We start from the raw sequence: 52,996 nt of genomic DNA, 5'->3' as shown, positions 1-52,996 counted from the left end.
TTTGCAGTTGGTGCTGACCTTCGGGGGAAGCACAGGGATTGGTAGTAAGCAAAAAGAAACAAGAATTTAGCAGGTGGAGAAAAGCGTATTAGCTGATCCCGAGTGTTGGATTAAAAACAACAAGCTGCTTGATACATGCTGCAAGGAATGCTGTCTGCCCCACTTTTTTGTTATTTACATCACAACACAAAGTTGCTGTAACTAACTGCAAAGCTGATCAGGGAGACGCATAAATATTCACACCCTATCACTGGCAGGCCTACCTTGTCCATCTAGAAACATTTTCTGTAGTGAAAAATATTTAGCAGTAAAGCTTATCATTTTCTTTGAAATTATATTACTGTGCATTCAATATTGATGTACTTTCAGGTGTAGTATTTTGACCTCAAAGAAATGTTTATTTCAAATCAAAATCTAAATCTATTTGTCACATGCACCAAATACAACAAGTGTAGACCTTACCGTGAATTGCTTACTTACAGGCCCTTAACTAACATTGCAGTTCAATAAATAGAGTTAATAAAACATTTACTAAAAAATGAAAGAAAAAAAAAAAAGTAACACAATAAAATGACATATCAATAACGATGCTATATACAGGGGGGTACCGGTACCGAGTCAATGTGCGGGGGTACAGGTTAGCCGAGGTAATTTGTAAAGTCACTATGCATACAGTAGATAATTGACCATGACCTTGACTTAATCACGTGTTACTAAACAGTGAAAGCAATCCCTGGAGTTAGTGGGATTGCCTGTCTGTCAGCGGTGTTGACAGGTAAGGATTTACAATGTCTCAAAGGACCCTTCATTTACCCTGGCTTTATGATATCAAATATCCTGAGTAATATCTGAGAAGCCTTGTGCACACTGGAGAGTCGACACCAGAAGGGAGATGAAGAGTTACATATGCTGCCTATTTTTAATAATAACACTTTTCGTATCCTATTTCCATGTGAATCAGACATTCATTCCTTTTTCCATAGACAATGTCTGCCAAAAATAAAAGCCCCCAAGCTAAAGAACCTTCCAATTATAGGGAGCTCTTTACTAGGGATTGTTAGTATGTAGTAAGACACCAATTATGTTTCATTTCCATTTCTATGAATGTTTTAAAGTAACCAAATCAATAAATACTGTCTCGAGTACATTTCTCTTCATCCAACCTTGTTCAATCATGCAAAATGGCCAGAATCAGAGCCTGTCCATTTGAAGTGCTGAGAACGATTTCCAACAGCCATTTCCAAAGGTGAGTTAGTCTTTATCATTTCACACAGATGTGGCTGATAACAAGATGTATACTGTTGATTGGCTACCTTCCTTCAATCACTAGACAAACATTGTTCACTGAAACTGCACACAGTAGTTACAAATGTATTACTTTTTCATTTGGTGATTTTGCTATTACACTTAATGTAATGAGTATTTTTTTTATCTGGCAAAAACATAGGCCTACTATCACTATAAATATTATCCTCAACAATGAGGATAGAGGACATACAATGCCTAAATGCATCACATACATAAAATGAATAATAAAACTTGAACCGTGAAAAGCTTTATCACAAACAAAAGGTGGAGCGACAGGAGACACGACCAAGATTAATGACCTAAAATAATATGAGGAAGGGCCTTGTACTTTTACAAGATTAGATAGGATGGAAATGTGTACAAGCCTCCACCATGTATAAATGAGTGGTTGGCTGTTGAAAGGTTCTATAATTCAATCTCAAACGGCACAGCCCACTGTCCATCAGATAATATCAATGACTTATTGTATGTTAGCATTTCAATAAACGTAAAAAGAATTGTTTATGGGTAAGTCAGGTGTGCCAATATCAAAATGTACGTTTTCAGTCATTCAATGGTGTAGCCCAGACATCTTTCATTTATGATGACGTGTCTCATGTAATGGAACAAAGCCTAAACTAAATAAATACATGATGAAGAGAAGCATATGATTTAGGTCAAAGGATGCCCCCACCCATCCAGGTATTCTGGTGGAAAACAAAGTTACAGTATATGGTCATATTTCAAACAGTATCACCACCTCCACAGAGTTGTGACAATAACTTTTGGCACTTCCCAATGACAATGCCTTTAATAAGTATAGTTTTTCAACAACTTCACAATGCCTGTTGAGAATATCTCATTTCATTTATTGCAACCATTTCTGGTTGCTGAGCCAAGAAGACATTCAGTCCTCCATTGAGCATGACAGCAAAGACAGGATTCAAATGTTAATCCAAGAGTCCACCCATGGGGTGATATGCTTCCACAGCATGAATCCTGTCTTTGCTGTCATGCTCAATGGAGGACTGTATGTGACTGGCTTTGTGTTTGATCATTTCGTGCTCCTTGCCATGGTCACACTATAAAGGAGAGATTTATCCAGATAGACAAGTGATAATGCAGCGTATCAATAACTTCAAATTCCTCAGACACCAAACTCCCATGAAAATAGGGACAAATTTGCTCCCATTAAAATCTCCCTGCCATGGTCTAGGCAGTGAAATGTGAGGAATTTCCTCTGATCAACTTGAAGGAGCAAATAATTAAAATCTCAGTGTGACAAGACTTCACCCAAACAGTGTTTTCAATAGTAAAATAAAATAGTAAAAGGGTTAAGAAATATCAGAACGAGCAATGTCAGTGTCTGGAATATAAATATGTATATGATGGTGTGTATAGACAGTGTGGACAGTTTATATGAATAGAAAAGTAGCTACACAGGATGAGCCTTGACTAGAACACAGTATATACTGTACATATGAAGTGGGTAAAACAGTATGTCAACATTATTAAAGTGACCAGTGTTCAATGACTTTTTACATGGCAGCAGTCTCTAAGGTGCAGGGTAGCGTATCGGGTGGTAGCCGGCTAGTAACAGTGACTAAGTTCAGGGCAGGGTAATGGGTGGAGGCAGGCTAGTGGGGACTATTTAACAGCTTTGACGCACCTGTACTGTCTCCGCCTTATAAATGGTAGCGGGGTGAACAGGCCGCTGCTCGGGTGGCTGAGGTCCTTGATGATGTTCTTGGTAGTGGGGTGAAACCATGTTTGATACCATTCCACTTATTCCGTCCAGGCGTTACCACGAGCCCATCCTCCCCAATTAAGATGCCACCAACCCCCTCTCGTGTGATGTGCTCAGTGTGCAGTCAGGAGAAGCGTTGTTATTTTCTGCCGGTGATTTAGGATACTACAAACAACCCTAAATGTGACACAAGATCGATTGTAGCAGTAAATGACCACTGCTCATTGTGCACATTCTTCTTGGAGGCATGTTTTCACAAGCAACAGTCCAATCAATGCATTTAATTTGTCAGTCTGTGTTTACAAGATATTTGTTCATCAAACTACTACCTATGTGGTGAAGGCCTAGAGTACGAGTGAAGACAATATGGCTCAGTGGACTGATCAACCACGTTTTATCTAATTCAACTCCTAATGATCACGGCACCTGTGTGTCGTTGTGGCACTTTGATAAAGGAAATGGTGTGGTGTATCGTCTGAATACAGTCTGTTCATTTTGTTGCATTGTGCTTCATACGATGCCCGCTATAACAATGTGGAGTGCCTAGTACAGGCAGAGTGCTAGAACCATAGGGGGAGTATGCTCCTGGTGAAGTGATGTTCTCCTTTTGAGCTCTCTCATCCATGTCTCTCCAATGTGGCCTAACGAGCACTTACAGTTACGCAACAGCTAGCCAGGCTAATTCAACAACAGGAAACACACACACCAGTGTCTACACGCTCTTACCACCAACGTCATGGACAGATTTGGCTCAGATTTAGCTCCCAGTCACACTTTTACAGCCCAATGCCAAAATCAGCACGCCTCTTACAAAATGCCCATAAAAGCCCTGTAAGAAACAAGACCCTTCAGTTCCATTAGCTGGAGTGCCTGGATGAGAAGCACGGAGGGGCCAATGTGCAGACAATTAATGCTCTTCATTACACTGTTGTACTCCTATACAGCAACCTGGTGACAACCCTGGCAATGCTAGCCATCAAAATCAGCACAAAATAGAGCCACTGGTCTAAGATAAGTACCCACTCCTTGTTTTGTAACAGAGTGCTATGCCAGTGCAAGATCCAAACAGTTACCCTATGGTTGTATTCATACCTGCATCATACTTTCCACTGACTTACAGTTGGCTCCAGTGACGCAACTAGTGATGAAATTCCATCATGGTTGTAGCATGAACTGAACAGACGTCATCAACATAAACCCAGTACATTCTATTATCTCAGTACTGTTCTCTTCTTAGTCAGATCGTACATACAAAATATGACATTTTGACACCTAATTTATGTTGTAAAACATGTTGCAACAAACACGATGACTAGTCAAACTCACAGATTATATAAAACAAAACAAGGAAAGACATGCTTGATTTAATTTGTGCTCATTTGCAAACAGCTGCAACACATTTATGTAAGGCTAAAACTGACTCTTCCCACTCAGGAGTTTTATTATTTCTGGACACATTTTTTTTCAAATTAATTCTGGCTAGAGATACTTTGTCTCCATTTGCGCCATTCACCATACTTCCAGGTTTTACCATCATCAATAGCTTCATAATGGGCCAGGGGTTGGGGCCTGAAGTACTATAATTTCATGATTCTGTAATATCACCTCCTAGTACCAGGCACCGGGCGCTTTTACCATATAACAGAAACTTGGTAGAAAAAAAGAGAATCACTCAAATGCAACATTCCATAATATGATGTGGGAGTGCCCTGCAGTTAAATGCTTCTGGGACGAAGTTACATTTATTTTGAAGTGCATGAATGTAATTATTCAATGCATTGCATCTGCTATGTTATTTAACAATGATAGCTCATTGAATCTCTCAATCAATCAGAGATGATTACTTCTGGCAGGCAGCACTGCTGCAAAAAAAAGATGTTTGGTCTAAGATGGCAATCATCCCACTCTCTCCCAATCCGCCAGTGAATACAGTTACTATTAGAAAGTATAACATTAGAATTAATCGACAGCGAGAATTAATGGTACAAGTCAAGGAACAATTGAGGCCTGGACAAATATTCTTGACTCTGTAAAGAATAATCTCAGCTAAATCCCAACACATACAAATAAACAATTCATAAAGCCCAACACATACATACAAATTAAATGTATGCTTTCAGGCCCACAGGGAAGGGATGGTATGGTGAGGGTTTCTCTGGAAGCTGGGAAGAGAGGGGGAGGGTGGATCTATGTCATTTTTGACTATTACCTCCTGTCTGTGATTTGAACACCTCACAAAAAATAAATAAAAGTTCAGCACAAAAATAAAAGAAATTCCACAAAGTGGTGTGGGAGTTGATTTGGTGGGAGGAAAAGAGAATAGAAAGGAGATGAAGTGAAACATGACTGGACATGCACGCACGCCAACACAGTCTGTTGAGACAAAACCCTGGGGCTTTGTGCTCCGTGCATAGGCTTATCTTTAACTGCACAAATAACAGAGGCAGGGACTATTTTATTGCTTTTGTTGTTCATGAGGATTTTTTTTTTGGTTATGCAAGCCTGATTATTTCAGAAACAATTAACCAATTTTATTACACTGCGGTGTCTAAGCTTGTTAGCATTCCGTTGAAACCATTGTAAGCATTCAGGTGTGAATAATAAGTACCATGACTATAGAGAAGGCCAAGAAACTGGGGTTTAAGAGCAGTGCTCGGACATGCTCCCTCACATGACTGTCCATATGGGAGAGCAGATGATAAGGAACATGTGTCAAATAGACTAATGATATGAAGGTTTTCCATTTAGTCAAGAGTCCTTTATAGCTGTGTATTTTTTCATACATTTACATGTGTAAAATACATGTGTGTAGTTTTACATACAATTCCTTATTTTACTGGTTCCTCTCTTTAATAGAGATGTGCAGACAGAGGAAAACTCAATGGAATTGTTCTACATCTCTCTCTGATGCCAGTCTGACAGGTAAGTGGCAGTTCAAATAACAGTTAGCTGAGAATGGCGCCCGCTTGGACTTACACCCCTGCAGTAAGCAGCACAAGCCAAACCTCAACACCCCAGGGCCTAAAGCTAGGACAACTTCCTGTCCCTTTTCCTCCGAATATTAAAAGACATTACACAGTATTCCTCAGTAGTCTCCTCTCCACAAGGTGGCTCTAGTGGAGTCATAAAGTGTAGCATGTCTGAAGCTTCTTCCAATGTTGTCCCTGGGCATTCAGGTTCAGTATTCCAGCTGCTGGGTCGCAGGGCAACAGGAGAAAGCCAAGCTCTTTTCTCACTCCTGTACTGTCTGGTCTACAAACAGAGTGGACAGCACCCGGCACCCACCCACTAGTAATGCTTGCCATTTGTCAGAGCAGTGCAGAATGTTTGAACTTGCTGTATGCCAGACAATAGAACTTGATATTGCAGGAAAGAGTGTGCAAAGCTGTCATCAAGGCAAAGGGTGGCTACTTTGAAGAATCTCAAATATAAAATATATTTCGATTTGTTTAACACTTTTTTTGGTTACTACATGATTCCATATGTGTTATTTCATAGTTTTGATGCCTTGACTACTATTCTACAGTGTAGAAAATAATAAAAATAAAGAAAAACCCTGGAATGAATAGGTGCGTCCAAACTTTTGACTGGTAATATATAGTTGTTGTTGTTGTTGTTGCAGGATTTAAAATATCATATGAAATGAATACAAAACCTCTGTAGCATCACTTTAAAAAACACGTGTTTTTTGTTTGTTTATTTTTTATTATGCAATTTTCCTAACCAAATACACATAATGGTGTACAGAATTGACATAGGTTACTATCAAATAGGTGACCTATGGATCAGATCAATTCACAGACATCTACAACACATTCAACATCATCCTAGTCATAAGCTCTAGCCTTTGCCTATATGAAAAGAAAATGATGCACATTCAGTGCATGAGTTCATGTGGAGGAATTCACTGCATTGGATGCAATAGCCCCAGGAGGTGGAGTGGTCCCTATGATGTGGGGGAGTGTGACAACATGGTGGGAAGAAATGTGTCACAGCTCCTATCAGCAGCTGCAGGCAGTACTGGGTCTGCGCCTTCATTTCAGGCCAGGACTTTCAAGTTAAATCTGCCTGGGAAACTAAACAGTACCCTCTATTGGATGGCACAGAGATTGTGCACCGGGATGCCTGACCCCAACAGAGGAACATGCCTACAGATAGTTCAGATGCTGCTACACATAAAAGTCCAGACACTTTGCCCTTCTGAACTTTCAATCCTCCCCCAGCACTTGACATGACCAACACACAGAACTAATTCACAGTATATTGTAGCTTTGGCCCCTGTGTTGTGATGTATAGATAATACATTATATGATATAGGGCAGTGTTTCCCGACTCTGGTCCTCCAGTGCCCCCAACAGTACACATTTTTATTGTAACCCTTGACAAGCACACCTGATTCAACTTGTAATCATCAAGCCCTCAATGAGCTGAATGAGGTGTTTGTCCAGGGCAACAACAACGTGTATTGTTGGGGGTACTGGAGGACCAGGGTCGAGAAACACTGATATAGGGAACTGTCTTCTATGAATAATGCAAGGTCAAAAAGTGAGTTGTGATTATAAAGCCATATTAGAAAGACGCATAAAAGCCCTCATAATTTCTACCACCGACCAAGCTACAGTTGAAGTTCGAAGTTTACATACACCTTAGCCAAATACATTTAAACTCAGTTTTCACAATTCCTGACATTTAATCCTAGTAAAAATGACCTGTCTTAGGTCACCACTTTATTTTAAGAATGTGAAATGTCAGAATAATAGTAGAGAGAATTATTTATTTCAGCTTTTATTTCTTTCATCACATTCCCAGTGGGTCAGAAGTTTACATACACTCAATTAGTATTTGGTAGCATTGCCTTTAAATTGTTTAACTTGGGTCAAATGTTTTGGGTAGCCTTGTACAAGCTTCCCACAATAAGTTGGGTGAATTTTGGCCCATTCCTCCTGACAGAGCTGGTGTAACTGAGTCAGGTTTGTAGACCTTGCTCGCACAAGCTTTTTCAGTTCTGCCCACAAATTTTCTAAAGGATTGAGGTCAAGGCTTTGTGATGGCCACTCCAATACCTTGACTTTGCTGTCCTTAAGCCATTTTGCCACAACTTTGGAAGTATGCTTGGGGTCATTGTCCGTTTGGAAGACCCATTTGCGACCAAGCTTTAACTTCCCGACTGATGTCTTGAGATGTTGCTTCAATATATCCACATAATTTTCCTCCCTCATGATGCCATCTATTTTGTGAAGTGCACCAGGCCCTCCTGCAGCAAAGCACACCCACAACATGATGCTGCCACCCCCGGGCTTCACGGTTGGGATGGTGTTCTTTGGCTTGCAAGCCTCCCCCTTTTTCCTCCAAACATAACGATGGTCATTATGGCCAAACAGTTCTATTTTTGTTTCATCAGACCAGAGGACATTTCTCCAAAAAGTACGATCTTTGGCCCCATGTGCAGTTGCAAACCGTAGTCTGTCTTTTTTATGGCGGTTTTGGAGCAGTGGCTTCTTCCTTGCTGAGCGGCCTTTCAGGTTATGTCGATATAGGACTCGTTTTACTGTGGATATAGATATTTTTGTACCCGTTTCCTCTAGCATCTTCACAAGGTCCTTTACTGTTGTTCTGGAATTGATTTTCACTTTTCGCACCAAAGTACGTTCATCGCTAGGAGAGAGAACGCATCTCCTTCTTGAGCGGTATGATGGATGCGTGATGCCATGGTGTTTATACTTGCGTACTATTGTTTGTACAGATGAACGTGGTACCTTCAGGCGTTTGGAAATTGCTCCCAAGGATGAACCAGACTTGTGGAGGTCTACAATCTTTTTTCTGAGGTCTTAGCTGATTTCTTTTGATTTTCCCATGATGTCAAGCAAAGAGGCTCTGAGTTTGAAGGTAGGCCTTGAAATACATCCACAGGTACACCTCCAATTGACTCAAATGATGTCAATTAGCATATCAGAAGCTTCTAAAGCCATGACATCATTTACTTTAATTTTCCAAGCTGTTTAAAGGCACAGTCAACTTAGTGTATGTAAACTTCTGACCCACTGGAATTGTGATACAGTGAATTATAAGTGAAATAATCTGTCTGTAAACAATTGTTGGAAAAATTACTTGTGTAATAAGTAAATGATAAGTAATATGGAAATTTGGCATGGCTCCTGATCCAAGGATCTCATAATTAAACTGTAAAGAGAAGTCAAAAGCAGTTAGCTTGATTGGTTATGCTCGGGCTGGGCAAACTATTTGGCGCGAGGGCCACATTGGGATTCGGAATTCAACAGAGGGCTGCACAGACGACATGTTTGTCAAAATCTATTTGTGGACCAGAAAAGTGGCAGTTGTTTAAAAATATATAGGTCCATTATCATTTCTGTCTAGTTTTAGATGTTCAAGTGTGGCCTGGAGAGTTGTTTTTTCAAACCAAAATAATCATTCCCCCTAAAACATTTCTAGTAGTTTGCCCAACCTTGTGTTATGCACTGGAGCAAGCGAAAGTTCTACTGAATTTAGATTCAGGGTTTGGTGTCTTGGGACAGAAGATTCAGGACATATGAAAGTAGGCTTCTATAGACATACAGATCTGACATTGTGAAACAGCTATGTAGATAGGTAACTCAGCTTCTTTCTCAGAAGGGCAATATTTTCCATTCTGGACTGTAGGAGAACACTTGGGGACTTATCCAATAAATCACAAATTGTGTGACGTAGATACTGAAGGGTTGTTGTAGACTGAAACAGTAAGGCTACAGTAAGGCTTTGTTTATGGAAATGGAGGTTTTGGAGCAGATTATCTGATGTCCTTGAGAGAGCCAACTTTTTATATTTTATTCTCAGTGAATAGGAAAACAAAGATCACTTACATTAGTCAAATTCATAAAATGTATTTCAAACCACTCAAACTGTGTAAGTATAAACCAATACTTTTTTCAAAAGCCTCTACCATAAAAGCTTGCTTCAGATACAATGCACACACAGAACTCCTTTGGGTTGTACTGGAGCCCAGTGCCAAGGAGTAAAAGTTGGCACCGTCACCTGGGCAGCGATTAATTAATTAAAGCTATATTGTGCCACTTAAATTTACATTTTATCCAAGTTTAAGTTACACTTCAAAAGTGCCAAGAACAATGAACTCCCATTAAGGATAATTAGAAATGCATAAAAAAGCTAAGCCACCTATGTGCAAGTCGTTCATTTCACACTGTATTTCCTTAAATTACTACATTTCTTAAATTTGGCAAGCCTAAAGAAAGGGTTGCTGTTGGTCTTTGTACCATGTGTTACCTTTGTGATGTTAGAGTGGCAGATAATGACCCTCCTCTACATACAGACCTGACCATGGGCTGCCTGGATATTTACCTTATTTAGCCTTCTTTGATCCCCAAGTAATGAAACCAGGTCTCCTGGGATCAAACAATAGAGTTTATATCAAAGATAGTCTTTCAAACACAGTTGAGAAATAATGAGGCTCCTTCAGCAGCATACACCAGTGTGTAAACTTCTATGAGACAGAAAACACAGCAATCTGTTTACATTTTAAATTAACCCAGCTCTTTGGCACTAAATTAACGTCCATATATACACTGAACAAAAATATAAACGCAACACGTAGTGTTGGTCCCATGTTTCATGAGCTTAAATATAAGATCCCAGAAATGTTCGATACACACAAAAAGCTTATTTCTTTCAAATGTTGTACACAAATTTGATTGCATCCCTGTTAGTGAGCGTTTCTCCTTTACCAAGATAATCCATCCATCTGACAGGTGTGGCATATCAAGAAGCTGATTAAACAGCGTGATCATTAAACAGGTGCACCTTGTGCTGGGGACAATAAAAGGTCACTCTAAAAATGTGCAGTTTTGTCACAACACAATGCACCAGATGTCTCAAGTTTTGAGGGAGCGTGCAATTGGCATGTGGACTGCAGGAATGTCCACCAGAGCTGTTGCCAGAGAATTTAATGTTACTTTCTCTACCATAAGCCACCTCCAAAGTCATTTTAAAGAATTTGGCAGTACGTCCAACCAGCCTCACAGCTGCAGACCACGTGTAACCACACCAGCCCAGGACCTCAACACGCAGCTTATTCACCTGCGGGATTGTCTGAGACCAGCCACCCGGACAACTGATAAAACTGAGGAGTATTTCTGTCTGTAATAAAGCCCTTTTGTGGGGAAAAACGAATTCTGATTGTATGGGCCATGCTTCCCAGTGGGTAGGCAGTCTGCCAAGTGGGTGGGCCTATGCCCTCCCAGGACATCCTGGGCAACTGCCCAGTCATGTGAAATCCATAGATTAGGGCCTAATTCATTTATTTCTGATTTCCTTATATGAACTGAAGGCCTTCTGCAAGTAGCAACATTAGGGGCAAAGTAATGAGCAGGGCTCTCCCACCCTGTTCCTGCAGCACTACCCTCCTGTAAGTATTCACTCCAACCCCAATTGTAACTAACCTGACTAATCTTATCAACCAGCTAATTATTAGAATCAGATGCGCTAGATTAGGGTTGGAATGAAAACCTAGAGGATGGTAGGTCTCCAAGAACAGGGTTAGAGGGCCCTGGTCCTGAGCACTTTCAGTATGAAACAAATAAACTTTTAAAAGAAGCCCAAATGAAATACAGTGTTGTCACTCTTATAATAACCTCTGCCATTTCTGGAGAGGGATGAAATCATAGCTCATTTGATTGAGAGCTCCTCTTTATTCCTCGGTTGGCCTGGCATTTATTTCCCTGGAGATGCCTTTTTAAAGACTACAGTTTAACGCCGTCTCCCATCCCACAGAACAACACTGCTACTCGGATTCATACAATCCACTATTTATTTCCTTAGAGAGCCGGGGTAAATTTCAGCAGCCAAGAGACAGACATGTCGCACACTGTAAGACAACCCACAAAAGCACCTTTGCAGGCCCCGTGTAAAAAAAAGAAATGCGAGAATTTGTGATTATTAAAATATTAAAAAGTTGGGCGCCAGGGTGGTAACAAAGGCTCTTCCAACCCCAGACTATGATCCCCTAGTTTACTTTTATTCTCATGAGAAAGACATATGTTCAGAATAGCTAAGTGTTTGGTCAAGGCGTACAAACTTAAGGTACCAGTGAGCCTTCACAAATACACTGAGTGAACAAAACATGACAGACCTTTCCATGACAGACTGACCAGGTGAATCCAGGTGAAAGCTATGATCCTGATTGATGTCACCTGTTAAATCCACTTCAATCAGTGTAGATGAAGGGGAGGAGACAGGTTAAAGAACGATTTTTAAGCCTTGAGACAGTTGAGACATGGCTTGTGTATGTGTGCCATTCAGAGGGTGAATGGGCAAGACAAAACATTTAAGTGCCTTTGTACAGGGTACGGTAGTACAGTGAATTCAGAAAGAATTCAGACCCATTGACTTTTTCCACATTTTGTTACGTCACAGCATAACTCTGAAAAAAAAAAAAAACGTCATCATCAATCTACACTCAATATCCCATAATGACAAAGCGAAAACAGGTTTTAGAAATTTGTGTGAATTTAATACAAATAAAAAACTGAAAAACTTTAAGTATTCAGACCCTTGGCTGAGACGAGAAATTGAGCTCAGGTGCATCCTTTTTCCATTGATCATCCTTGAGATGATTCTACAACTTTATTGGAGTCCACCTGTGGTAAATTCAATTGATTGGACATGATTTGGAAAGGCACACACCTGTCTATGTAAAGGTCCATCAGTTGACAGTGCATGTCAGAGCAAAAACCCAGCCATGCATGAGGTCAAAGGAATTGTTCGTAGAAATCCGAGACAGGATTGTGTTGAGGCACAGATCTGGGGAAGCGTACTAAAACATTTGTGCAGGATTGAAGGTCCCCAAGTACCCAGTGGCCTCCATCATTTTTAAATGGAAGAAGTTTGGAACCACCAAGACTCTTCCTAGAGCTGTCCGCCCGGCCAAACTGAGCAATCGGGGGAGAAGGGCCTTGGTCAGGGAGGTGACCAAGAACCCGATGGTCACTCTGACAGAGCACTAGAGATCCTTTGTGGAGGTGAGAACCTTCCAGAAGGACAAGCATCTCAGCAGCACTCCACCAATCAGGCCTTTATGGTAGTGGCCAGATGGAAGCCACTCCTTGGAGTTTGCCAAAAGGCATCTAAAGGACTCTGACCATGAGAAACAAGATTCTCTGGTCTGATGAAGCCACGATTGAAATCTTTCGCCTGACTGGGGTGAAGGTTCACCTTCCAACAGGACAACGACCCTAAACACACAGCCAAGAAAATGCAGGAGTGTCCTCGGGACAAGTCTCTAAACATCCTTGAGTGGCCCAGCCAGAGCCCGGACTTGAACCCGATCGAATATCTCTGGAGACCTGAAAATAGCTGTGCAGCAACGCTCCCCATATAATCTGACAAAGCTTGATAGGTTCTGCTGAGAAGAATGGGAGAAATACCCCAAATATAGGTGCCAAGCTTGTAGCGTCATACCCAAGACTTAAGGCTGTAATCGCTGCCAAAGGTGCTTAAACAAAGTACTGAGTAAAGGGTCTGGAATACTTACGTAAATGTGATATTTTTAATAAACTTGCAAAAATATCTAAACCTGTTTTTGCTTTGTCATTATGGGGTATTGTGTGTAGATGAGGGGAAAAACAATGTAATCCATTTTAGAACAAGGAAGTAATGTAACAAATGTGGAAAAGTAGAGGGGTCTGAATACTTTCCAAATGCACTGTATGTGCCATGCGCACCAGTCTGTGTGTCAAGAACTGTAACCCTGCTGGGTTTTTCATGCTCAACAGTTTACCGTGTGTATCAAGAATGGTCCACCACTCAAAGGACATCCAGCCTGTGGGAAGCATTGGGGCCAACATGGGCCAGCATCCCGTGGAATGCTTTCGACACCTTGTAGAGTTCATATCCTGACGAATTGAGGCTGTTCTGAGAGCAGAAGGGGGTGCAACTCAGTATTAGGAAGGTGTTCTAATACAGTGGGGGGAAAAAGTATTTGATCCCCTGCTGATTTCGTATGTTTGCCCACTGACAAAGAAATTATCAGGTTTATTTGAACAGTGAGACAATAACAACAAAAAATCCAGAAAAACACATGTCAAAAATGATTTGCATTTTAATGAGGGAAATAAGTATTTGACCCCCTCTCAATCAGAAATATTTCTGGCTCCCAGGTGTCTTTTATACAGGTAATGAGCTGAGATTAGGAGCACACTCTTATAGGGAGTGCTCCTAAACGCAGCTTGTTACCTGTAAAAAAAGACACCTGTCCACAGAAGCAATCAATCAATCAGATTCCAAACTCTCCACCATGGCCAAGACCAAAGTGCTCTCCAAGGATGTCAGGGACAAGATTGTAGACCTACACAAGGCTGGAATGGGCTACAAGACCATCGCCAAGCAGCTTGGTGAGAAGATGACAACATTTGGTGCAATTATTCACAAATGGAAGAAACACAAAAGAACTGTCAATATCCCTCAAATCAAATCAAATTTATTTTTATATAGCCCTTCGTACATCAGCTGATATTCTCAAAGTGCTGTACAGAAACCCAGCCTAAAACCCCAAACAGCAAGCAAAGCATGTGAAAGAAGCACGGTGGCTAGGAAAAACTCCCTAGGAAAAACTCCCTAGAAAGGCCAAAAACCTAGGAAGAAACCTAGAGAGGAACCAGGCTATGAGGGGTGGCCAGTCCTCTTCTGGCTGTGCAGGGTGGATATTAAAACAGAACATGGTCAAAATGTTAAAATGTTAAAATGTTCATAAATGACCAGCATGGTCAAATAATAATAATCATAGTAGTTGTCGAGGGTGCAACAAGCACGTCCGGTGAACAGGTCAGGGTTCCATAGCCGCAGGCAGAACAGTTGAAACTGGAGCAGCAGCACGGCCAGGTGGACTGGGGACAGCAAGGAGTCATCATACCAGGTAGTCCTGAGGCATGGTCCTAGGGCTCAGGTCCTCCGAGAGAAAGACAGAAAGAGAGAAAGAGAGAATTAGAGAGAGCATATTTAAATACACACAGGACACCGGATAAGACAAGAGAAATACTCCAGATGTAACAGACTGACCCTAGCCCCCCGACACATAAACTACTGCAGCATAAATACTGGAGGCTGAGACAGGAGGGATCAGAAGACACTGTGGCCCCATCCGATGATACCCCCGGACAGGGCCAAACAGGCAGGATATAACCCCACCCACTTTGCCAAAGCACAGCCCCCACACCACTAGAGGGATGTCTCCAACCACCAACTTACCGTCCTAAGACAAGGCCGAGTATAGCCCACAACGATCTCCGCCATGGCACAACCCAAGGGGGGGGGGGGGGGGGGGGCGCCAACCCAGACAGGAAGACCACGTCAGTGACTCAACCCACTCAAGTGACGCACCCCTCCCATGGACGGCATGGAAGAACACCAGTAGGCCAGTGACTCAGCCTCTGTAAAAGGGTTAGAGGCAGAGAATCCCAGTGGAAAGAGGGGAACCGGCAAGGCAGAGACAGCAAGGGCGGTTCGTTGCTCCAGCCTTTCCGTTCACCTTCACACTCCTGGGCCAGACTATACTTAATCATAGGACCTACTGAAGAGATAAGTCTTCAGTAAAGACATGGAGCCCCCTCGGCCTGGGGCTCCATGCAAAATCTCACCTCGTGGGGTTGCAATGATGAGAACGGTGAGAAATCAGCCCAGAACTACACGGGAGGATCTTGTCAATGATCTCAAGGCAGCTGGGACCATAGTCACCAAGAAAACAATTGGTAACACACTACGCCGTGAAGGACTGAAATCCTGCAGCGCCCGCAAGGTCCCCCTGCTCAAGAATACATATACATGACCGTCAAAGTTTGTCAATGAACATCTGAATGATTCAGAGGACAACTGGTGAAAGTGTTGTGGTCAGATGAGACCAAAATGGAGCTCTTTGGCATCAACTCAACTCGCCGTGTTTGGAGGAGGAGGAATGCTGCCTATGACCCCAAGAACACCATCTCCACCGTCAAACATGGAGGTGGAAACATTATGCTTTAGGGGTGTTTTTCTGCTAAAGGGACAGGACAACTGTCCCGCATCATTTCACAGGGCCATGTACTGTCAAATCTTGGGTGAGAACCTCCTTCCCTCAGCCAGGGCATTGAAAATGGGTCGTGGATGGGTATTCCAGCATGACAATGACCCAAAACACATAGCCAAGCCAACAAAGGAGTGGCTCAAGAAGAAGCACATTAAGGTCCTGGAGTGGCCTAGCCAGTCTCCAGACCTTAATCCCATAGAAAATCTGTGGAGGGAGCTGAAGGTTCGAGTTGCCAAACGTCAGCCTCGAAACCTTAATGACGGAGAAGATCTGCAAAGAGGACTGGGACAAAATCCCTCCTGAGATGTGCAAACCTGGTGGCCCACTACAAGAAACATCTGACCTCTGTGATTGCCAACAAGGGTTTTGCCACCAAGTACTAAGTCATGTTTTGCAGAGGGGTCAAATACTTATTTCCCTCATTAAAATGCAAATCATTTTATAACATTGACATGCGTTGTTCTGGATTTTTTTGTTGTTATTCTGTCTCTCACTGTTCAAATAAACATACCATTAAAATTATAGACTGATCATTTCTTTGTAAGTGGGCAAACATCCAAAATCAGCAGGGAATCAAATACTTCCCCCCCCCCCACTGAATAGGTGTTCAAATAGTTACACTGTGTATAACCTAACAATTCTCATCTTGGGCCTGGTCTTAAAATGACTGCAGTTTGAGGATTTCAAGAATACATAAGTAACCGATCAGGTTGTCTGCATGACTGCATTGGCCCTTTGAGCCAAAGCCTAGACATTAGTCTTCAGCTCTTAAGAGCTCAGGCAAGGGACACATCGTACAACATGTTCAAATACATGACAAAATGTGACAGAGGAATAGTCTTGAACTGAGGATTTAATGGCTAAATGGCCTTAAGTTCACATTGCTTTCAACACATGTATTTTTAAAAATTCTGCAAAGGTGTTGAGGTTGTGACATAAGAGGTCATCTGATACCAGTCGGGTTAACATGCATAAGCCTTTTAAAGCGGCTCAGTGGACTAAACGAGATGCCTCACAGGTAAGAAAGCATGACCACACAAAAATGTGAACATTTATTGCTTTATCTGAATACTGCATTGAAAGCAAAATCATTCAGAGTATACACAGAAATTATACAATTATATGGTTTCACAAAGGAAGTGAACGCATACTGTATTACAATCTACAAAAGTCTACTTTACAGAAATTTAAAATTCTAAATATCAAAAGTACAGCTATAGGAAGAAACCAGTCACTGCTCTGGATATCTGTCAGTCAAACAACTTGGTGACATCACAATCCAAATTGGAAGTCATCTTGTACTTACAGCTGGTTTTGGAAACTAAATAACTGGCTGCCACAAAATAACATTTTACAAAATAAGTAGTTGAGTTGAAATGTTTATATAAATTATGGTGCCCCAAAATTATATAATCTTATATCTGAAGGTAAAAGTAGCATGTTACATTACTCTTCGAGTTGGGTCGGTAGTGCATCATAGCAAAGACAACAGACGCATTTTAAAAAGGAGAATATAGTCTCACATGGAAAATCTAATACAATACTCCATCTCACGAGGAAAATATATTTTTTTAAATAACATAGAAAGATACTTTTCCCTCAACAGCCAAGATGGCGGCACATGAGTAAAAACAGTGGTATGAGCTGGATGCTGAGGCTCGAGCTTCAGTCAAACAGAAATGCTAGCTAGCTCATCTCTGGAGTAAGTAACTGACGGCATAAATAATGAGGAAGTTAGTTAGCAGGGTTAGCTCTGTCCTGACTCTGGTGGTTTGGCGGGGGTGATAATCCACAGAGAAAATCAACTGGCTACAGGAACAAAACTGGGCCTGCTTTACCTGTCAAATGCTCAAACTGATGAGAAAACAATACCCAGGTGAACACACCGTCCAATCAGCACAGCTTGAACAAACATCATATGCAACCCGAAAGACTGACCGAGGCTGAAACAAAGACCTCTGGAGACCACAAGCCTTAAAAGGAAACTCTTAAATAGAGTGTAGGGGAAGAAGAAAAAAATCCAGTTAAAAAATCTTCAATTGAAAATAAAATGTGGATGTCCACATCAATGACAGGTGGTCATTTTGAGGAGTAGCCAAAATGTAGACAAGGCGTAAAGTATCTAGGGGACCGGGATGGAGTAGCCCCTTCACCGGTGACACTCAAGCTAGACTTGAGGACAGATGTTCTTAATGGTCAATAGATCGATCCTGAGGTGCTGTTAGTCCTGCTCCATGGGCTCTTCACTGGTCCCAGTGTCCTGGCTGCCACTCTCCATGGCACCCTCTGCAGCTGGCTCAGGAGTACTGCTGGAGGGAGCAGGGGCTGCCTCTTCCCTGGATTCATTCTCCGCACTGTTACAGCTGCTGGCGCTACTGCTGCTGACTGGGTCACTGCCCTCATCGCTGTCCCGGGCCTCAGGGTTCTTCAGGACGCCAGCAGTGGCCTGCTGTTCTGACTGGTCCATGTCATTACCTTCCTCTTGGGAGCCACAAGGTACCTCCTCCTCTACCTGCTTATCTGCCCCGGGCCCTGCTGATGGCTCTGACTGTGTGCTCGATGGCTCTGTGGGACAGGCAAGGATACAAAAACAGAGTAAGCTATGTTAACTGCATCAGGGTTCTCGTAGATCTGGCACACAGATAAGCTGAACTTGCGATGAACACCTCAGATTTCAGGCAACTCCTGGTTCTGCTCATACACTTATTAACTAATATCCACAAAGGATTTCACCAGCGATGTATACCGGCATGATGGCAAAAGAGGTGAAAATTCAGGCCTACCTTGGTCTTCACAAGTCCTAGCAGTACTGGCAGCCTCACTGTCCTCCTCGTCGTCCTCCTTCTCCTTCTCCTGGGCCATGGACTCCGTCTCTTCCGACAAGCTGTCAGCATGGCAGGAGCTGAGGGTGTCCACCTCCTGCTCCTCCTCTTCATCTTTGTTGAACTTGAGCCTCTTCACCTCGTGCTGCTCCGCCTCCATAACCTCCTGGTCGTCATAGTGCTTGTTCTTCACAGAGCTCCCTAGGGTATCCGATGCTGACACCTCACTGAGAAAGAAGATTCAACACGCATTAAATTCATAAAAGAACGGTAGGAAGTGAGTATCACATGGTCTGTTGGGTAGCAACTGAAGTACCTGGAATGTGTGTCATGTCCCTGCTCTGTGGTAGGGTCTTTGTTTTCTGTACTGTCCGGTAGTCCGTTTGTCGCTAGTGAGCTGGCTAGAGAGAGTTTTGGTCTGTTCAGCGGCCTGGGGGTCCCTGGGCCATTAACTTTCCTGCAAGAAAATAGTAAGAGACTAATAAAAGTGAGGTTTACTTTCTGCATTAACCTTTAGGCAATTATCACTGATGTGAAACTAGGATGGGAGAATGAGAACCTGTCCTATGCGCTTTACCTCTCTGTAAAAGCAGATGAGTTTCCAGGCAACATAACACCATTAATTCTATTCACACCACTGCATCCGTTTTTCCTTCATGACAGAGAGAAACATAACAATGACAATTCCGAACATCATATCGACTTAATAAAACAAACCTCTGTAAAAATGTTTCATTGCTATAATGTATAACATTAAGGGGGAAAAAACAAGCCTTACTCTGAGGTAGGATGCACACAGCTGACCACCATCACATTCTGGGAGAAGAAAAACCCTTTATTACAAACACTGCAAGATATAAATACTATTTTATTGAGATATATATATATATATATATACACACACACACAGCCAGTCAAAAGTTTGGACACCTACTCATTCAAGGGTTTTTCTGTATTTTTACTATTTTCTATATTGTAGAATAATAGTGAAGGCATCAAAACTATGAAATAACACATACGGAATCATGTAGTAACCAAAAGTGTTCAACAAATCAAAAAAATATTTTATATTTGAGATCCTTGATGGTTTTTGCGACTGCACTTGAACTTTCAGAGTTCTTGACATTTTCTGCATTGACTGACCTTCATGTCTTAAAGTAATGATGGACTGTCATAACATGGACTTGGTCTTTTACCAAATAGGGCTATCTTCTGTATACTACCCTTATATTGTCACAACACAACTGATTCGCTCAAACGCATTAAGGAAAGAAATTCCACAAATTAACATTAACAAGGCACGCCTGTTAATTGAAATGCATTTCAGGTGACTACTTCATGAAGTTGGTTGAGAGAATGCCAAGAGTGTGCAAAGCTGGCAAGGCAAAGGGTGGCTACTTTGAATAATCTAAAATATATTTTAATATGTTTAACACTTTTTTGGTTACTACATGATTATTATTGTGCTATTTCAGGGTTTTGATTTCACTATTATATTACAATGTAGAAAATAGTCAAAATAAATAAAAACCCTTGAATGTGTAACTTTCCAAACTTTTGACTGGTACTGTTAATGATAGATGTGTGTGTGTGATATATATATATATATATATATGAGAGAGAGATACATACATAACACACATACTAGAAAAATCCTATCTAATATAATGTGGCACTCCACTCACCTTCTCAACACCTCTGAGGAATTTCTCTGTTCCTGTGTAATTCCTTTTGGGTTCTGTAAGCAGCTCACACAAACGCTGGATCGTAAATGGAATTCTGAGGGAACGATGGTAAGGAGTTTATTAAAACAAACCCGATTTTGCTGCGAAGAGAGAATAATTAGACAATTTATTCTGGTATTGCCCCCATGTAGCTGGTTTCTGGTCACAGGTTCAAGAGTGGCTGAAAAAACAACACTGATTTAAAATGAACCCTACAAACAGCAGTGTTGGGTGATTTGGAAAGCCATAGTCAATCAACAATATAATAATACTCGTAGGAAAGGTTTTCATCTTTAGCTCTGTGGATACTATGCAATTAGAAAGGTTTCAAATTCATGTAAGACATCACAGCACAGTTGAAAATTATATGGCACATGGAAACCAAAAGAGGGTGATGGGTGAGATGGGATGCGAGTAGCTCAGGGGTGGGATTAGAGAGCTCATGATCGGTAATGGTCATTACTGGAAAACACTACATATAATGTATACCGGAGAAGTCAGTACTATTTATTTAATTAAATGTAATGTGTATAAAAAATATATATATATAAAAATGCTGTGTATAAAAGTACCATGTATGTAACAAAAAAGCTGTAAAAACTAAAGTGAAAAACAAAGACTTTGTCCTCTGAAGAGGCCTAGCTAAAGAAACAAAAAAGGTGATAATATTAGATAGTGCCTTCAGAAAGTATTCATACCACTTGACTTATTCCACATTTTGTTGCGTTACTGCCTGAATTCAAAATGGATTTCTCACCCATCTACACAGAATACCCCATAACGACAGTGAAAACATGTTTTTAGAAATGTTTGCTAAATTATTGAAAATGAAAGATAAATATCTAATTTACACAAGTATTCACACCACTGAGTCAATACATGTTAGAATTATCTTTGACATCAATTACAGCTGTGAGTCTTTCTGGGTAAGTCTAAGAGTTTTGCACACCTGTATTGTATAATATTTGCACATTCATTTAAATATGTGTCAAGCTCTGGCAAGTCTTGCCTTAGATTTAAGCCAAAACTAACTACACCACTCAGGAACAGTCAATGTTATCTTGGTAAGTAACGCCAGTGTATATTTGGCCTTGTGTTTAAAGTTATTATCCTGCTGTAAGGTGAATTAGTCTCCCTGTGTCTGTTAGAAAGCAGACAACCAGGTTTCTCAAGGATTTTGGCTGTGCTTAACTCTATTCAGTTTCTTTTTATCCTAAAAAACTCCTAGTCCTTGCCGATGACAAGCATTGCCATAACATGATGCAGCCACCACCATGCTTGAAAATATGAAGAGTGGTATTCAGTGATGTGTTGTATTTTCCCCAAACATACTGCTATGTATTCAGGATTAAAGTGAGTTTCTTTGTCACATTTTTTGCAGTTTAACTTTAACTTTTTAAGGCTAGGGGCAGTATTCTGCAGTTTGGATGACTGGGGTGCCCAAAGTAAACTGCCTGTTACTCAGGCCCAGAAGCTAGGATATGCATATGCATGGTAGTATTGGAAAGAAAACACTCTAAAGTTTCTAAAACTGCTAAAATAATGTATGTTAGTATAACAGAACTGATTTGGCAGGCGAAACCCCGAAGACAATCCATCCAGGAAAAACATTTTCCTGGAAAGTCTAATAATTAGGACCCAGATTGCAGTTCCTATGGCTTCCACTAGATGTCAACAGTCTTTAGAAATTGTTTCATACTTGTTTTTTGAAAAATGAAGAAGTATTCGTATTCTTTCGAAGTATCCCTCAGAAGGACTCTAGTCTTTTGGTGCCTGTGAATGAGTGTGCGCTTCTCGTTCTTTTTCTCCGGTATTGAACACCGCATATTTCGTCTTAAATTTTATCGATTATTTACATATTAGGGTACCTGAGGTTGGATTAGAAACGTTGATTGAATTGTTTGGACGAAGTTTACAGGTAACTTTTTAGATTCCTTTGTAGGCATGTTGGGCGAGTTGGAACAGGTGTATTTCTGAATCAAACGCGCCAAATAAACTGACATTTTTAGGATATAAAGAAGGACTTTATCAAACAAAATGACCATTTATTGTGTAACTGGGACCCTTTGGATTGTAAAACGATGAAGATCTTCAAAGGTTAGTGATTTATTTTATTGCTATTTTTGAGTTTTGTGACACTTGTGCAGGTTATGAATTCATGTTAATGCAGGAAGTGGGTGAGGCGCTGTCCTCAGACGATCAAATGCTATGCTTTCGCCGTAAAGCCTACTGTAAATCGGACAAAGCGGATCGATTACCAAGATTCTAAGCAGAGCGCGAAATTCAAAATACAAAAGTTGTAATATTAAACATTTATAAAAAATACAAGTGTTATACACCATTCTGTGTATAACACTTGTATTTTTATAAATGTTTAATATTAAACTTTTGTATTTTGAATTTCGCGCTCTGCAATTTCACCGGATGCTGTCAAGGTGGGACGCTAGCGTCCCAATGATCCGAAAGAAGTTAATGCCTTATTGCAAAAAGGATGCACGTTTTGGAATATTTGTATTCTGTACAGGCTCCTTTTCACGGTCATTTAGGTTAGTATTGTGTAGTTACTACAATGTTGTTGATCCATCCTCGATTCTCTCCTTTTTATTATTTTTTTATTTCACCTTTATTTAACCAGGTAGGCTAGTTGAGAACAAGTTCTCATTTACAACTGCGACCTGGCCAAGATAAAGTTAAGCAGTGTGACACAGACAACAACACAGAGTTACGAGTAAACAATAAACAAGCCAATAACACAAGCAAGTCAATGATACAGTAAAAAAAAAAGAAGAAAGTCTATATACAGTGTGTGCAAAAGGCATGAGGAGGTAGGCAATAAACAGGCCATAGGAGCGAATAATTACAATTTAGCAGATTAATACTGGAGTGATAAATGAGCATATGATGTGCAAGTAGAAATACTGGTGTGCAAAAGAGCAGAAAAGTAAATAAAATAAAAACAGTATGGGGATGAGGTAGGTAGATTGGGTGGGCAATTTACAGATGGACTATGTACAGTTGCAGCGATCGGTTAGCAGCTCAGGTAGCTGATGTTTAAAGTTGGTGAGGGAAATAAGTCTCCAACTTCAGCGATTTTTGAAATTCGTTCCAGTCACTGGCAGCAGAGAACTGGAAGGAAAGGCGGCCAAATGAGTTGTTGGCTTTGGGGATGATCAGTGAGATATACCTGCTGGAACGTGTGCTACGGGTGGGTGTTGTTATTGTTACCAGTGAACTGAGATAAGGCGGAGCTTTCCCTAGCATAGACTTATAGATGACCTGAAGCCAGTGGGTCTGGCGACGAATATGTAGCGAGGGCCAGTCGACTAGAACATACAGGTCGCAGTGGTGGGTGGTATAAGGTGATTTGGTAACAAAACGGATGGCACTGTGATAGACTGCATCCAGTTTGCTGAGTAGAGTAATGGAAGCTATCCTGTCACAGGCATTAAACTAACTGTTTTAACGTCACCATTGGCCTCATGGTGAAATCCCTGAGCGATTTCCTTCCTCTTCAGCAACTGAGTTAGGAAGGATTTTTATACACCATCCAAAGTGTAACTAATAACTTCACCATGCTCAAAGGCTATTCAATGTCTGCTTGCTTATTTATTTATTTACCCCCCCACCACCACCAATAGGTGCCATTCTTTGCAAGGCATTGGAAAACCTCTCTGGTCTTTGTGGTTGAATCGGTGTTTGGAATTCACTGCTCGACTGAGGGGCCTTAGAGATAATTGTATGTATGGGGTACAGAGATGAGGTGGTCATTAAAAAAAAAAAATCATGTTAACCACTATTATTGCACAGAGTGAGTCCATGCAACTTATGTTACTATTTTTACTCCTGAACTTAAAGGGGTTGAATACTTAAGACTCAAGACATTTCAGCTGTTCATTTTCAATAAAGAAATGTTTAGAAAAACAATTCCACTTAGACATTATGGGGTATTTGTGTGTAGGCCAATGACAATATCTCAATTTAATCCATTTTCAGGCTGTAGCAACAAAATGTGGAAAAAGTCCATAAAATGTAGCCAAACTTTAATGAGACTTTTAATTACATAAATATAGGCTAAACGCCAGTCATGTTTGACAAATAAAATGAAGGATAATTAACATTAACGTCTAAAGGCTTGATTCTGTCGACATACTTGAAGCACGGTTTGTTCAGATCAAATGGTCACAAGACCAGAGTGAAGGGCAGTGTTTGTTGCGCACCGCACATCACCCACCTTGAATCTGAGCGGAGGCGGTGAGCATTTAGAAACAATTTGACCAAACTTAACTGCTTAAAACCTGGATATTTTAGGTCATTTTATGAAGCATGCTTTACCTTGTTTCAAAGTAGCCTAGCCAAAAAAGCTACCATAGAAATGTTCATGTTTCCAAGTTCCAAACATGTTCTCAAATGCCATTGAAATGGCAGCAGCGGTATGAGAACCAGCACATTCTTGAGCATGCAATACGGCTGCTCATGGGCCTGACATCGCTGGTACAAATGTCAGTCGTGAAGCTAATAGCAGTGACGCACATAGCAAGTAGCTCATGGATGTCCGTTTCAAGAATACTGTGTAACTCCGGTAGGGCAACATCTGAAAAATAGCGCCTACTTGGTAGTGTGTACCGGGGCTCAAGGTGCTCGACGAAAGCCAACATCATCCACAACAGAGAACGGTTGATTGCCAAGGGCAATAAATTCCAATATCTTGGCGTTAATGGATTTTGCCTTTGAATTGTCTCGCTGAAATGTTCTTACTCATTCAAATGACTGCTTGACTTGAACTTGTTTAGTTGTTGGAAGTGTGCGCTTAGTATTTTTCTGCTTTTGTTGTGTAGCATCATTACGTCCTCTACATACGTTATATAGGTATGCACGTCAGCTTTGACATCGGTTTTGCACGTCGGTGTTAAACTAGACAGACATCGGGCCGATGCTGGCATTTTTAGCTAATATCGTCCGATTCCGATATGCTTACTGATATCCCTATTTCTAATGGATATTTTCATCTCTGTCCACTTGCGCGTGCGGTGAGCTTTTGAGAAGTGTTTTCCTCTAATTGCATTCGCGCATTGCCTACAGCCATGTGTGCATTGTTGAGCTTATGAAGAAATAAATATTACAATTTTAAGCTAAATGGTCTGATCTGTTGCATCAGCCTCATTTCCTTTTTACATGTTTAATATGCAGTGTTTGAATGAATTTAGGATCTGTCGGCCAAGAACTGTCTCAGTCAGTTTTTTACCTGTTTTCAAGCCCTGGAGGGAATTATTTTATAAAGACATAAAAAAGTATTTGGTAGTAATTGTAATGTTGCAACATTTTATAGGGTACTAGGCTACCATCCTCCAGCAGAGAACTAAAGGAGCATTTTGAGGCAGTCTTGATTGAATATGCAAAGAAGCCAATTGTGTGTAGTCACATTTTTTGTCTGATTCTCTATGGTAACGATAGTAATGCATTTAATTTGTAAATTGGTTCCTTGCATCATACAATTATGTAAAAACTGTGTTACTGACATATTCTTTTTTTTTAGAAGTAAAAAAATAAACAGTCCTACTTGGCTGAGGGACAAGTGGCTAAAAAAGTGAATGTCAAGCCCTGCTACAGTACATGTGACATCTAGAAATGCCTATCCAGTAGATGGCGCCATTGTATAACCACCACAAAATCAGCAATAGTGAACTCCAGATGCCATCACATGATTGTAGGAAAACAGTTTCCTAAAGGTTATGCTGCTACCTACCCATTGTATCCATTCACAATCTTCAGTATCCTCTCCTTCATGTCCTCAAATGGAATGGACTCCACATTGGGATTGGCTACCCCCCTTTGATCGGGTGCTGAGGCTATGAAGTCATCCATCACCTTCTCCAGTTTGAAGAGGAAATAGCTTTTAAACTGGGACCACTGAACCCTGGAGAAAGAGTACACATTTCTTAAAAGGATTAATCCACATTCCTATGATTTAACTTGTTAAATAAAGCAAAATGTGAGAATATATGTTGCATACACATTTTTTGCATTTCAACATTATAATAACTTAGCAAGCAACATGTAAAACTTGTTATTTAGTTATACAGCACATGCAGAAAAGACTTGGCATGGCCTTGGCATATTCCATAATTTGGACCAGTGGTGTTCAAGTTTTCCCACTGAACATGCTTCATCCTCTCATATGCATGAAATCTGTAGCTCCAAGCTTGTCATTAGGAACATTACTTACATGGTTTCTCCAGTCTTGGCAACATGACACAGAAACTGATCCAGCAGGGGAGCCACTTCTTGCGTCCCTTTCTTGTCAAAGTCTGCAGAGAACAGTGATATCAAATCAGTGAGCACAACAGATAAGGAAACTTAGTGATTCGCTTGCTTATTACTGTCTAATGAAGGGGATTTGTGGCTATATCACTGTCAGTGTGTTTTAGCCATTCAACTAGCTAGCTAGCCAACTCCAGACAAGCGCCTGCCAAATGGGAATAATCAAGTTAATGACACCAACTGCGAATTTAATTGTTCGCATAAAAGGCTGTCGTTTACAGCTAGTTGTGGCAATTGGACAGCTACAAGTGAACACAAAACTAGCAAACTAGTTCACTAGCCACCTAACTAACACTAGCTAGGGTACCATTTACATAACAATTAGCTAGCTAGTTAGGCTTAACTTAATGCCAATGTCTTATCTAGATAGCTAACGTAACTAGCAGCTAACTACCGGTAGCTAATCAGTTCATTAGCTTAGCTAGCTTGGTGTCAAGCTAGCTAACGTTAGCTATGAAGCGATGGAGTTGTCAACACCATCATGGTTAACTAGCTAGATACATTGTTGAATCCAGAAATACATGTAGAAAACAATTAAATAACGTAGCTCGCTTGATAGCTTTTCTGGGGGTTTGAGAATTGAAAGCTACTGTAACTAAGAGCGTCTGCTAAATGACTTAAATGTAAATGTAAAAAAACTAGTTAAGCAACGTTGCTTCTTCTTCCGAATTTTAGCATTAGCTAGCTGACTTGCTAACGTTAGCTTATAGCTAGCTAGCTACATTCAACACCTGGCGATATAACTAGCTAACCACTGTGGAATCAAGTAAACAAAACGTCTGCCTTTCAATCGAAGTATTACGCTATTCATAAGAACCCAAATAACCTTTGAGCGCCTCTTGGAGTGAGTTTATTTCCATCATGTTGTTCTCTGTCAATCTCTTGAAACCAAGAGGCAGACTGATGGTGGCTACGTTCTCAACACAAAAAAGTAGGGAAGAAGAAGCATTTTAATATGGCGCTCGTGAGGTCACTGCCTGTTGGTAGACAGGCGGATCAGATTCAGAAAGTACAGGGAGTACGCTGCTGTTCAACAAGTTGCACAATGGAACACTGGAGGGAAAAAACACTTGAGACTCAACGAGAGTAACAGACTACTTACTGTACCATCCTCATCTGAAAAGTAGCCTGCCTTAATAGTTTTGAAAGCATAGCTGATCTATCTGTACATTGAACATTCATTGTGACTGACCATCCAGAATGATACTGAACAAAAATATAAACGCAACATGAAAACCTTTCAAAGATTTTACTGAGTTAAAGTTCATACAGCAGGTATTCCCAAACTGTGGGGTACGCCAAATAAAAATGTGATTCACATTTTTCTTCACATTTTGAAACAGTACATGTATATTTTCCAACGGGGCTATACATTTGGGTCGTTTTTTTCTCGCCTGAGTAGCCTCGTTTCACTTTTGTTTTTAACCATCTAGTGTTCAGCGAAACACCACAATGTCAAATACAGGTAGCCTAGTCAAATAATTAACATCCATTCACATTAACCGTTACTCTCGCACGAGAAACCTTCACCTTCACTCGATTTTCGAGTAGTAAGACATGTATAAAAGCAGCAGATACCATTAATAAGAAGGGGCTAAAAGCGTCTAATATGGTGAGCTACCGAGTGGCTTGGACAGGCAAGCCTCATACTATTGTGGAGGACTATATTCTTCCTAATGGGGTAGATATGGCTGGGACAACGCTGTGGGAAAAGCCCAAAAAACTATACAGACAATACCTTCATCAAACACACTGTTTCACGATGCATCAGTGACATGGCAGGATATGTTTTCTAACAAGTACTGCTTCACATACAAAAAGTATGTGAATTATATGTGTTACAGCTGGACGAGTCAGACGTGGCGGGCCTGGCACAGCTCCTGGTATATGTCTGTTACGTTTATGAGGGGGCAAATAAGGAAGACATCCTCTTCTGCAAACCACTGGAAACCAGAACAACATGAGAGGATATTTTTAAAGTACTGGACAGCTTTGACATCAAATGGACTTTGGTTGTCAAGATTTGTTGGTATCTGTACTGATGGCGCAAAAGCCATGACAGACAGACATAGTGGAGGAGTAACGCACGTGCAAGCAGTTGGATACACTGTAGCATCCACAGAGAGGCTCTTGCTGCCAAGGGAATGCCTGACAGCTTGAAAGACGTTTTGGACACGACAGTGAAAATGGTTAACTTTGTTAAAGCAAGGCCCCTGAACTCTCATGTATTTTCTGCATTATGCAATGATATGGCCATGTAACGCTTTTACAACATACAGAAGTGCACTGGTTATCAAGGGGCAAAGTATAGACACGTTTATTTTTTATTTTTATTGAGAGACAATCTTAAAGTTCTCTTTACTGACCATAATTTTCACTTGTCTGACCACTTGCATGATGACAAGTTTCCCACACGACTGGCCTATCTGGGTGATGTTTTTTCCTCACCTGAATGATCTGAATCTAGGATTACAGTGACTCTCCACAACTATATTCAATATGCGGGACAAGATTGAGGCTATGATTAAGAAGTTGGAGATCTTTTCTGTCTGCGTTAACAAGGACGACACACAGGTCTTTCCATAATTGTATGATTTGAGTGCAAATGAACTCAAGCTTACGGACAATGTCAAATGTGATATAGTGAAGCACCTGAGTGAGCTGGGTGCGCAATTACTTTCCCGAAACGGACAACACAAAGAACTGAATTCGTTATCCCTTTCATGTCCTGCCTCCAGTCCACTTACCGATATCTGAACGAGAGAGCCTCATCGAAATAGCAACAAGCGGTTCTCTGAAAATTGAATTTAATCAGAAGCCACTGCCAGATTTCTAGATAGGGCAGCACTCAGAGTTTCTTGCCTTGGCAAATTGCGCTGTTAAGACACTGATGCACTTTGCAACCATGTACCTATGTGAGAGTGGATTCTCGGCCCTCACTAGCATGAAAACTAAATACAGGCACAGACTGTGTGGAACAAAAATCTAAGACTGAGACTCTCCAGTACAACCCAACATCGCAGATTTATGTGGGGCGGCAGGGTAGCCTAGTGGTTAGAGCGTTAAATTAGTAACCGGAAGGTTGCAAGATTGAATCCCTGAGCTGACAAGGTAAAAATCTATTGTTCTGCCCCTGAACAAGGCAGTTAACCCACTGTTCATAGGCCGTCATTGAAAATAATAATTTGTTCTTAACTGACTTGCCTAGTTAAATAAAGGTTAAAAAATGTCTATCCTTTCAAGCACACCTTTCTCATTAACCTGTGGTGAGTTATTCACAATTTTTGATGAACAAATAAGGTTATATATGTAAGGAGGCTAAATGAAGAGTAAAATGATTGATTATTATATTATTATTTTTGCCCTGGTCCTATAAGAGCTCTTTGTCACTTCCCACAAGCCGGGTTGTGACAAAAACTCACTCATTCTTATGTTTAATAAATGTATCGTATAGTGTGTGTGGCAGATTTACAACGGCAAAAGACAACATTTGAGAGTGCGCTGACCCTGGTGCTAGAGGGGGTACGCAGCTGTAGGTTGAATGTTTGAAGGAGTACGGGGCTATTATAAGGGCACAAGGCAAGACCCAGATGCAGACACAGGAGGCAGATGGTTAGAGTCTTTGTTGTTTAATTATAATCCAAAAGGAGTAGGCAAGAGAATGGTCGTGGACAGGCAAAAGGTCAAAACCAGTTCTGAGTCCAAGAGGTAAAGAGTGGCAGGCAGGCTCGGTGTCAGGGCAGGCAGAAGGGTCAGGATGGCAGGTACGGAGTCCAGAAAAACAGGCAAGGGTCAAAACCGGGAAGACTAGAAAAATAGAATAGAAACCAGGAGCACGGGAAAACACGCTGGTTGACTTGAAAACATACAAGACGAACTGGCACAGAGAGACAGGAAACACAGGGATAAATACACTGGGGTAAATAAGCGACACCTAGAGACAATCACAAGAATAGGTGAAACAGATCAGGGCATGACAACTATAAAAAGTTTGGGAACCGCTGATATAAGGAAATAAGTCAATTGAAAAAAATTGATTAAGCCCTAATCTATGGATTTCACATGACTAGGAATACAGATATGCATCTGTTAGTCACAGATAACTAAACAAAAAAAAGGTAGGGGTGTGGATCAGAAAACCAGTCAGTATTTGGTGTGACCACCATTTGTCTCATGCAGCTTGACATTTCCTTCGCATAGAGTTGATCAGGCTGTTGATTGTGGCCTGTGGAATGTTGTCCCACTCCTCTTCAATGGCTGTGCGAAGTTGCTGGATATTGACGGGAACTGGAACATGCTGTTAAACACATCGATCCAGAGCATCCCAAACATGCTCAATGCTCAATGGGTGACGTCTGGTGAGTATGCAGGCCATGGAAGAACTGGGACATTTTCAGCTTCTATGAATTGTGTACAGATAGATCCTTGTGACATGGGGCCATGCATTATCATGCTGAAACATGAGGTGATGGCGGTGGATGAGACAATGGACCTCAATATCTCATCATGGTATCTCTGTGCATTCAAATTGCCATTGATAAAATGCATTTGTGTTCATTGTTCGTAGCTTATGCCTGCCCATACCATAACCCCACCGCCACCATGGATCACTCTGTTCACAATGTTGACATCAGCAAACGGCTCACCCACACGACCCCATACATGTGGTCTGCGGTTGAAAGGCCAGTTGGACGTGCTGCCAAATTCTCTAAAACAAGTCGTTTTTTGTCTGTACTTTACTTTACTATTTCTATTTTTGCCAACTTTTACTTTTACTTCACCTCATTCCTCAAGAAAATAATATACTTTTTATTCCATACATTTTCCCTGACACCCAAAAGTACTCATTACATTTTGACAGGAAAATGGTCTAATTCACACACTTATCAAGAGATCATCCCTACTGCCTCTGATCTGGCGGACTGACTAATCACAAATGCTTTGTTTGTAAATTATGTCTGAGTGTATGTCAATAAATTACCGTAATTTCCAGACTGTTAAGCGCACCTGAATATAAGCCGCACCCACTGAATTTAAAAAAAAAAATATTATTTTGAACGTAAATAAGATGCACATGTCTATAAGCCGCAGGTGCCTACCGGTACATTGAAACAAATGAACTTTACACAGGCTTTAACGAAACACGGCTTGTAACAAAAATAAATAGGCTTTAACGAAACACGGCTTGTAACAAAAAATAAAAAATTAGCAGTAAGCTTTAGTTGTCTTTTTGCACTGAGTCAATTCCTCACGCTGCTGTTTCCAACGTCTTATCATCGACTCATTAAGACCAAGCTCCCGTGCAGCAGCTCTATTTCATTTTCCAACAGCCAGATCAATCGCCTTCAACTTGAAAGCTGCATCATATGCATTTCTCCGTGTCTTTGCCATGATGAGGGTGACAAAATGACTACCGTAATCAGAATGATGGGAAGTTTGAGAGCGCTCGATTTAATCTAAACAGTAAACAAAAAAGTTGTTTGACCTTAACCCGTTCGGCAATTTCATTGGTCTAATGAAAGCTTCATGCCGCCAAAAAACTGAGCACGTCACAGAACGTGTTTTTTTGGAGAAAAAAAATTTGAAAGCGGGAAAAATCCATATATTAGCCGCGTCATTGTTTAAGCCGCGAGGTTCAAAGCCTGGGAAAAAAGTTGCGGCTTATAGTCCGGAATTTACGGTATGTCAATAAAAATGTAATTTCTAGGAATTTGAAATGGTTTATACTTTTACTTTTGATACTTAAGTATATTTAAAACCAAATACGTTTATTGAAGTAGTATTTTACTAGGTGACTTTCACTTGAGTCATTTTCTGTCTTCACTGACATTTTCAAACCCTCCCTGTCCGAGTCTGTAATACCAACATGTTTTAAGCAGACCACCATAGTCCCTGTGCCCAAGAACACTAAGGTAACATGCCTAAATGACTACCGACCCGTAGCACTCACGCCTGTAGCCATGAAGTGCTTTGAAAGGCTTGTCATGGCTCACATCAACACCATTATCCCAGAAACCCTAGACCCACTCCAATTTTCATACCGCCCCAACAGATCCACAGATGATGCAATCTCTATTGCACTCCACACTGCCCTTTCCCACCTGGACAAAAGGAACACCTATGCGAGAATGCTATTCATTAACTACAGCTCAGTGTTCAACATAGTGCCTTCAAAGCTCATCAATAAGCTAAGGACCATGGGACTAAAAACCTCCCTCTGCAACTGGATCCTGGAATTCCTGACAGGCCTCCCCCAGTTGGTAAGGGTAGGTAACAACACATCCGCCACACTGATTCTCAACACAGGGGCCCCTCAGTGGTGTGTGCGCAGACCCCTCCTGTACTCCCTGTTCACTCATGGCTGCACGGCCAGGCACGACTCCAACACCATTAAGTTTGCCGATGACACAATAGCGGTAGGCCTGATCACCGACAACAATGAGACAGCCTATAGGGAGGTCAGACACCTGGCCGTGTGGTGCCAGGACAACAACCTCTGCCTCAACGTGATCAAGACAGAGGAGATGATTGTGGACTACAGGAAAAAGAGGACCGAGCATGCCCCCATTATTATCGACAGGGCTGTATTGGAGCAGGTTGAGAGCTTCAAGTTCCTTGGTGTCCACATCACCAACAAACTGACATGGTCCAAGCACACCAAGACAGTCGTGAAGAGGGTCACGACAAAACCTATTCCCCCTCAGGAGACTGAAAAGATTTGGCATGGGTCCTCAGATCCTCAAAAAGTTCTACAGCTGCACCATCAAGAGCATCCTGACTGGTTGCATCACTGCCTGGTATGGCAACTGCTCGGCCTCTGACCGCAAGGCACTACAGAGGGTAGCTTCCTGCCATCCAGGACCTCTACACCAGGCGATATCAGAGGAAGGCCCTAAAAATTGCCAAAGACTCCAGCCACCCTAGTCATAGACTGTTCTCTCTGCTACTGCACGGCAAGCAGTACCGGAGCGCCAAGTATGTTTCCAAGAGGCTTCTAAACAGCTTCTACCCCCAAGCCATAAGACTCCTGAACATCTAATAAAATGGTTACCCAGACTATTTGCATTGGTCCACCCCCCCACCCCCTTCCCCCCTCTATTACACCGCTGCTACTCTCTGTTGTTATCATCTATGCATAGTCACTTTAATAACTCTACCTACATGTACATCTTACCTCAACTAACCGGTGCCCCCGCACATTGACTCTGTACCTGTACCCCCTGTGTATAGTCTCACTATTGTTATTTTACTGCTGCTCTTTAATTACTTGTTACTTTTATTTCTTACTCATATTTTTTTTTAACTGCATTGTTGGTTAGAGGCTCATAAATAAGCATTTCACTCTAAGGTCTACACCTGTTGTTTTCGGAGCATGTGACTAATAAAATTAGATGTCATTTGATTTGAGTCTTCTTGGGTATGACGCTACAAGCTTGGCACACCTGTATTTGGTTAGTGTCACCCATTATTTTCTGCAGATCCTCTCAAGCTCTGTCAGGTTGGAAGGGGAGCGTCACTACACAGCTATTTTCAGGTCTCTCCAGAGATGTTCGATCGGGTTCAAGTCTGCGCTCTGGCTGGGACACTCAAGGACATTCAGAGACTTGTCCCGAAGCCACTCCTGCATTGTCTTGGCTGTGTGCTTAGGGTCATTGTGCTGTTGGAAGGTGAACCATCGCCCCAGTCTGAGGTCCTAAGCAGGTTTTCATCAAGGATCTCTGTGTACTTTGCTCCGTTCATCTTTCCCTCAATCCTGACTAGTCTCCCAGTCCCTGCCGCTGAAAAACATCCCCACAGCATGATGCTGCCACCACCATGCTTCACCGTAGAGATGGTGCCAAGTTTCCTCGAGACATGACGCTTGGCATTCAGGCTAAAGAATTCAATCTTGGTTTCATCAGAACAGAGAATCTTGTTTTTCATGGGTTGAGAGTCCTTTATGTGCCTTTTGGCAAACTCCAATAGGGCCGTCATGTGCCTTTTACTGAGGAGTGGCTTCCATCTGGCCACTCTACCATAAAGGCCTGATTAGTGGAGTGCTGCAGATATGGTGTTCCTTCTGGAAAGTTCTCACATCGCCACAGAGGAACTCTGTCAGAGTAACCATCGGGTTCTTGGTCACCTCCCTGACCAAGGCCCTTCTCCCCCAATTGCTTATTTTGGCCAGGCAGCCAGTTCTAGGAAGAGTCTTGGTGGTTCCAAACTTCTTCTCTAAGAATAGCCACTGTCTTCTTGGGGACCTTATAGGCTGCAGCAATTTTTTGGCACCCTTCCCCAGATCTGTGCCTCGACACAATCCTGTCTCGGAGCTCTACAGACAATTCCTTCAACCTCATGACTTGTTTTTTGCTCTGACATGCACTGTCAACTGTGGTACCTTTACTTAGACAGTTGCGTGCCTTTCCAAATCATGTCCAATGAATTCAAGTTGCAGAAACAACAAAGATAATCAATGGAAACAGCATGTACCTGAGCTCTATTTCTTGTCTCATAGCAAAGGCTCTGAATACTTAGCTAAATAAGGTATTTCTGTTTTGCATTTTTAATACATTTGCAAAATGTGTCATTATGGGATATTGAGTGTAGATTGAGGAGGACAAACATGTATTTAATAAATTTAAAATAAGTCTGTAAAGTAAAAGAAATTGGTTAAAGTAAAGGGGTCTGAATGTTGTTTTCTGAATGCACTGTATTTTTATCAATACATTACAATTATACAATAGGCCTCCTGAGACAAACAGAACTGATGGCACAGTAACTTTATTCAGAAACAAAGAGTAACCATAAAAAAAAGAGAAACATAAGCATGTATAAATAAAACCATCTGGAGTTTCCAGTTTAAATTATTACCGGTAAACACATCTGACAATTGATAGGCTACATAAACATCACACTGATGGAGTAGACTACACAAACATCACATTATAAATGCTTGCATTTACAGTCTCTGAGTTCACATACTGGATCACTGATAGTATGACATTAATACACTAAGACACTTCCTCATTAAGTTGGCTGTCCTTTTCGTACACAGAACACTTAAGAGCGTTTGTGAATATACATATGGTACATTTTGTCTTGAAAATACTGTACCACTATTATAAGCGCTTGCACTTTGGTAGTTTTGTTCAGAGACAACCACACTGCTTTTTCAAATAGGGATTTGCAATGCTTTGACAATTGAATAGGGGAGAAGTGGTATGCACGTCCTGTCCTAATCGCACAAGCTGAACTATTACAGAAATACAAAAGTGCATTTATCTACACATCTTCTGTACACAATATTAAAGGTAATTGCTTAGTGTATGATATGTTCATACTGTGTTTAATACTGCGGTTGGCATTTGGAGAACTGGACAAGTTGAATCACATTCCCTCTTGTACAGATAGACATTTTAGTCAGTTAGCAGACGCTGTTATCCAGAGCGACTTACATGAAACATTTGGGTTAAGTGCTTTGCTCAATGGCACATCAAACAATTTTTTCACCTAGTCGGCTCAGGTATTCGAACCAACGACCTTTCGGTTACCGGCCCAAAGCTCTTAACCACTAGACTACCTGCCGCCACTATGCAAGTGATTTTGTTGATGTAACATATTTACTTTATATTTGGACAATTGCAACATGTAACATAAAAGGAAAACTCTGCTTAAGCAAAGACCCATATTAGCTTCGCATGACATAAAAGGATCAATTAGGAAGTGACCTCCAGGCAGAGTGTGATCATTTCAAACCATTTCCAGAAGCCTATGGTGTAGCGGCCTTACGGAAGACCTTTTCGTTGCCCATTTAAGAGAAAAACACTCAAAATCATATTGACAAAAATAACCTCTGCATGTTTAAATTCTCACTTAATACTCCACCGGGACTTTTTTTAAAGTCTATCATCACATTTTCACATGTAAATCAGGTTCTGTAAAACATTTAGTGGGTGGATGATAAGGCAAGTTTACCCCAAACAAAGCATCATTGACCTGCACTGTACAGTGTGCCTGTCCTTCTACACCAGGGGTGTCAAACTCATTCCATGGAGGGCAAATTGTCTGCTGGTTTCTGTTTTTTCCTTTCAATTATGACCTATAGGGAGTGCCTTACTAAATCAGTGACCTTAATTCATCAATCAAGTATAAGGGAGGAGCGAAAACCAGATAACACTCAGCCCGCCGTGGAAGGAGTTTTACACGATCATGATCCATACCACCATTCCAGCATCATGTCCACTACACCATCATGTCCACTACACCATGATCTGTTGTGTTACAAACACCGTGTAACGCATACAGATTCCATCTGGTCTGGGGACTTTTGACATTGCACATCTTCCACAGAAAGATTCCCATAGTGATGTCAGAGACAACTTCCTCTGTTCAGTTTCCTGTAATTATTTTGGTGGAGGCCTCACATGACGGACCACTTTCTTCTCGTACACGGTCCTCATGGACTTTTCCACCTGTTTGAGGAACACCTGGGGAATCCGACCACACAGGGTGTTGACAGTGTCCAGAAACTTGGTCTGGAGGGGATAGAACAGCGACTGGAACAAGTTGTCCTCAAAGGGGTACTATGAAACAGAACCATTGCATGCCTCAGGGTTAGACACCAGTAGTGGTAGCTTATCAATCCACACAGAAATCAACAGTACCATTGCCTACTGTAGGCACTGTAGAGGGGGATGCATATAAATCATATCATCTGGCTAATAAAAGGCATATCTATGGACAGCAGAGGGGGCTGATGTTGCTGTGAGACAAGGATTTCCTTATGTAAACATGTCCACAGCGTTTGCTGTCCAAGGAGAAAAGGACAAAGGAAACAATAATCCACTAAAATAAGTAGGTTATTCTTACCTCGTGTATTGCATCATAAACTACTTTAAAGGCTGGTTGCTTGTCGTCGTGATACACTCCGCGGTTCCCATGGAGAATGGACACACCTTCCTCCTCAGCTCCTTTACAGTTGCTCCCATACATGCAGTGATCAGGCCTGTAGTTCCACTGGCATGGGAAGGTGTACAGACACTCTGCAAACACACCGTTATACGTCTGTTACATCAGATTTCTGCACAATGTCCCAAAGATTACCAGTGTATACTCTCTCTGATACCAGTATTGTTACTGCCAAAGAGCATTTAGAAAAAAATAAACCTAATGACTTCAACGTGCAATGCTAATCGCTCAGGACCCTTCTAAGTTTTGCTTTACTGACTTAACAATTATCAAATTGCTTGCTTTACAAGGATTGTAGTCCTTTTAAACTGTATCAAATCCTGGCTTGTGAAGGGAGAATAACACCAACAGAGTATCCCCTTAAACCAGAAACATGGGTACACGTAAAAGAGAAAGATCAGACATGTTTCCATGGCGAGGCAGATATTACACAGTGACTGGCTGCTCCCACCACATGGCCCTGTTTTTCCATTTGGGGATGCTGCTATGGGAATGGTTATTTCCTGGACAGGTTCTAATCATGTTGTCAGACAAACAATGCTCCTGCCAAGTCTACTTAAGGCTTGGAACACTTAATACCCATCTCGCAGACTGCACCTGTGTCAATCTGCTGCTGCAGCCACAGGCTTGTTTAGTTCCACAGCGTTGACTTAATTCAGGAGAGTTATTTCTTGTGGCTGTATTAGAGAAAACCAATACCTACACCTGCTTGAAGGAATTAAATTGAATTCCGTAGAAGCTGACAATCAGGCAAACACCCTTTGGAATTACATGTTGGGGAAACATTCTAATTTGATACAGGCCTAAGTACAGTTAATGCTCTAACTGTCATCATGAATGGCGGTGACATTATATACAACTTTATTTTCCTATTTGTAGTTGACAATTTCTTCCAAATCAATGACAGCACTCTGCTACATTGAGGAAGAGAGAGGGAGGCAGAGTGTACCAGGGACCAGTTTTTCAAAAGCATCTTAAGGCTAATAAGTTCATCGTTAGAACCTTCGAAGGAGCGGTTTCCCAAAACCATTGTCATGACGTTGGCCTCTTTTGGTACAGGGAGGACAGTTGACCCCTCCCTTTTGCACACAATCCACCCTGTGTGTAAAGGGTCGTAAAAACTCTAAAATTCCAGGAGAGTCTCTGGCCACATGGCCCATAGAGAGACACAGGAAATTCTTCCAACTCATAGAATTGGAGAGCCAAGCGACATTTTGTGTTCTGGAGAAGGTATGGAAGATTGGTGAAGAATCCAGCTACGAACTGATCCGCTTGGTACCATTTTGTGATACTCAGAAGAGACAATATAGCCATATTACCATAAAACTGTTTATATAATAGACTCAGTTTAAGACTTGCATCATATGGGTGTATGGAATGTATTAATAAGGATAAAGCTTTTGTAAGACATTGAGATGCTATGTACTGATGTAATGTAATAGAATTGTATTTCTGTAACCAAATCTAACTTAGTCATAGGCACGCCCCCAGGGACCCATACAGGACCAGGCGTCATTTGACAAGCTGTTCTATGGGCACTATAAAACACCCCCGGATTTACATTTCTTCAGACCAGGCCTACACTCCGTTGGCTAATAGGTTTTACCTTCCAATTCCTCTACTGAAAGTGAACCATACCACGTGGTTAACTTTTAGACTATCGATACTGACAGAATAAGAACAAGTCTTTGATATTAATTATTAGTCTGCAGCTAAGTAAATTATATCATTGAACGCGAAGACCAACGAACCAACCATTCGATGACGACATTAATGAATGTCGCTCTGAAAGATCCATTCTAACCGAGAGAGAGAGAGAGAACGCGGACAAAACTCCCCAACAGAACTACTCTCCAACAAGAATCAGAACGACACACTGAGCGTAAATATATATTGATTGCAATTGTTCCCGAATGAGTGAGCCTTCAATTGTCAATTGTTAATATTAATGAACCCTGTGTAACTTCTCAGCCGACCTTTTATGATCCATTGTTCAACAGGCCGACCTGCCTGTTTAGCCAGTAGGGCACATTCCGATACCAATCCTTTGTGACGATAATGACTGTTTGTATGTTTTTCTGTTAATTACTTAGTGTAGTAAATAAATGATTTTAAGACAATTGATGTATGGATGATTTTAGTAAAGACTGGGTTCGTGCAGATACAACAATTTACGACGTTTGGTATGAGACTGGACTAGAGGTAAAATACACCAATTAAACTAGAAGATAATCTGCCTATACTATAATAGAATATAATATTATAGTACAGGAAAGTTATATTAGGAAAATTATAGCTTTGTAATCTGAATATTCTCCTTGGTGCCCCGATCTCCTAGTTAATTACAATTAAATGATTAATCAGTTTAATCGCGTGATAATAATTACAGGGAGCTAATTGATAAACATATCTTCCGTTTAATGGTACCCCCAAAGACACGACACCATCATTATTGACGTTGCACTAGAAAGCACTCGTAATCAAACGCCAGCCTCAGACCACTCGTAGACAGCTAAGTGCGTCGTTAGATGCTTTTTTTGCCCTCCCGCATCACTTTCTACACAAAAGATTTAAGCTAAACATACAATCACATGGTTTATCGTTTCCCTGTGACTGCTGATAACTTCAGAACAAAATTCACTACAAATACAAAGTTGCCAATATCTTTGCAATTGATACAAACAAGCAACATATATTTGAATGCATATGATAAATGCATTAAAAAATAAATACATTAGGGAAAGAGGCATACCTAGTCAGGTGCACAACTGAACACATTCAACCGAAATGTGTCTTTCGCATTTAACCCTGAATCAGAGAGGTGTGGGGGCTACCTAAATTGACATCATCGGCGCCCGGGGAACAGTTGTTGTTGGGGATTAACTACATTGCTCAAGTGTAGAATGGCAGATTTTTAGGCATTACTGTACATACAGTTGAAGTCGGAAGTTTACATACACTTAGGTTAAACCACTCCACAAATTTCTTGTAAACAAACTATAGTTTTGGCAAGTCGGTTAGGACATCTATTTTGTGCATGACACAAGTCATTTTTCTAACAATTGTTTACAGACAGATTATTTCAGTTATTATTCACTGTATCACAATTCCAGTGGGTCAGAAGTTTATATACACTAAGTTGACTGTGCCTTTAAACAGCTTGGAAAATTCCAGAAAATGTCATGGCTTTAGAAGCTTCTGATAGGCTAATTGACATCATTTGAGTCAATTGGAGGTGTACCTGTGGATGTATTTCAAGGCCTACCTTCAAACTCAGTGCCTCTTCACTTGACATCATGTGAAAATCATCAGCCAAGACCTCAGAAAAAAAATGGTAGACCGCCACAAGTCTGGTTCATCCTTGGGAGCAATTTTCAGATGCCTGAAGGTACCACGTTCATCTGTACAAACAATAGTAAGTATAAACACCATGGGACCACGCAGCCGTCATACCGCTCAGGAAGGAGACGCTTTCTGTGTCCTAGAGATGAACGTACTTTGGTGCAAAAGTGCAACTCAATCCCAGAACAACAGCAAAGGACCTTGTGAAGATGCTAGAGGAAACTAGGTACAAAAGTATCTATATCCACAGTAAAACGAGTCCTATAATCGACATAACCTGAAAGGCCGATCAGCAAGGAAGAAGCCACTGCTCCAAAACCGCCATAAAAAAGCCAGACTACGGTTTGCAACTGCACATGAGGACAAAGATCATACTTTTTGGAGAAAATGTCCTCTGGTCTGATGAAACAAAAATAGAACCGTTTGACCATAATGACCATCGTTATGTTTGGATGAAAAACGGGGAGGCTTGCAAGCCGAAGAACACCATCCCAACCGTGAAGCACAGGGGTGGCAGCATCATTTTGTGGGGGCGCCTTGCTGCAGGAGGGACTGGTGCACTTCACAAAATAGACGCAATCATGAGGAAGGAAAATTATGTGGATATATTGAAGCAACATCTCAAGACATCAGTCAGGAAGTTAAAGCTTGGTCGCAAATGGGTCTTCCAAATGGACAATGACCCCAAGCATACTTCCAAAGTTGTGGCAAAGTGGCTTTAGGACAACAAAGTCAAGGTATTGGAGTGGCCATCACAAAGCCTGACCTCAATCCTATAGAAAATTTGTGGGCAGAACTGAAGAAGCGTGTGCGAGCAAGGAGGCCTACAAACCTGACTCAGTTACACCAGCTCTGCTAGGAGGAATGGACCAAAATTCACCCAACTTATTGTGGGAAGCTTGTGGAAGGCTCCCCGAAATGTTTGACCCAAGTTAAACAATTTAAAGGCAATGCTACCAAATACTAATTGAGTGTATGTAAACTTCTGACCCACTGGGAATGTGATGAAAGAAATAAAAGCTGAAATAAATCAATCATCCTCTCTACTATTATTCTGACATTTCACAATCTTAAAATAAAGTGGTGATCCTAACTGACCTAAGACAGGGAATTCTTACTAGGATTAAATGTCAGGAATTGTGAAAAACTGAGTTGAAATGTATTTGGCTAAGGTGTATGTAAACTTCAGACTTCACCTGTACATTTCATGTTCAATAAATTGAGTTCTATTTTCCTACTTGTAGGCTACTGACTGTAATTTGTTTCATATTTTATAATGTGTGTGCAATGATGTAGCAAATCAGTGATTTAATGCATTTTTATTGGTTAAGCATTAGAATAAGCCACCTCAATATTTGCAGCCATAGGTGGTAAAATCTCTTTCTAGGAGCTGATCTGTCGTCAGTATTGTGAAATAATTGGAATGTTAAGGTAAGATTTGAATTGAGAAAGCTGACCCGAGAGCAGCGCTGCCTTTCTTTCGATCCTATCAGTATCGACAAATGCTCCAACAACACACTTAGCGACTGTTCTCTCTGCATGGTGTTCTGGGAAAGGCGTGTTACATCTTCGGCTGCTGAAGGAAAGATGCATCGTTAAAAACACTCGTAACCCTAAGTTCCATCGCTATCGGGGAACCGGGCCAAGATTTGTAGTGGAAGAGAGAGGGAGGAAGAGTGTGCCTGAGTTGTAGTGGAAGAGAGAAGGAGGACAAGTGTACCTGAGTTGTAGTGGAAGATGATATTTAAGAGATCTTGGTCACCCCAGGTGATGTGATTCTTGTACTTCTGGTAGAGTGGGTGGAGGAGGTCCTCCCATGACAGGCCACTGGGTATCATGCTGTTCTGGAATAGGAAAAAGGACTGGTTTACTCCACCGCCAAGGGAGTAGCTACACATCAAACACTACAGAAATGCCCAATTTAAAAAAAGAGCAAAGTTCGAGTTTTTGACAAGAATTGCCCATGTTACAATTTCTACTGCTCTTTCTTGGTTGCAGAGAGATGCCAACTTGAGCTTGAATGTGCTGAAGCACTGCTTTAATGCGAGTGTGGCGATCGCAGAGCCTCAGTCTACTCTACTCTACTCTGAGCACTCAGATTGTTGACGCTGACTGCCAATAAGTGACACATCTGTTGCTGGTTGGGTTCAGATAGATACGATTGATTGATAAAACCAATCTCCTTGTAGCTTTCAGGTGGAAAACAGGGCAGGCATGACCAAAATACCAAACGGAGATGACCAAAAGGCTGATTGATGATGTTCCTTACTTTGAACAGAGTGCTTCGTATCCTTGTGAGGTTCATCAGCATGACTCCTGAGTTGACCCCGGTGACCCCGTAGAAGGGATGGCGTGCAAAGCGGCTATACCAGCCTATTTTAGGGATCTCATGCTCTGGGGCCATAGCAGCCAGCTGGGTGGTGTTGAAGGCCTTGAGGAAACTCCACATATCATCCATGGGCCTGAGGAACAGCACATCTGTATCCACGTAGAGTAAAGAATCTACATCCTTCAGGATCACCTGTTAGGACAATAATCATGTGTAGGTTACTATCAGAATAATTCATTTCCTCTTATTCCAGTGATGGTACAAAATGCATACACACTACCGTTCAAAAGTTTGGGGTCACTTAGAAATGTCCTTGTTTTCCATGAAAACATACATGAAATGAGTTGCAAAATAAATAGGAAATATTGTCAAGACGTTGACAAGGTTATAAATAATGATTTTTAATTTAAATAATAATTGTGTCCTTCAAACTTTGCTTTTGTTAAAGAATCCTAAATTTTCAGCAATTACAGCCTTGCAGACCTTTGGCATTCTAGTGGTCAATTTGTTGAGGTAATCTGAAAAGATTTCACCTCATGCTTCCCGAAGCACCTCCCACATGTTAGATTGACTAAATGGGCACTTCTTACGTACCATACTGTCAAGCTGCTCCCACAACAGCTCAATAGGGTTGAGATCCGGTGGCTGTGCTGGCCACTCCATTATAGACAAAATACCAGCTGACTGCTTCTACCCTAAATAGTTATTGTATAGTTTGGAGCTGTGCTTTGGGTCATTGTCCTGTTGGAGGAGGAAATTGGCTCCAATTAAGCGCTGTCCACAGGTTATGCCTGGCATTGCAAAATGGAGTGATAGCCTTCCTTCTTCAAGATCCCTTTAACCCTGTACAAATACCCCACTTTACCACCACCAAAGCACCCCCAGACCATCACATTGCCTCCATCATACTTGACAGATGGCATTAAGCACTCCTCCAGCATCTTTTCATTTTTTTCCGCATCTCACAAATGTTCTTCTTTGTGATCTGAACACATCAAACTTAGATTTGTCTGTCCATAACACTTTTTTCCCAATCTTCCTCTGTCCAGTGTCTGTGTTATTTTGCCCATCTTAATCTTTTCTTTTTATTGGTCAGTCTGAGATATGGCTTTTTCTTTGCAACTCTGCCTAGAAAGACAACATCCCGGAGTCGCCTCCTCTTTGTTGACATTGAGACTGGTGTTTTGCAGGTACTATTTAATGAAGCTGCTGTCAAACAGTTTGCTCTGTTCTGTGAAGGGAGTAGTACACAGTGTTGTATGAGATCTTCAGTTTCTTGGCAATTTCTTGCATGGAATAGCCTTTATTTCTCAGAACAAGAATATACTGATGAGTTTCAGAAGGAAGTTCTTTGTTTCTGGCCATTTTGAGCCTGTAATCGAACCCACAAATGCTGATGCTCCAGATACTCAACTAGTCTAAAGAAGGACAGTTTTATTTCTTCTTTAATCAGAACAACAGTTTTCAGTTGTGCTAACATAACTGCAAAAGGGTTTTCAATAAGCCTTTTAAAATTATAAAACTTAGCTAACACAACGTGCCATTGGAACACAGGAGTGCTGATAATGAGCCTCTGTACGCCCATGCAGATATTCCATTTTATTTTTTATTTTTTTTTAAATAATAAAAATGCTGTTTCCGTATACAATAGTCATTTACAACATTAACAATGTCTTTACTGTATTTCTTATAAATTTGATGTTATTTTAAATTGACTTAAAAAAAAAATATAAAATTAAACAAGGACATTTCTAAGTGACCCCAAACTTTTGAACGGTAGTGTATATGGGATTACTTTTTTTCTTTAACTAGGCAAGTCAGCTAAGAACAAATTCTTATTTACAATGATGGCCTACACCGGCCAAACCCGGATGACGTAGGGCCAATTGTGCGCAGCCCTATGGGACTCCCAATCATGGCAGGTTGTGATACAGCCTTCGACTCCAGGGTGTCTGTAGTGACGCCTCTAGCACTGAGATGCAGTGCCTTAGACCACTGCGCCACAATGGCTTGACGGAAGATTACAATCACAAAGCAATCTGTTCCTGATGAGAATCAAATAGCACTCGGCTCCTGCAAAGTATAGAGTTTGTGTTGCATCATCTGCCAATCAATAAAGTTGAAGACATGGATTGCTTACCACTTTTTACAACGGTGCAATATGTACAAAAACAAAGCAATGTGTGCACACGGTTTGATGATTCAAAGATTGTCCATTAAAACATCAATGAATGGCCACGGCAATGCTTTAATTAAGTTATTGAATTAAATCTCTGGGGATTGCTTGTTTGTTAAGTAACGGTCAATGGGTATGAATAAAGCCATATATTATCATACTGAGGTAACTGATTATATACCAACAAGTAAAACCCATCATAAAGTATTGATACTATTATTACCTGGGTAATAATTAAAATGCAAATCAATTTATAACATTTTTGACATGTGTTTTTCTGGATTTCTTTGTTGTTATTCTGTCTCTCACTGTTCAAATAACCCTACCATTAAAATTGTAGACTGATCATTTCTTTGTCAGTGGGCAAACGTACAAAATCAGCAGGGGATCAAATACTTTTTTCCCTCACTGTATCAGCCTGTGTAAATCAAGCTAAACGTATCTAATAGAAAATGCATTGGGGTCAGGATGCAGCCCAGAGTGGCATGGTACTAATAAAACCGACGACATGGGCAATTACCTTAACACATTTTCTAATGAATATAGCTTTATCAGTTTCAAGAATCAGTTCATATGTTTGATAGATATGATTCAAATCAAAGTTTATTGGTCACGCACACAGATTTGCAGATGTTGTCGCAGGTGTAGCGAAATGCCTATGTTTCTAGCTCCAACAGTGTAGTAATTATGATTAGGTACACAGAGAGATAAGAGAGACGATGTGCTGCAGCCTTACAGGGAGAAACAGCCTCTGGGCCGCGCAGGGCTTGAACAGCTTTTTCCATTCCTCTGCATTCCCCACAGAGAACGTGATTGGGTAGATACTGTACTGGAACTTGTTTGTGATAGCATGGGGCCACTGGCTCAGCTGAAAGAGAAACTACACAAAGTTACTAAACATCATCATTTGCTGTGAGAGGTAGCACAGCCATTTTTAGATGCAATCACAGGAAGTCTCATTTAATTTCCAAAGAAACAAAAGCACAATTTGAGCGCATTTTCAAAAGGTTGAGTCAAGAGGTGTAGAGGAGAGGGATCACTGAGAGAGCAAATGGAAATATTCATTATTCTGACACATGATACACCCCTGAGAGTTCAAGTCTACATAAACACCTAAGGAAGTTCTTGTAAACCAATTAAGTAATGTCTTTACAGTAAGTGCAGCGGTGTTGTACATTGACCATAATGCTGCCAGTTATTGCTATAACTATACCCAACTCCCAGTTAAACTAAAAGAAACAAAAGGTGGTAGAAAATATGAATCCCATTCTGTCCAAGCCTGAGGGTTACCCCCTCAAAGTCAACACTGCTGTCACACATAGAAGCCTACGATTTTCTGCTCTCTTAGACACTCAAGCCCTCCATAATCATCAACATTATTAAACAATTTGGCCATGAGATGAAGATCAGTGTGAGGAGCAGGCAGGATTTCTACTGACGAGGTGCACAGATCAAAGGTCAGAAACCTTTTTAGCTTGCTTCTAACTCCTTTTTCACCAGCACAGGCCGGATGCGAAACATTCCATCTCACATGCTACTAACTTTTGGGTTTAACCAACTCATCTTCCTGGCTAGCATGAAGCCAATTACAAAGGGGAGGTTCCCCCGATGGTAAACATACCATTACCCATAAACACACAAAGGGTATGTATCCCCATGCATGCACAGTGTTTTCGTTTATGTAGGCCGGGGCTCACCAACCCTGTTTATGGAGAGCTACCCTCCTGTAGGTTCACTCCAACCCCAGTTTTACCTAACCTGGTTCAGCTTATCAAGCAGCTAATTATTAGAATCAGGTGTGCTAGATTAGGGTTGGAGCTAAAACCTACAGCACGGTAGCTCTCCAGGAACAGGGCTGGAGAGCCCTGATGAAGGCAATATACCTTCAGGTTTACAGCTACACAGTAGCATAAGACATTGACTTTTGTAAAGCTTGAGTCGTGAATAAACTAACGGTGACTGAAAACTTGCATGGTTAATGCGGTGAGGCAAACGTCTGGGGGATATAAGATCCAACCTTGAGATAAAAGGGTCTGATGCCTGTAAGGCGTTAGAGGGCAAGTGAGAGGGAGATCAAAAAAGGTTAGATCTGTTTTGTTTGTTTGTTTGTTTAACATGCTAATACTCCGATCTGGCAGTGAATGTCATCTATTACTGAGCAGGGAAGAACATTAAACAAGATACTGTCAGTATGAAAAGCATGAGAGTCTTTGAAAATATTCAAATAGTCCTATATTTCATTGAGAATTACAGTGGTCCTTTTCTAGAAACATACCGTACCTAAAGCCTAGATCATGTACTTTGTTAAGGGGATACTTACCCCCTTTTCAAACTGTGAGGTCAAGGGGTCCTCTGCAAAGATGTGGAATTTGATACTCTTGATGCTGAAGAGGAGGGCTGACTTGACCATGGTGAGCGTCTCATCCAGACGGTTCCCACAGGCCACCACGGCCAGGTGCATGACCTCGTCAGCACGGGCGCGCTTCGATGCAGGCCGGCCCACTCCCATGTCACTCCTCTGTCTGCTACAGGGATACACACAGGGGCAACAAGTATGAGACTCTAAGCTTACGGAAGGCTCCTCAGGCCTGCTCATCAACTGTCAACAGAATGGCAGAGCCGAGCCGCTGCATAGCAATGCTGATACTTCTTCATGGACATGTCAACGGCCATGAGAACAGATCTGAACATGACAGGACGTGGCTTAGACACATATTCCAGACAGTACATAATCACACTGTTTCTACTGACAGACAGCTAACCAATATGTTCATATTCAAGGCCTCCTACAAGTCATATGCTCAGGGTGAGCAGCACTCCCTCACCATACCCTTCTCCCTCTCCTGTAGTGTAGGTCTGTATATACCCACTGGGCTTTGTTCTCTCATGTTCAAGGCCAAGTCGTTTCTATAGCTGACATAAAAATGCTCGCTGCACAGCAACAGAGACTGCCATTGAATTCAAATGGATTCAGCAGAGCAGAATAAATCACATTCTGAAAAAGAAAAATGTGTATAGCTCAACGTAGAACTAGACCTAAATCCTCAAGTTGCATTTTATGTGCACACCGTATGGGATGGTTTTTATGATGTGTGTAAATGTAAACATTATCATACGCAAAGGAAGAATGGTCGCAAAATCCTTCTTTAGAACAAAGTATCCCTCATTTGTGTGAGGATTTTGGAAAGGAAACATACTATTCTGCCAGAGGAAAGTGCAACATCTACCCAAGAGCTTCATGTAGGCAAAGAATGTGTCTATTAGTCTAACAATCTGAAGGGGGAATCTGAAATTTGACAGGTGGGTTGCAGGACAGTCTCCAAGCGTGACACTTGGTTTTCTGCATGGTTGAGGGACAATCATGCAACACAGATTACGACGGATGGCAGAGCCTGTCCTCTAGGCTTTGATGGCAGAGGCTCTTTCAAGAACAATGTGTTTATGAACATGTACTGTGTACATTATTACTAGGGGGGAAATGATACACAAAACAATACTGAGGGAGAGGCATATTGTATTTTAACCTGCAACCTAACCATAAATGCTCAGCAAATGTGTTGTTCTATGATACATACTGCATTGCGTTATAGATGGCCTGGACCAGTGAAATGAATGTTGTGAACACAGTTAGTTAGACTAAACAAAGCCCCATTATTTATTGTAAGAAGAACATGCTGCTCATGTGAGGTAATCTTACATAGTGTTAGAACTATTTTCCACCCATCTGGAAACATTTTGACAAACTCAGACTAGCTCTAAAGGGATACAAGGACTGCACTAATTATTGACAACAGAGCACTGTGCCTACGTGGCCTTGGGCTCGCAACAATCTCTTTCAAATCATGAAGAAAGAGAAAACAGCTTTGAAGAGCAAAGTGACAATACAGCTTACCTTAATCAACAAATCTATCAAACATGACTTAAACTATTTAGAAATTCCATCAGATACGAGCCACTACTGCAATGCGCTGAAGGCTTGGATGAAACCTGTGTGAAGGGAATGCTATCAGAAGTTTTAGAAAAATCTGAAAATGTGTCCTCCCTATGCAAAATGGATTTCAAACAGAGGAGGCTGGTGGGAGAAGCTATAGGAGGATGGGCTTATGTCTGTAATGGAATGGTATCAAACATGTGGAAACCACGTTTGACTAGGTTCCATTCCAGCCATTACAATGAGCCTGTCCTCCTATAGCTCCTCCCACCAGCCTCCTCTGATTTCAATAATTCTTTGAGTGAATCATCACCCCTAGCTACATGCATTCTGTTTAACAGATTTCCCAGTTACTCAACGCCAACCTCTGCCAGGAGGTACTTAAGTGAGTGAGCTACCAAAAAGAGAGCTTTTTCCACCTGATGAGGCCCATGTAAGAAGTCTCTCAAACCTTGTCAGGATGCTCGGGTAAGCAGGGAGATTTCAAAGCCCTGCAGAAAGAGAGAGAGCAGTCTCCAGTCATCCAAGATGACATTTTTATAGCTTTACATAATGTCAGTGCAACGGAATACCTTGTTGGCCTCGGGGGACACTGTTTTACAGTATTCCAGATGATGGGGCAAGGAATTTGTTTAAAAAGGCTTATTAAATCAGATGTAATCATTGGGAGGAAAGTTTTTTTTAAATGGGGACAGTATCATGCATGACCTTTCCGTACACACTGTGTGAGACAGACTGAAAAATACCTGCTACATTGAGCCTGGATGTGAAACATCCATCAGCAGTGGAATACATTGACTAAAATAAGTGTTATTACAGTGTAATTGTCTACAACAAGATATTATGACTGTAGAATTTAGTGTGAGCTGGGACAGCTGATGCTATCTGTTAGGGAAGCAGCTCTTCTCCCTACTTTTATCCACAGGAAGCAGAGTGATACATCAAGAGGAAATGGTTTGATAAGGAAAGATGGGCATGTTTGTCTATTTAAAGGTGTGTAAGAGGAAGTCAGTTGAGTTTGAAGTGATGAAGATGGGAAAATTACACGAAAAAAAGAGGAAAGAGTAACCAAGACAACATAATAGCTTATATTTTATGGTAATTGTATGCCTCCCTTTCAGCCCTCCCCCTCACCAGAACCAATGATAAAGTGCCTGAAGCTAAGGGAGATGTGCAGTGGGTTTTTTTTTATCAGAGCGCTTACTGCTTTGTTTGCTAAACCTGCTTTAGTTATTTTCCTCCATCACCATTGGCCTCCACCCCATTTCTCTTATCAGTAGAGAGCACATGTGTGTGGGTGTGGTCACTGCCAGGAGACTATGGTCCAGTCTGAATGCTTTATAAATGCTTCCAACCAGATCACTGATCAAACAGGACATTGTAGGTGAAAGCAAGCTTTACAACAGAAAGTATTGCCTTTAGAACATTGCCTTTAGACTATCAAATCTGGGCTATTATCATATCAGTGACAACCATGACAGCGGAAATGGAAGGATGTTATGTTTTGGGAAAGAATTTGAGCAGGGCCCAAATTAGTATAATAGGAGACATAACAAAAAACAATTCCACACCTGGACAGACATAGTGAATGATGACAAACCATTGTCTAGCTATTGTCTGCAAGGCACAGGAAAGAGGGGATGATGGCCATTAGTTGAGGTCATCTATATTGGTCTACTTGGGCTTGTCTACTTCGAAGGGACATGGCATCACATTATACACATTGACAAGTTCAGTCTCTTGACTTAAAGGTGGAGAGTTCTAAAATATATGTAAAATGTATGCTCCTCAATCCCCAGTAGTGTAATGACTGGGTCTCCTTGTACTAATGTATATTCCATAATCTTAAACTCTCTCAAGGTGACCTTTAAACCTGTTAACCACAGGATTTAAAAAAGGGATAAACCCCAGAGACCGTGGGGTACAAAGGTCAGATTCGAGGTCAAACTATCAAATTGATTCCGTTGTTTACAAAGCTACACAATTATAATATTTTTACAACCCCAGACACTTCTTTGAGCTGATGTTGGGATTAAATATGCACACAACTCACTGTCATACATCCGTCAGTCACTTAGAAAAATACATGTGATAATAAAAATAGGATTTGAATGACAAAAACATGTTTGGTCCTCTCATGACTGATCAAGCCATTGTTTGGTGCCAACGTCCTTGAACATAATTGAGCCTATGTATATTTTTGATGGGGGGCACGTCTTCCTGAATGAATAAAGAGAGAAAGACAGGATACGTGTGGACTCATTCCATTACTTCCACAGGGAATAAAACCCATCTATCTCTGTAAGCAGATAGTCATGCAATCCGTATAAAGGTGCAAAAAAATCCCCATCTAACCTTTGAGACATCTTGCGTCTTTAAATGTGTTCCAAAACGTTGATGAAAAAAATAGGCGTGGAGAAAAAAAACATGAATCACATCAACATTAGCAAGCGAGTAATGGTGCGATAATTCCTTACCTCTTTGCGATCGCATTGCCTCCTCTACTGGCTACTTTCGATACTTTTCGGTACGTGAGTGGTTGTTTGTGTGGAATGTGAAGTTCATCGGGAGTTTTTTTTGTTAACTTTGATGCAACATTGTTTCGAAGCCCCGAGAACTTCGGAAAATAGTTATCCTCCTCAACTTCTTTTAAAGGCGGATCGTCTGCAGCATTTCCTCCAAAAAAGTACAAAAGTAAAAAAACTCCAAAACAGACAGCGATCACAACAATTTTACAATGAATTCTCATCGTGGGAAATTGTTCTGATGATTTGGAGGAGCACAATATTCCTCTTTCATGTCTGTGCATACGCAATAACAGCTAGAGTTGACATTCTGTTACTACTCCGTTGCATTGCGCCGCAGATGACCCAGAGCGAAGAGGAGGAGCTTTCCACGTCCATGAACATCACTCAGTGGGAGTTTCTATATTCCCTTACCGTAATCTTTAGAAGAGAAGTGCCAGTGTTTTGTTTGACATCACAACGTGAACTCATCCATCACAATGCATCAGTAGCTATGTTTACATTAAAGCTGCAATATGCAGAAATCGCTCCGCCATTTCCTGGTTGCTAAAATTGTAATAGTTCGTCTAATCTAAGTTTATGTGACACAACAAGCAATGTTTAGTGTAGAGAATCATTGTACCATCTAAACCGTGGTGAAATATGTTTGAAATACCAAACATTGTATTTTCAGCTGTTTGAAGCTGGTGTACAAAACGAAAGTAAAAGATACACAAACGAAACTTAAGAACGGGAAGCATAGAAATAGTGCACATAAAACAGATCCACAACTTCTTAGACTT

The 52,996-nt window shown here is 41.1% G+C and overlaps 2 protein-coding genes across 6 annotated transcripts; both read right to left on the bottom strand.

Annotated features, from left to right (window-relative positions):
- Window positions 1-17,139: 17,139 nt before the first annotated feature.
- On the bottom strand, window positions 17,140-27,936 carry LOC106565731 (serine/threonine-protein phosphatase 4 regulatory subunit 2-B). Of its 2 annotated transcripts, none has more exons than XM_014133164.3 (9): window positions 27,791-27,936; window positions 26,870-26,951; window positions 26,390-26,560; window positions 20,608-20,701; window positions 19,701-19,738; window positions 19,500-19,574; window positions 19,239-19,400; window positions 18,884-19,149; window positions 17,140-18,665 (listed from the first exon to the last, which is right to left on the bottom strand). In XM_014133164.3, the coding sequence occupies exons 1-9, from the start codon at window positions 27,825-27,827 to the stop codon at window positions 18,322-18,324; spliced, it is 1,269 nt and encodes a 422-aa protein (XP_013988639.1). In that variant the 5' UTR covers window positions 27,828-27,936; the 3' UTR covers window positions 17,140-18,321. The 2 variants fall into 2 exon arrangements, with proteins under 2 accessions (XP_013988639.1, XP_013988640.1); XM_014133165.3 differs by having other exon boundaries at window positions 19,239-19,379.
- Window positions 27,937-35,708: 7,772 nt separating this feature from the next.
- Window positions 35,709-52,579, bottom strand: gxylt2 (glucoside xylosyltransferase 2). Of its 4 annotated transcripts, none has more exons than XM_014133169.3 (8): window positions 52,167-52,579; window positions 50,109-50,180; window positions 48,079-48,283; window positions 46,495-46,638; window positions 43,523-43,774; window positions 42,974-43,097; window positions 37,813-37,985; window positions 35,709-37,526 (listed from the first exon to the last, which is right to left on the bottom strand). In XM_014133169.3, exons 2-8 carry the CDS (start codon window positions 50,120-50,122, stop codon window positions 37,347-37,349), a joined length of 1,092 nt encoding a protein of 363 aa, XP_013988644.1. In that variant the 5' UTR covers window positions 50,123-50,180; window positions 52,167-52,579; the 3' UTR covers window positions 35,709-37,346. The 4 variants fall into 4 exon arrangements, with proteins under 4 accessions (XP_013988644.1, XP_082815501.1, XP_013988641.2 ...); XM_082959375.1 differs by having other exon boundaries at window positions 50,141-50,180; XM_014133166.3 differs by lacking the exon at window positions 50,109-50,180 and having other exon boundaries at window positions 52,167-52,578.
- Between the last annotated feature and the right edge of the window lie 417 nt (window positions 52,580-52,996).

The sequence above is a fragment of the Salmo salar genome, chromosome 12, assembly GCF_965601325.2.
Source record: "Salmo salar chromosome 12, fSalSal1, whole genome shotgun sequence".
Classification (NCBI taxonomy): Eukaryota; Metazoa; Chordata; class Actinopteri; order Salmoniformes; family Salmonidae; genus Salmo; species Salmo salar.
Note: the sequence above shows the minus strand (reverse complement) of the source record. Positions and strands in the feature narration are given on the sequence as shown.

Bases quoted from the DNA above. Each gene is read 5' to 3' on its own strand.
- LOC106565731 (XM_014133164.3), bottom strand. From the start codon at position 27,827: ATGATGGAAATAAACTCACTCCAAGAGGCGCTCAAAG. The intron at 26,952-27,790 runs GTTATTTGGGTT...TGTTCTCTGCAG, and splicing joins ACTCCAAGAGGCGCTCAAAG to ACTTTGACAAGAAAGGGACG. The intron at 18,666-18,883 runs GTAGGCCTGAAT...CCTGTCCCACAG, and splicing joins TAGGACTTGTGAAGACCAAG to AGCCATCGAGCACACAGTCA.
- gxylt2 (XM_014133166.3), bottom strand. From the start codon at position 52,498: ATGCACAGACATGAAAGAGGAATATTGTGCTCCTCCAAATCATCAGAA. The intron at 48,284-52,166 runs GTAAGGAATTAT...GTATCCCTGTAG, and splicing joins GGCAATGCGATCGCAAAGAG to CAGACAGAGGAGTGACATGG. The intron at 43,098-43,522 runs GTAAGGAACATC...TTCCTATTCCAG, and splicing joins TACGAAGCACTCTGTTCAAA to AACAGCATGATACCCAGTGG.